Source organism: Peromyscus californicus, unplaced genomic scaffold (genome assembly GCF_007827085.1).
Source record: "Peromyscus californicus insignis strain IS unplaced genomic scaffold, ASM782708v3 Scaffold_21__1_contigs__length_65335640, whole genome shotgun sequence".
Taxonomy (NCBI): Eukaryota; Metazoa; Chordata; class Mammalia; order Rodentia; family Cricetidae; genus Peromyscus; species Peromyscus californicus.
In genome coordinates, this window is record NW_026294514.1 from 9,741,043 (window position 1) to 9,813,131 (window position 72,089).

At 40.7% G+C, this 72,089-nt stretch overlaps 1 long non-coding RNA gene across 1 annotated transcript; it reads left to right on the forward strand.

Moving 5' to 3' along the window:
• Positions 1-5,545: 5,545 nt before the first annotated feature.
• Positions 5,546-34,002, forward strand: LOC128117529 (uncharacterized). The gene is made up of 2 exons (XR_008220834.1): positions 5,546-5,807; positions 31,994-34,002. It is a non-coding gene; the product is annotated as an uncharacterized LOC128117529 (long non-coding RNA).
• The last annotated feature ends 38,087 nt before the right edge of the window (positions 34,003-72,089 follow it).

The following is a 72,089-nucleotide window of genomic DNA, read 5'->3' on the forward strand; positions in this document are numbered from 1 at the left end:
GTTTGATCCTCTTTATTCTAACAGCTGTCAGTCTCTCAGGAGACTGATTGCCTGTGTATCTTCTGGGACCTTCTGAAATAGCCCTTATTTGTCTGTCCTCCTGCCTTTGGAGTTTGGTTTAGTGCATTCTCATGGGAGAATTTAATGATTCCTTTAGGAGAAATGAGACCTATGTCCCACATGAACATGGTTATATATCCGAGTACAGTACAAATATAAATCGGGTGGTTAGATTTTGATGTATGCTATTCAAACTAAATTTTAGTAATGAGAAATAGGGATAGTCTCAGATGGTTTGTGATATAGGTGCCAATTCATATTTTATGATATCTACACAAATAAGGAAATAACCAAGGGGAAGGCCTTATTAGACCTGAATTGGGGAAATCAACTTTAATGTGTTCTATGACCTTTTGTACCGTAATTATGAGCATATTAAACTAGTCCACATGAGGTCATGTGTTGGCAATTTGCTCATATTCATTTCTTGATGAAAGTATCAATGATGGCATTAGCAATTAGTATTTCAAGCAGACCTAAACACATATTGCCATGACATTTAATAGTTTATGATTTGCTCACCAAATAATTTACATAATTTTCTATAGAAACTGAATAAAAATTAACAATGTTGAAGAATGCTTGGAGAATAATTTTATAATTAAAATTTTAGCAGGCCAAAAGATGAGTACCTATTAATTCTTAGGGTTAGGAACAAAAGCTGTTATCTGTAATAATCTGCAGAGAGATCATAAATATTGAGACAGTAAAAAGGTATGGAAGTGTTTATTTGAAATTTTTCAGCCTAATTTATGTGTTAACCAAATAGTCACTTTATATTGATACAATTCCTACATAGAAGGGGAGTTTTACACCTATTGTGTATGGTCTTGTCATTTTTCAGGGTTGATCAAGAGGCACCATGAGGTGAAGAGCTCACTAATTCTGTGAGCAAACCATTCCCGAAACGGACACAAGAGGGCACCAAGTGTGCAGAAGCTGGTGGAAATTTAATGGTCGACATAAACTCTGGCACTTGAAGAGGAAGCCATGTTTATTTTATTCTGAGTAATATATTATGCATCTGCTTGTTTTATTTTTTAGACTGATTTGTGTCAAATGCCTTTCCAGAAATATGACATGCATGTTGGATCCAGGCAGAACTAATCTTTCAACATGGAAGTTGTACTATTTTGTACAAACTATATTCTCTGATATAATGAAGTCTTTTGTATTGAACTTGAAAAGAAATAAGGCACATATAACAAGTTGGCACATACTTTTTCTGAATTTTGCCTTTGTAGCTCCCTAAGAAGTAGTTTGGGGCCATGGGATTGTTTAACACACACACTCATGCAAATCCCTTTGTATAGACAGAGTGGTGGATCTTTGTCCAGAGGGCTCAGGGATTAATAGGGGCTGAGACTTCTGGAGAACAGAGGACACAGAGAAGTCCCTGAAGGCAGTTGGAGTTTCCCGTGGATGGGGAAGAGCAAGAGGCCTGTAAATATTAGCTGGTTTATTAGATTTTCAGGACGGTCACAGACCAGGTGCCTTAAACAGCAGAATGTGTTTTCTTTCAGTTCTACAGACTGGAAGGCCAAGACCAAGTGTTAGCTGCGTGGAATCTTCCAAGGCCTCTTCTTGACTTGCGAATGTCCATCTTCTTCCTGTGCTTTTATTGGCCTTTCTTCTGGGGGCATTTGCTCTTGGAATCTCATTGTGTAAACTTTGTTCACTCATGAGAATGTAGGCAGATTGCATTAGAGTCTCTACCAAAGGGCTTTATTTTGTTTTAACCACCTCATCAAAGACTCTCTCTTTAATACTGGTGCGTTAATGTAGTGAGGTCTCTTTAGTATTGGTGCATTTAAGGTAGTGAGGTTTAGGTCACCAGTGTGTGAATTTTAGGGAGATTCAATTCTGTCCCTAATACCTTGGTTCCTCATTGGCCCGAGTTCCTGGTGGTGGGGCTGGGGTTCCCCAGTTTGGGTGTGCTCATTAACCAGTTCCCACTGCAGCAAACACCAAGTCTATACACATCAGGTGTTCACCTTTCATTTGCTGACTGAGTGCATTTCTGCTTTGAAAGGCTGCACATTTCCCTCTGCTTGGCTGGCCTGAAATCTTCCACTGCATGACAGGTAGTAATTAACTACTGAAAGAAAGGCACAAATACTTCCTTTTAAACATTGACATTATATCCATCCAGTGAAAGACAGGGATAGAGGCAAGCACAGAGAGTTCAGGAAATGCAGAATTTCCTTGAAATAATTTCATTGAAAATTAACAAGTTGATTATTGTGAAAACAGATTCCAATTTACACATAATGGCCAATCATCTAGCTTTCCTGGCCTTTGATGACGCCCTGCCTTCCCAGGGAGAGCTGCTGTTTTACAGCACCATGATGGCTATCAAGGGCTTCTTGGGTTAATTTGCCTTTCAGACTTCAACCGCTGAAAGATAATACATTTAACTCAATTATAAGCATTCTTCTTGTTCACAGTATATTCCTTCTGGCCTGGCAGTCCTGCCTCAATACTTCTACCCTGCCCATTCCTCATTTAAGAGCACCATAACTGAGTTTCTATAGTCGGGCAGCTTACACAGGATCCCCCTATTGGCACCGAGAGCAGGGCAATTACAAAGCCTGTGTCCAGGAGTGGTTTACCACTCCAGGGAGAGTTCCTGGCCACACAGAGGCAGGGAGGTTTCCTCCACAGACCAGCAGCAAGAGCATCGGAAGCCTGGCGCTCAGGTGGCCTCTGTGGGTTACCTTGTCTAGACTTGAAAGGCCGGTCTGCAGGCACTGGAGGGAGAGAGGAGTCCTCAGCTTTGTGTCTGCTTTTAAATAATCCTCCCTCTCCTATGCACACGCCTGTTTCCCCAGGTGTTGGCTTATTGACTGATTTGAAAATCCCCAGTTTGTTTGTTTGGTTTTTCCAGACAGGGCTTCCTTCTGTAGCCCTGGCTGTCCTGGAACTCACTCTGTAGACCAGGCTGGCCTTGAACTCAGAGATCCGGAGCCCCCCTGCCTCTGCCTCCTAAATTGCTGAGATTAAAGGTGTGTGCCACCACCCCCTGGCTAAATCCCCAGGTGTTCATTTCTTATTTTATTTTTTAATTTTTAGAGATATGGGCTAAAAACCATAGGGCACTAAGTTGCCTTTGCTTTCAGAGAAACACCCCATGCTCCCTGCCCTCACTTCCACTTTCTTCTGCAAAATCCTTTTCTTGGTCTTGTCCTTTGGATGTCCCCTTCCAGGCTACTGTGACAAAGTTCTTCATACTTTTCTTACAAGACTTTTTTTTTTTTTTAATCCCTTCTGTTGGCAGGGAATTGACTCATGAATAAATGGATAATAATAACGGCTGACATTTTTGGAGCGCTGACTATTTGGCAGGCACTAAGCCGGGGGATTTGCTCGCATTATCTCACTTGATCCTCTCAACAGCTTTGTGATAAAGCCCACTACACAAAGGAAGAGCTAAAGCTGGGAGAGTTAAGTAGCTTGTCCTAGGCCATAGAATTCGGAAACAGACCTGTTTAGGGAGATTCAACACAGGGGATGGGAAATGGCCTTGCAGTGGGAATTCCAGGACTCCGAGTCACACAGAATTGGTGGCAGGTCAAAAAGCTAATGCTGCTTGCTTTTGCTTGAAGGGGTGTCAAGTGATCACTGCAGGGCTAATTTCCCCTGGGCAGCAAACGGACTCAAGCTGCCCACTCTGCCCCTGGGGACAGTTTTCGTCTGCTGCCCTGGATTCCAGCCTCTGTGGCACACTGGGATGGTCCCTGTCAGCATATGCATGTGCTTAGCATGTCTGATGGATTTAATAATCCATAATTTATTTATTAATAAGCAGATTAATAAGTAGCCTCTATGATGGTGTGACCTAGTCTTGAGGGGTTTTTTTAATGATTTATTTTTAATATTTTAAAGTTATGTGTATGTGTGTGTGTATGTGTCTATGTCTGGGTATGTACATGTGAGTGCAGGAGCCTGTGGAGGCCAGAGGCTTCAGATCTCCCTGGAGCTGTAGGCACAGTGGGTTGTGAGCTGCCTGGCATGGGTGCTGGGAAATGAACTGGGTTCCTCGGCAAGCGCAACACACACTCTTAGCTGCTGGGCCATCTTGCCAGTCCCTGGCATAATAAGGACTTTTACAAGTCCCCAAGGGGTGCCAGGGGGCCAAGTGTGGGAACCACTGGCTGAGATGCAGAGTGTGGTTAAGGCACCTTGGTGGGGAAGCAGGGCAGAGATAAACCCATGGGGCCTTCTGTGACAGAGATGTGTCCCACAGAAACTGCCGTGGGCCAGTTGCTGTTGAAGTCGGTTCGGTGGAACCTTGCTCTGCCTTCTGCTTTGGTCTGGCGAGCACACTGCTCTTGTTCACTGCCTCGGGGAAACAATTGCTATTTTGGTCCCTGGCTTCCCTGGGAAAGGTTAAAAAAAGAAGTTCAGAACCCTGGGCCCTGCTCTCCGTTCCCCTTAGCTGAGGCTCCCTTTTTGGGGGTCAGCTTTGTTGTCCGATCTCACTTGTTCCTTCTCTTGCTCTCTTCAATTTTCTCACTTAACCACATATCTCATCTGTCTCCCTGACTAAAATTTGACAAGCTCGATTAAAAAAAAAAAAAAAACAACCCACAACTTTTTCTTTTTGTAATTTTAGAAAAACAAATGCTCACATGTCTTTTATGTACTCTTCTAATTGGGAATTTACAAGTTCTTCTCTCCCTTATGAAATCCTGTCCCCTCCACTATACCATTTCCTGTGCCCCTGTTGGACCTGTTCACCTAATTATTCTTCGCTCTGTATCCTGATCGCCCACCCCAGGGAACAGCACTGCCTGTCTTCCCTCTAGGGTGGATCATAAAACACTGCAAGGATTCGTAACTCCCCTTGCATGTTACCATTATTCCATTTGGTGTTTAACTGTACTGAACATATTGAAAGGTTGAAAGAGACATTACTATTTTGGTTATTTATCTGTTGCCGAATGTGCATGCAAAGACGAAGCCTTCCTTTCAAGGATCGGCAACAGCAGCCAGGGCTCTGGGGCTGCAGAGACGGCTCACAGCAATTATGGGATCATTTCCATTTCACAACTTGTTAATTTGTCCTTGTTTGGACAATGTTAAAAAACGATAATGGTGGTTTCAGTGAAGAGGCAGGCATGAAGAGGTAAGGAAAAGAACGCAGAGGCTAGGAATGGGTGCAGGGTCAGAGCGCAAAACCAGTTCAGGTGTTACCAGTAGACGTGAGGATACCGGCCCAGCCATGGCAGGGACTCACACCAAGATGTGTGGGTGGAGAAACAATTCTCTGGGCAAAAAAAAAAAAAAAAAAACCACTGTGAAAGGGAAGAATGGAAGAGTGGGGAGAGGATACATTGTAACAGAACAAAGACGATTCCTAGGCACGCAGGGGAACAGTCAAAGGAACAGAAACCCAGGACTCAGTTGCCAGTTACAAAGGCTCACCTTCACACTTACAAATAAACACTGACGTGGTTGAACACCTGGCTGGAGACCAGTCATTCTCCAAATCAGGAACTTTCTGCAGATCGGTGGGACACAGCCGCTGCTGAAGGAACGCACAGTGCCAGAAGATGGCACCATTGTCAACGTTTGCAGGGAAAGTGGGCTGAAGGCTTGCATTTCTAGCCATTTCTGTGTGGCTCAGCCAAACAGAATGTACTTAAAGGACGGTTGTGTGTAGATTTCTGTGCTAAGGGTATCCTGTAAATGACAACAAAATGTTCCAAACCAGTTTGGTACTCCCGGAAGGCGGCACAGGGCAGGTGCGTTGGCTCTGTACATTCACTTTTTACCTAGTGGTTGCACAGTTCACTTGCTGCGAGATACTGGCGTTTGATTTCAGTGAGATTTTCAGTTCATCTTTTCCCTCACACTGGCAAAATATGTTTCCAGCTGATGGGGGCAAGTGACAGACTAATTGCATGACATTTCTAAGTTTGTATTGTTGGAAATCTATAGACATAATTGTGCCGCTCTTATTTGAGGGGGTTAAAGATCTACTCTCTGGTGCGAGCCCACCATGCTCTCCAGCTGTGGTAGGATGTATTTATCACTGTCGAGCTTGAGACAGAAATCTGGATTTTTATCTCATTTGCAGCGACTCTGAGGCAAACCATGCCTCCCTGTTGAGATTCCTGCATAGAAATACGTTTCTCAAGTCATTCTTTCCAGCTTAAACACATTAAACCCAGCAAGTTAGACCTGCAGAATAATTTCTGGACCTAAAAGAGAAATAACGGGGAAGATGTGACACTAGCCCTTTCTTTTCTTTTAGCTGTGTGCATGTTCTAGGTGTCAGCAGAAAATAGGGAGTGAGGTCAAGGTCAGAAGCAAGGCGCATAAAAGACATTATTAACGCTTTTGGTTAATTGAACTTCATACTGAATACTGTATTCAGTCAATCCCTCATTCAGCATAATTCCAAAGATATATCCTTTAAAAATTCGCAAACTGCATATTGGAAAACAACTTTTAAAAATTAGCTAGTAATTAAAGCATATGACACATGCTGCCAAGCCTTTGAACAAAATGATCCAAAATTGCATTTGGTAGTCTTCTAAACAAGTCCAGGTAAGCGTTCGGGATTTCTTCACACAGGTGGGTCCCTTTTATCACAGCCACATGTGGCTCAGGCCTCTCACAAGGGAATTCTTGATCCTGTGGGTTAATAATTATTTCAGCAGCATTTCCTACGAATCTTTCCTAGCCTAACTGTGGCTCCTGCTTCAGCTCTCCTGGGTTCTGTAGCAGCAGATGGGGTGTGAGACTGTTGACTACTGCGTCCCACAGCCCTCCTCTTGGTAAACTACTAGATTATTTATGAATCAGGAAAGTTTCAAAGAAGGCCCCATATGATGACTGCTCACGGAAGAATGTGCAGCATGGAGACTGTTAGTCACATTTACGGGCTTGTTGGGCAGAACTTTTAGCATTTCAGAGTCTGGATTTGTCAACTGGTTAATATGCCTGTCACTCTGCACCCTGTACTCACAAGACCTTGTCATACAGATTGCAGTGACTATCCTCAAGAAACAGGTAATAGTGCGTATACGACACTGGAGAATAATAGTAAATTGGTTATAAGAGTTTTTATAAACATTGTGTGGCTGTGCCAGATAATTCAAGATCAAATGTGATTCAGAAACTGCTTCAAATAATTTTAACTTGACTTTATTTATACTAATCTTTGTAGGAAAATAACTTTTTTTTTTTTTTTGCAACAACCCAGTACAGGGCACGAATAGGCATCTTTTGTCATTGAACTTGACATTTCCGATTGTTGGTTTGAAAGACAGGTAGGAATAAATGTGGGGAGAGAATGGCACGAAATTATATATGTTTAAAATGTATTTGATTCATCTTTATTTTTCAAATGGCTTCCATATTCTAAATAGAAGCAATTTTCTGCATGTGTGAAGTAGACGCAAGGATAGTTGCTCTGATAGGCTTTTACAGAGATGTAAGAAAGACAAAAATCCAACCAAACAAGGCAGAACTCCTCACTAAAATAAGTCCCGGGAAGAAGCCGAACCTTGCCTTGCATGCCCACCTTTTCTGCCATGTAGCTCTATGCGTTGTGACAGCAGCATACTCATCAGGACTCTGACAAGAAACATCTGTACTAAAATGTCACCCAGTACAGTTGTTTGGGGGCTGAATAGGAGCAAGTGTGTGTGTGTGTGTGTGTGTGTGTGTGTGTGTGAGAGAGAGAGAGAGAGAGAGAGAGAGAGAGAGAGAGAGAGAGCGCGCTAGATACACAGTCTATCAACAACACAGTGTTGCTTGTGAACAGGGTAAATCGCTGCTGTCCCCAGTTGCGTCCCTGATATCTCCATGGTGAAGCTGACTTCACCAGCAACAGTAACTGCTGCAGAGCTCCACAGGAAGGAGTCTGTGACACTTGCACTTTATAACAACTCCAAGACTGAAATTTCCTACCCTGTGGAATAGAAGCAGCCAGGAAATAGAATTCCAAGGACCTCAGCACATTAACAAGTGAATCAAACTGATCCAGTCACACAGGTAGCCAGGGAGAACTGGAAACTCTGAGGAAGGTGCTCACAGGAGCCCTGCTTTCCCTGGGAGTTTTCCCTGCTCAGACCTGTGCTGTGTCGCTTCCTAGTGATTTCTTCCTGTGAAAGTGTAGTTACTGGGACGCACACTGACTGTGTGTATCTGTTCCGCAGCCTCTGTGCTGGAGCTTTAGACCGAAATGGGTTGTACTCATAAAAGAAATCAACACGTTGGATGAAGAAAAGAATTCTAAACAAAGCCAAAACAAAGCCAGAACATTCTCTACCAGAAAACAGCTCTGCTCTTTTTTCCTGAAAGTAAAAGTTTCAAACCTTAAGCATTTTAGTGTATTTGCTGTTAAATTACTCTCTTTCCTCCCAAATTGTTGTACCCCTTAAAATGTCCCGGAAAATCATGTATTATCTTTCAAGATGTAGCAAATATTTGCAACTGCGCTGATGGTCAGCTTTGGCTGTAACATGGGGATGACTACAGTTTAAATATACATAGATAATTTTATGGTGTTTATACATTTACTTTAATAAGGCTTTCGCATTATACCTAATTTTATGTAAATGTTATTCAGATTTCCATCCGAGAGTTTTCGGGGGGAGGTTAAAAGGGCGCTTTCCCACTCAAATTAAGCAGTGACAAATATTATGACTTTTAAAATTGTTCTAAATGGCTGGGTTTGTTTACTAGGCTTGTGTTTACACAACATATTTTAACTCTTTAAATGAAACCTAATTTCGTAATGAAAGCCACAGTCAAAAAATAGGCCTGGGAATCTCACAAATCCAATATTGTGTTCTTTGTAAATGCCTTTCTGTGAGTTTTATTTAATGAAACAAAGTGCTATCACATTTAGAAAAATCAAGGAGAATAAAAATTAATCCAAAGGTTTAGATTATTTCCCCAGATGCCATATCTTATAATAAAAAATTACCCTGAAGATTTATGCTTAAAATGGAGAAGTAGTTTTAATATTTATGGAGAACATATATTTACTGAAAATACATGTTGTGGATAGAGGTAAATTGGCAAAGACTATTTTTGGGTTTAAAAATTACTTCAGAAAATGGTATTTTGAGACAGGAAAGGGAGAAATTAGTAATGGTTCCCCTAAGCCAGGACCACCATGCTTCTATATGTCACCTTCACAGAACTGGTCAGTGCAGTGAGTGGGCAAAGAGAGGCTCTGACCGAAACCCCTGCTAAAAATTCAGAACTGCATTTCAGAACCAAGTATTAATAGAATAAACTTAATTTAGTTTCCCACAAGAGCAGCTGCATTTCTATTTAATTATGGGTTTTCAACAGTAGTAATTTTTCCTTGACCTACTCAATCTCAAAAGTCAGGAAATTGCTTCTTTTTAAAAACTGACAATGGCGCGGTGTGTTTCCAAAGGGAAAAAAAAAGGCAAATTACAGAAAACCATTAGTTTAAGCATATTTAAAGAGCCAGGAAGAAGTTTTGACAGAAAACTTAGCAAAATATGAAGTGAAGTTATACATTGATTATATTGTATGGTAAAGCATATATGTTCAGTTGTTATAATATTTCATTTTTAAAGTAAAATAAAAATGTGTTGAATGATTATAAAAAGCCCAAATGCATTAAAGATGACTTAGTTCTTGCTCTTTGGTGGGGATATATAATTATAAATTTAGATATTTCATCTGTATCCTGTGCACCAGATGAACAGAATAAGGTATTTTCAAAGAGGAAAGTCTAGCTTGTGAAGAAGTGATGGGCAGGCCAGCAAGCTTAGGGAAAGAAATGTCAGCCCCAGAAGTTATTGAGAGATAAAGAGCGAGATACATTTTTGATTTAAATTGTTAAATGACATTGAAAAGTGTAAATATGGTTTTTTCCAAATGAAAAGCAGAAAGTCTTGGTTTAATAAGACAGACCAAAATCAAAGCAGAAGGATTTTAAAAATTAAAGGAGATTTTATATAATATGCTTTTATCAAACTATTAAGCTTTTTTTGTGGCATGTGAACAATTTGGGGCTTTGAGATTTTAACTGATCTCAGAAAGAAAAATTCAATAGGATAAATCAAATTGCAATTTAATTTTTTCAAACCTCTTTTTTTTTTTTTTTAATATGAGTGCATTGAGATTTCTCCTGATTCCTACATGGAGTTATCGTGCCATTGCTTAGAAAGGAGTTAAACCCAGGGAAAGGTTATTCTTTTTGAGTCTTAGTTATTAATAATTTTCTTTTCATCATTTGTGGTAACAACAGAAATTATATCTTCATAGCAAAATATGGTTTCAATACTCAGGTTAATTAAAGGGGCCGAGTTACACACTCTGAGCCATTGGCCCCATCAGGAAGTCAAAGGGAGCTTTTAATAAACAGCAGAGCTATTGAAACATTCACTACTTTGATCTCTGCTAATTTTGATAGAGTTGATATCCATCTGATGACCCAGAAGTCCTTTCTAAGTGCAAAAACTCAGGTCTCCCTGCAAGTCAGAGTTCCCAATTACTGTAATCTTTATATGGGAACACGCTTTGCGTTATGCTTACTGTCCCCCTTAGAATGCCATCAAATCGTAGATTGCGTAGTTTGCTTAGGGAATACCTCTGCTGTACTCCACCGCTGCTTGTGAGCAAGCCGGGTGGCACTCTAATGCTTAACAGCTTCTTCAGAGACTTTGAATTAAAAATGCTAACATTTGACAAAAATTTTAAAAAAAATCAATCAATCAATCAATCAATCAATCAATCAATCAATAAAGGCTCTTTAGAATCCTTCCTGGGATACAAGTTCATGTAAAGAGGATTCAATGCAGTCCTGAAGGCAGGAAAATCTGACTAGAAAAATAATACAGATTTACACCCAAATTCCTATAAATTAGCAATCCATAACTGCCTTAGCTGTAACTGGAAATACGGTGTACTGCTCTCATGAACTGCTGAGCCACAGAAGCAAGGCAGAGTGTGTCAGAGACCTGGCAAAGGAAGTCCTCCCGATGGAAAGAAGCACCGATCTAATGCAAGCATGCACGTCTTAATTTGTTGAGACATAATAAAATTAAAGATACATGTGAAAATGGGCTATCGGTATAACTGGACAGGGAACTGGATTATATTTTAAAAGTCCAGAAAACTAGTTGTAGTGTTTGGGCAGTGTATGCCTTGTCTTGTAAAAGTTAAGAAGCTGGAGGCCGATGGATAAAACGTCCTTTGAGTTTCTTGTTTAGATATATTCTTATGTTTCAGCTAATTGTTCCTATATTACCTATCTGTGTTATATGCCCAACTTTTAAAAAATATTAGACATCTTGGCACCCACAGATGAAAGGTTGTCTGGAGAGGAAAGAGTCCAGTTAGGGGCTTTGGAGAGCCGAAATGGAATTGCTGGAGTGAGATTTATAGGCACTACCAACACAAATGGGGGAGGTGTAGAGAGACCAGGATCACAGAACAACAATAGACATTCCAAAGTAAGAAAGGCTCTCCCTCCTCCTTACCAAAACAAGACCAAAGAAAAGCAGGAATGAAACAGAGCCAGAGCAAGAGTGAGAAATGTGGGCCCTCTCCTCGCACAGGAGGCTTGCCACAGATGTCTCCCTGAAGATCACGAGAATTCCCATCTCTTACATACTACGCTTTGTAACCACACACACACACACACACACACACACACACACACACACACACACACACACACACAATCTATAAAGACATCATTAAAATGTCAAGGCAAGCAGGAAAGGGTCTCGGCAAGCAGGCGCACAGTGGTTAGGTCAGGGCCTTGTACAAGCCGGAGGGGTCAGACTGAGAGTGGAGGGAAGCTGAGAGCCGGAAGCTGAGGGGAGGAAAAGAGAGGTGAACCGAGCAAGGGGCCGGGTGATGAACGCGGTGTGCATTGTCCATTTAGCATCCATCATCCCTAGCTTTTACCTTTAGTCCTTATGAAAATGAAATAAAAAAATATCCTTCACAGCCACGGAAGACACACTTTATGATTTCATGGCCGTACTTCGACTGGCGAAGGCCACATTTCTTTAGTTCTACGCCCGCCACTGTAAGCTCCTAGGGCTGGTGCTCTTACTCCACCGGTTATTGGTGTCTGGCGGAAGGCGAGACATTAGTAGATCCCGGTCTTCAGCTTCCATTATTTTCTTCTTCATTTGCTGGGAAGCAGCGGCTGTCCGCTGAGTACCTGTAGACTGCACTAACTGAATCCCAGCTGCGGCGGTTTGGTTTAACACTTTTCCTTGTGGGTTCTTGTACTGAGTCTATTTAAGACTGTACTAAAATAGTGTTTGCCGGTGTCCGATGAAAGATGTTCTGATAAGGGGCCCGATACAGCTTCTTGATAAAGACACCATGTGGGAATGAGACTCTAGGCATCTAAGTCAGGAGAGCTAAGTCTGTTTGGGAGGATGGGCTTGAACAGGTCTGGATTCCAGAATAGATGGTGGGCTCCAGTAGCAGATATTAATAGCCAGCGTCAAATTTATTTCTAAATATAAACTGAAAAGATCAGATACAAGATCTAGGAAAGATCACTTAATTTTAGGAATAGCTGTTATTGTAATACGAATTCCAGTAGCTATTATTGCTATAACAGCTAATTATTAGTAGTAATTAAGCTAATATTTTTCTTGATATAACGGGATCCCAGGTGACTCATAAGAAGAGATCGGAATTTGGGGTTAATTTCTGAATAATGTAGAAACATTTCAACTTGTAATTCTCCTTGTGCATTTGTTTCTTTTTTTTTTTTTTTTTTTTTTTTTTGGTTTTTCGAGACAGGGTTTCTCTGTGTAGCTTTGCGCCTTTCCTGGAACTCACTTGGTAGCCCAGGCTGGCCTCGAACTCACAAGAGATCCACCTGGCTCTGCCTCCCAAGTGCTGGGATTAAAGGCGTGCGCCACCACCGCCCGGCTCATTTGTTTCTTTTAACTTTAGCATGCTGAGAAAAACTACAAACAACGGCCGCTGTCTTTCCCACTCTTTTCATGTGGCTCCTGTCCCCTTCTTCCCAGACATTGTCTCCCCTCTGGGCCTGTAGGTAGATTTGCCATTGGGCTTGGATGCATTTGGAGATGGAGACCTTCGACTTCCTTCTTATTTCCAAATTTTTCTCTCTTTAGTGTCTGCATTTAAATCAGCTTGAGTTCCAGAGCGTATTTTGTCCTAAGAATATTTTCTAAAGGCGTATAGGTTGGGAGTAAGTTTATAAAATGAAAAAAAAAATTAGTTGTTATTGGGGTATCATGTTTATAAATTAAGTCTGATATTCTCATTCATTTGACTTGCAATTTCAAAATATTTAGGTTCATTTCAAATACTATTTTTTTTAGCCTAAAAAAAAGCTTGAACATTAAGCTTTCACATTTTGCTTTCAGATCCATCATCCTGCACTGTTTGGTTAATGCTGTAAAAACTAAATCCTCACCAAACTTCAAGAGCATAGCAGCCTTGTTTTATTCAGCTGTTGCTCTGGAGCCAAAAACTTAGTCTCATCACATGAAATTTGCGAGTTTAATACTTCACCATCTTGATGTGGTAATTTTATTGACTTTGCACACTTTTATTTGTTTAAATATTTTTTTTAAAATAGGAAATCATTCCATACAGAGGAATTTTATTATTTAATATTCTCCAAACATTTGTAAAAGTGTAGGACGTGAAAGAAATAGCTCCCCTCACCCTCCTTGAAACTCCTCAACGAATCAAAACCAAACCTATTCTCACAGGTCACACTAACTAGGGAAATGTGGCTTTGGGAACTAGATACAGTGAACCCCTCCCCAGACAGGAAAACTGAATAATAAAGATGAAGAAAATGCTCTTAGTGGCACGTGACAGTTTTCTTTCCTTTCGCCTGGCATTCCAGCCTGAGGTCATCTGTAATAACAGTGGAATGACCTTTCAACGAATTAATAAAAACTTGCTCAAAATAGCAGCAATTGTTTGGAATTTAGTGGGCATCTTTTGCTACTAACATGTTTTTATAAATCTGAAAGCAAAGGCATACTAGTGTTTCTGGACTCTCTCCATGATTTCTGATATAACTACCTTTTGTGGAAAGGCAAAGCTTGGCAAAATCTAGTCCAGGAATTTGGGGGAGGAGGTCTGGAGTTCATACGAGTAGGTCTTGAACATAGGGTTTTCTTAATATTACTTTCACATTTTAGTGACAGATTGATTTTGTATTAAATCGATATATCCCTTGATTTTTTTTTTCTAGCACTAAATATTGGTAGACAAGGAAAATACTGTCCTGGTAACAGGCTTCTAAGGGCAGTTTTGGTTTATACCTGAGTGAGAAATCTAATCTCAAGAGAGAAAAGTGGCCTGGAGACCTCTTTGTGCGAAGCGTCTCAACATATTGCCGCCTGTTAGAGTGTACCGAACACATGTACTTCTGTTTAGTAATATTTTGGGGAGCTGAGACTTAGGGAAGAAAAGGCTGCAGTATTTTTCCAGCTAATTCTAGAGTTTCCTGTGCTTAGTTATTTATCTGTGCTGTGGTGAACATGCATTATTTGTAAGGACATTTGCAGCTTAACATTTCCTTTTTCGTTTAGCTGTGGTTTTTAGACCTTTGAGTTTTCTTTCCTTTAGCTTTTGGGAAAACCAGATAAGTGCAAGTTTCCTCCACGACACCTCATGAAAACATTTTTTTTTTTAAAGAAAATGAAGAGTGAAACGAGTCTATATTTATTTGGAAGATCATCTGACTACTGCTAAATGCAGTAGCTCAATCTGAGAGTGAAATCTGTTTCACTGCTAAAAATTGCCAAGAGTTTTTTGACTAAGATTTGGGAATCTGCAGAAAATGTAAAAGTTTTTTTTTTTCTACAATAATCTGTTCAGTGAACAAGCTGTGAAAAATAGTTCTGTATTTTGTCCATGTGATACAGCAGACGGTGAATTTCCATTTTAAAGAACGATGTGAGTAGCTTCTGGCAGCCCATTCTATTGCCTTACTCCAATCTACTTACACTGAGTTACAACAATGCAGTTTATTATTTCTTTAAAGCAAAAAAATTAAATAAATAAATAAAACAACAAGGGATTTTTCTCCCCCACGGCTCAGCCCTACCCCTCTATCTGGGATCAGGAATGTGAGGGCATTTTGAAGCCTCATCAAATGTGTCTTGAAATACCACAGTCATATTAGGGAGACACCATTCTCTGCAGTTAATGCTTTGCACTGGAAAGGCTTTAGAAACAATTTATGGTTTCTTCCCAAGCATATTATTTTGAGGTAGGTGGTCCCATAATGAACAGTTATTATAAACGGTTAAAGGATAATTTTTTAAAAAGGTATAATTATGATTCTCATACTAACATAAAATGAACATGTGTTAAAGATTTTATTTAATTCATTAATAAACGAGGAAAGCAGTAAGATGTTACAACCTGCTTGAAGGAGAATTCAAAGCCACATTCACACAAACAGGCAAATACGGATGCTGAAATGGATTTACAAATGATGCGCACTTGGTCAGTATTTAAAGAGCAACAAGCAATTGCTTTCTGCAGGCCACACCTTGTTTGTGTTTCCATGAGGTAGAATCATTTGCATTACTAATTTTCTGAAACCCAGAGAGATGTAAAGTAGCTGAAAGACAAAGAAAGGCAGACACAGCCTGGAAGAGCGCCCTTGACAAGGGTCATTAACAAGGGCCCTTAATAATCTTTTTGCTTTATTTCAAAGTCTTCCCAAATTTTTCACTAAAGACCCAATTAAAAAGTCCATTTCCTACTCAAAGGAATCAGTTTTGCATCTGGGTTCATGGGTCCATTTTAAATCAGGCGTAGAGGACAATGTTTGGTGTTTAATAGGTAGTTCACACGTGTTGAATGGGTGAAGTTGTTCTTGTATATATATTCTAGTAACACTTCTAAAATAATCCAGTAGTGTAAGATTCTGAAAGAAACTCAAGGCAACATCAGCGCTTGGTGCACACCTTTCTCCTTCATTCCAAGGGTTTGTCCTTCCAGAGAGTGTAGTCCTCACTGTAATTTATTAAGCGGTGCTGTTTACTGTGCAAGAGAAGCCACGAGTCACAACAAAACTCACTATACGAGTTGATTAAGGGAAGGGAAGAGAAGGGGTGTGCACAGGCCTGTGGAATGACCGTGCAGGAAGAGAGGGGAGGAACAGGTGGAACCTGCTTGTATAGGTTCTCCCACCACATGTGTGTATCATGCACACTGATTACGTACGTGACCACGCTGTGCAGTGCAGGAATGACTAAGCATCTTGCTTGGCTACTGGACAGCGCATAGGAAGTCATGCAGCTGAAAGAATTCTAACACTCACCCCTCAGTAAGGAAACTTTTCTTTGCAGCAGAGGGAGACCATTTCAGAAAACTTCAAGAGATCAAAACGCGGAGATCTAGAGGCCCAGTCCCAACTGATACATTTACAGTCCAGTTTCTGGACCTGAGTTTCATGGCTCATTGCAGAAGAGGGAACGGGAAGAATGTAAGAGCCAAAGGAATGGAGTTGGCTGTGAGATCGTGTCTCCTAAAATGTCAGAAGTTTTATTCATAAAGTCTCAACAACACGGCTGCCTGAATATGACCCGGACAAGGACAACACCAATCGATATGCTGAAGCGGATGGAGGAGAGCTCTTGAGGCCTCAACCTACACAAAAACCTACAGGGAACTCATGGATACTGAGAGTGGGAACAGTCGTCTTCCCAGGGGAAGAGTTCACTGATTGAACACTCAATACCAAACCGTCAGCCCTGAAAACATACTTACAAGTAACGTTGTACAGACTGGGCAGGTTGTCTTTATGTATTTAGGAATCTATACATCTACCAACAACGAAAGAAAAAGAGGCCATGATTTGAAAGAGAGTAAGGGTAGGAACATTGGAAAGACTGGAGTGAGGAAAGGGAAGGGGAGATGATGGAATTGTATTACAACCTCATAAAAAATATTTGAGAATTTATTTTTACAGCTAATGAGGTACCTATGAAAGAGTAGAAATAAATAAATAGATAAACAAACAAACAAATAATAGATAGATAAATAAATAAATAAATAAATGTGAGCCTGAGTTAAATGTGTACTGTATTTCTGGTTTCCCCTGGAAAAGCTGTGACCCCCAGTGGATGAAATCAACGTTAAACTGACCGAGGTAGGAGGCTGAAGGAGGCTCAGTGGTTCACAGTGCTTGCTGCTCTTACAGGACCCAAGTTTGGTTCCCAGCACCCCCATGATCCCCACAACTGCTTGTAACTCTAGTTCCAGGGGATCCATTTCACACCCACACTCACACAGTGCTTGCTGCTCTTACAGGACCCAAGTTTGGTTCCTAGCACCTCCATGATCCCCACTACTGCTTGTAACTCTAGTTCCAGGGGATCCATTTCACACACACACCCACACAGTGCTTGCTGCTCTTACAGGACCCAAGTTTGGTTCCTAGCACCCCCATGATCCTCACAACTGCTTGTAACTCTAGTTCCAGGGGATCCAGTTCCCTTGTCCGGCTTCCCCAGCACCTGCATTCACGTGGTGCATATGCATGCACTCAGGCACACAGACATATACAATGTAATAAACACATAAGCTGCCCAGGGCAAAGGCCAGTCTTTTTGTTTCCCTGTGCACTGTGCTAGCTTCAGACTATTACAGAGCATAGGCAGTCAGTACTTGGCTTTTGAGAGTAGTTGCTGTCCCTGGAATTTATTTTTGTTTAGCCTTAAATTGCCCCAACTGGGTAACTACCCCAGGAACATGGATTCAGCCTTGTCAGGAAATCCCTGACGTCTGAGCAGTCTTTTGTGCTTATTGGTCTTCTGCCTAGAATTCTGCCACTGTTACTTCCTTCTTTGAGCTTATCAATAATTGCATTGTTCTCAATGGTCTGTGTACTCACTGGGAGAGGTAATGTTCCTTAATGGTTTTAGCCTTCTACATATCAGTGGGGAGAAGTTCTTTAATGGTAACTTTTGATATACTAGTCTATGAAAATTTTTGCAGGGGAAATGCAACTTCAAGACCATGTTTCCACAGTCTTATGGAATTTCCATGCATATTATTTCATTTAAACTTTATAATAATCCTGTAGCTTTTAGATGTGCAAAATAAACGTGGATTTCAGAAGTATTTTTCCCACTCTAGGCAGGTTCTCTTGCATAAAATAAATGGCTAACACAATTGGTTTGTTCTCAGCAACTGTTGGAAAGCTGGATGCTGGTCGCCACATTGTTTGTGTTGTGGTGGTCCATATCCTGCCTGCCAACAATAAATAACATGAAGCCCAAGCCACAGCCTGATTCATCTGCCAATTATAGGTGTGGTTTAAGCGTTTCCTCCTTCTCAGGTTTGACTGCTCCCACTGAGAAAGTTAGTTCCCTAAACACTTAAGTCTAGACTCATTGTCCTTTTTTGCTTTGGCACTGGTTATTTTCAGACGCAACAAAATTGAATTAGGATGTCCTGGGGCATCGGTTACCTATTATTGCTTTTGTAAGTCTCCATTAAAACACTATGTGCTTAGGAATGATAGCTGGATTTGTAAAAATAGTGTGACTTCAGCTAAGCATGTGAAATTGCCTGGCAATTCCCACTCTTAATATCTAGCATGACTTTGAACACATGACTTAATTTTCTAAAGTGCAAAGAAAACGGTTTTCTGTTGAAGGGACAGAGGCAATGTGGAGATTGGGTACAGTAAAGTAGTCTTAGCTAAAATAAATTATTTAAATATGAAGCATTATTACTAAGAAAAGGAATAAAGGACATGAGTTATGTTATGATTAAATTTGCTTTTAAACTCTTGAACCTGAAAGGCCAAATAAGTCTGCACTTATATATCATTTTGTGGACCATAGCTGTACATATCAAAAGTGATTTTGGAGGGATTTTTATTAAATAGATGAATAAATGTCGTGAAAACATTCCCAACTGGCTTTATTCTTCTTGGACCAGTAGATACAAATTTGGAAGGCCAGTTCATGGGGAGAACTCATTTAGATACATCCTCAAACAGCTATGAATTCAAATTCTAAAGCACTGATTGAAATGTTAGGTGGTCTCTGTGTGTGTGTGGGGTGTGTGTGTGTGTGTGTGGGTGTGTGTGTGTGGTGTGTACTGGTCTGTGGAGGGTGAAGGTTGGTACTTTCTGTTGTCATCTACCATTATCCAGTGTAGTTATTGAGGTAGATCTTTCCCTGAACCTGGTGTTTACTGACTCAACCGGCCAGAGAGCCTCAGGGATTTTTCTGTTTTCACCTCCCCAGGGCTGTGACAAGCTTGCATTGCTAAACCCAGATTTATGTGGGGGTGCAGGCAGGCCTTGGCTTCTCATGAAGCACTTTGTAGGCTGAGCCACCCCCACATCCTAGTTTGGAAATCCTTCATGTTAATTTATTTCAAAACATTTCCCACCCCCTTGTTATTTCCTTGCAATGAATTTTTATTTCCGTTTGTGTTTTCGCTGTGTTGACCCAAACCCTGGTCAATTTGGCCCGTCTGGAAGCTTTGCCACCTCCCTTATCACTTCCCCTCTTTTTAGGAAATCACTTCTCCGGTGAGAATGCTTCTCTGCAGTCCTCATGGAGAAACAGTCAGTCTTGATCAAGCAGGGCCCTTTCTAGCGTCCTCTCAGAAGTGACTTCCTATTCACTGGGTGATGAGCTCGCTCAGAAGAGCAGAGGCAGCCTGCAGGCTGTGATAAAGAGGCAGAGTCATCAGCAGCTCCAACCGGAAGTTGGGTAACCTGCTTTGTACTTTCTGTCTTTTGGTTCTTAGATCCTGCTCATCCTTAAATCCAGCCTTCCAGCTTCCTGTTTATTATTTTTTTAGGAAAGTTCCCCACTAATGCTCAAGGTCCGTTTTTACGTAGTTTAGGCTGTCAGAGCCGGTCCTGCTGCTTGCATCCACATACCATCTAAACCGTGCATTTGTGCTTCTGCAGAGCAGCCAGTTCACAACGTCCTAAGAACACGAGCTGGTTCTGGGTAACCACCGAGTTCTTCGCTGTTATCACATCACTCTTAGTACTACCACACTATATTGTAATTAGATTAGAAAGTAAGCTTTGGCTAGAATTTATCATCTGGGACAGCAAAAAGGCTTAGGGGTGAGATGCTTGCCATGGGAGATTGACCTGATGGCTGGAGCCTCATCTTGGACCCATGTAAGGTGGAGGAAAGAACTAAATCTACAAAGTTCTTTTCTGACTTCCACACACATCCCATGGTGCATGTGTGTCCACACATGTATCGTTCATACGTAGTAAAAGTAACAGAGAAAAACAGAATTTGAATTTGTTACTTTGACATCTATCTTGGTATTTAGAATGTAGTTGATATTCAATAATTATTTATCAATTGGGCTAAAACTAAATTAAATTTTAAATTTGGCATTGCTAAGCACAGTGTATACAATAACTTATTATGTTTAATTAAATTCACAGTTTAGTTGGATCACTATGTCTTATGTCCATATTAATATGAATAATGTAAAAATAAGTATTATGTTCTCTGACTTTAATACATTTGTGATTATATAGTGAAGAAAGGATGAACTAAACTTCCATTTAAATTTTCTTTCTGTGTACCTTTCTTTCACATGACTTTGATATTATATAGCATTGTACAATAGATGCACACTTGCTATTAAGACTGGCTTCTCTTAATCATGTGTGTGGTTTAACTTATTTTTCATTTGTTTGTTTGTGTGTGTGTCTGTGTGTGTGTTTCTCTGTGTGTATGTGTATATGTGATTGCAGTGCCCACAGAGATCAGAAGAGGCATCAGATCCTTGAGAACTGGAGTTAGCAGGAATTTGTTAGCATTCCAATACTGGCAGGAACTGAATTTACATCCTTAGAAGAACAGCAAGGGCTTCTTAAGGCAAGTTGCTTGCTCTAGAATGAATGTAGATCCTTTTATCACAAAACACATTGTGAAAGTCTGCTGAGTATTGATAAATATGGTGGCATAGAGTATTTGTTTAACTACATAAAGATGTGTTGCTTTTGTTAATGCTGCATTTGTTTAACTATGTAAAGATGTATTGCTGTTTCATCTTGCCTGCCTAAGGCACCTGATTGTTCTAGTAAAAAGCTGAATGGCCAGTAGCTAGTCAGAGGATGAATAGGCAGGGTTGGCAGGCAGAGAGAAAAGGGGGACCAGCCTGCTGACAGACAGCCATTCAGACACAGAGGAAGCAGGAAAGCAGAATGGACTTCATAGATGAGGTAAACAAGCCTCAGGGCAGCACATAGATTAACAAGAAATGGGTTAATTTACATTAAAGGAAAAAAGCTTGCTAGAAACAAGCCTAGGCTAAGGCTGAGCATTCAAAATTAATAGTAAGTTTCCATGTCTTTTTTTTTGTGAGCTGGTTGGCAGGCCCCCAAATGTGCCAACTACAGATAAAGAAAATGTGCTTTGGCTTACAGGCCTATGTGACTTGTTTTACTGAGACAGAACACAAGCACTTTGTAGCTCAGACACCGGGCAGTTACACTGGCTGAAACCACATCACCCATGAATTTGTTAAACTGTAGTTCGGAGACCTCATAGAACACATACTCAGTACTGTATGTGGGGAGAAGAGTTACCAGAAATCTTCCTCTTTAATATTTCTGAAAAATCCTCTTTCTACAAATTTAATTTGAGAACCACTGTTCTAAATAAGCAGCAGAATTTCCTCAGAGCCTTTTCAAGACATAGGGTAAAAACCTATTCTTTTTTAAAAATTTTTCTAGAAATATGAAATTATACATTTCATAGATTTCCACTAACAGGAGAGAGATCTAGTAATATTTCTGAAGTGAACACAAATGTTCCTGTGGTTTAAGCTGCATTTTCCAGGATTGTGATGTCCCACATGCCAAATGCAAACCGCAGAAGTCCGCAGATGTATACATTAACTTAGAGAGCTTTTCTAAATGTTAGAGAAAATTCTCTGTGCTTCTCACACCTTCATCAAATCCAAATAAGACCTATACTTCCCAATGAATCCAAGAAAAGCGGCACAGGTGTCTCAATGAGACAAGTTGCATTTGAGCAGACCGAAGGGCTTTCTGTAAGTGTGAGATAAACTTTTACCACAAAAAGAAAAAAAAAAACCCTGCACATTTTCCCTCTGATGGTTGAATTCCTTTGGTTCCTGATGGTGGCTAATGTTTGATCAGAGTCTGTAGAAATAGACTGTGAGAGTTCAGAAGTGTGAGGGGCAATGTGATGACAGACCCTGTGGCTTGAGGGTCCTGGTACAAAGCTTTTTATAGTGGGGAAGTATGTAGTTTACATTGCTATCACTGGTTGGCCATGGGTATACTGAGAAACAGGAAATGAGGTAATCTTTCCTTGGTCAGCAAGGCCTGGGAGTCTGGGTGGGATGGTAGGACTCTGGGTGGACAGCCTGGGAGTCTGGGTGGGATGTAAGGAGTCTGGGTGGATGGCCTGGGAGTCTGGGTGGGATGTCAGGACTCTGGGTGGATTGTCTGGGTGTCTGGGTGGGATGCCAGGACTCTGGGTGGACGGCCTGGGAGTCTAGTGGGGCAGCAGGACTCTGGGTGGACATCCTGGGAGTCTAGGTGGGATGCCAGGACTCTGGGTGGACGGCCTGGGAGTCTAGGTGGGGCAGCAGGACTCTGGGTGGGCAGCCTGGGAGTCTGGTGGGACAGCAGGACAATGGGTGGGCAGCCTGGGAGTCTGGTGGGACAGCAGGACAATGGGTGGACATCCTGGGAGTCTAGGTGGGATGCCAGGACTCTGGGTGGACGGCCTGGGAGTCTAGTGGGGCAGCAGGACTCTGGGTGGGCAGCCTGGGAGTCTGGTGGGACAGCAGGACAATGGGTGGGCAGCCTGGGAGTCTGGTGGGACAGCAGGACTCTGGGTGGACAGCCTGGGAGTCTGGTGGGACAGCAGGACTCTGGGTGGACGGCCTGGGAGTCTAGTGGGACAGCAGGACTCTGGGTGGGCAGCCTGGGAGTCTGGTGGGACAGCAGGACAATGGGTGGGCAGCCTGGGAGTCTGGTGGGACAGCAGGACTCTGGGTGGACAGCCTGGGAGTCTGGTGGGACAGCAGGACTCTGGGTGGGCGGCCTGGGAGTCTGGTGGGACAGCAGAACTCTGGGTGGACAGCCTGGGAGTCTGGTGGGACAGCAGGACTCTGGGTGGACAGCCTGGGAGTCTGGTGGGACAGCAGGACAATGGGTGGACGGCCTGGGAGTCTATGGGACAGCAGGACAATGGTGGCTTTGGCTCACAGCTCTTTGACAGGGCTTAGGAAGCGGGAGCTCTTACTATTTGCTAGTGATCTATTTCTTCTGGAGTGTGATTTCATGATTTTGATTGATGGAGCCAGTGCATCTGATCCCTCTTTCCTCCTTGGAATGTAGCACACTGCGTGTGGTAAGCTTCTTGCCATGTGGTGAAAATTAGCCAGTCATCTGTGAGTATAAGTGATATTCCCTTCAGGCTGAAGCATAATGGGGTAGGTGTGACATCCCCATGTGACCTTCTGCTTCATAAACTTTAAAGGAGCTTTGGCCGAGAAGACAAATCTACAAAACCAAAAGGGCCTAGATGTTTTCAGGCCAGTGCAGAGTGTAGGGGTGGTTGTCTCTGCTTCACCCTTGAAGTACCGCCCCTGGTAGGCAGCCGGTAACTGCTAGGTACCTGCCCCTGCCCAGGGCGTGGCTGAGACAGGGAGAGGGGACACCATTAAGAACTGAAATGCATACATACTCACTCTTTTTGGCTACCTCGTGACCCTGGATGCCGGATGCTGGACTGCAGACCAAGTCAGAGTTCTCCAGAGAACTGGGCTGGACTGCGCCTCACCTCTCCTGGATCCCGTAACCGACCCCTTTGCTTACTGTAAGCTGACTCAAAATAAACCTCTTCTGACTATCAGATAAACTACATAGAATTGCCTCATTGATTGCAGCTCGTGGACCCTGTGATGCACTATTACTTGAATTTAGGACAGAACTTATACCAATGAGGAGAAACCTTGGTGGTGCTGAACCACTGAGATCGTTGAGGGACCATTTGTTACCACTGGATAGCATGGTTGCACTTATTAGTAAAATAATTCCCTAACACCATCTTGACCAGCTTGAGTTATGATAACCTCCAATAATTCAGATTGTAAAAGTCTGGCTAAGTTGGAAAAGATGGACTATTTCTTTGTAACCATTCATTAGTTTGCTCAGCTACTCAGTAAAATAAGGAGTATGGATTATATGTCAATGGTGTTCTATGCTGGGGAAACATGGCATTGTGGTTTATAGCATGTTCTCATGTCTCACCTCCAGAGTTTGAGTGGTAGCTCTATGGGTATAAGAACTGATTACTGACATTGTTTAAAATTTCCTGTGCATTTGTGAATTACTTTGCTTGCAAAATAGCAGTTTCTTAAACTACCATACTTTATGTATTTGGTAAAGAAAAAAGAGGATAATATATGTAAATTGGGTCCTATCAAACTAATGTTCAAAGATGTTAGCTGTTGTCTGATACCTAACCCTGTCTTTCAACAACTCTGATTCCAGCTGAGAAGGGCATTATGTTGCATTTATATTAACAATTCTGGTATTAATTTTTACTAGCTTTATAACAATGGCCACAATTAGCATTTCCAAGCACAAACTAATCCCCCCCACCGCCCCCTGCCCAATTGTTCCGTAGACTAAAGCCTGGGTCGGCAGGGCAGACTGCTCCGTTTCTAGGGTTACCAGGTCCAGTGCTGGCCCATGGTTGGTCATCAGTGGGGAGAAGTGGCTCTCAGTTGTTACATCCTTGCAGTGCTAGGATTGAAATCCATGTTTCTTTACTGGGTGTCTGCGGGCAACCATCTTAGCTCCTAGAGGCTTCATTGTGCCCGTGACACCTACATTCCAGGACTTCAAGCCAAGTTAGATATTTCTCATATTCAGAATCAGTCTGACTCCTCCTTTTCCCTTAACACTCTTGTGCTCCTAGTGAAAATTTCAGTTTTTGGGGGCTCATGTGGTTAGACCCAGAGATAACCAACCCAGAATATATTCTACTTTACTTATACCTGCAAAGTCCCTTTTACTAGGCAATGCAGCACCTTCACAGGTTCCAGTGTTGGGCTCGTGGGCATTTGCAGGAGACTTGACTTTGGCCTATACGAAAATCCTGAGCTGAAATGTACCTTTGCCTGATCTCAATGGTAACACTTGAATGCCTTCTGTATTGCCAAGTGTATTAGTTACTTTTCCATGGCTGTGATAATGTACATTGACTGAAGGACCTTCTGGAAGAAAGTTTTTATTTTGGCTTATGTTTTCAGATGAAGAGTCAATAGTGGCCAGAGAGCGAAGGGGAAGCAAGGTGAGGCTATTAACTTTCAAAGCCTAGTCCTAGTGACATACTTCCTCCATCAAGGCCGTACCCCCCAACCTGCCCAAACAGCAACACTACTTGATAGCATGTTTCCAAATATGTGAGCCTATAGTTTAGGGCATGTTTCTTATCCAAAGCACCCCACCAAGTATTATGCCACATGTCTCTACTCTTCCTATTTGATTTCTTTCCCACAACTGTGAAATCAAGTTTTCATTCATTCATTCCTTTGTTCATTCATTCATTTGTTTGTTTTAAAGATAAGGAATCATGTTTTAAAAGATTCTTGTCTCTAACCAAATTAAATTCTTATAGAAGTGAGAAAACAGAAGAGGATAAACTCCAAGCTAGGTCTGACTGAATACAAGTCCATAATGACCCCTGGGACCCTTCTTAGCATGTCTGGTTGGTTCACTATGTGCAACCAGTGGATTCCCATGCTGTCAGTGACTCAGCCCATAGGCTCCTCTCTGCTTAGAGAGCTCTTTTATACCTACAGTGTGGCCATGGACGGACTTGTCTCAGTAGCTTCTGGAACACGAGGGAAGGAGGCGTCAGCAGTCAGGATGGACAGTCTACATTACAGAGGGATAGCCTTAGCTGATAGTTCTAGAAAAGCAGCTATGCACTAGGCCTTTGCTGGTCACTTCTCAAAGAGTCTCAACGACGCCCGTTTGGCTCTCAGAGTTGTTGAGATAAGTGTCTCTGTTTTAGAGAATATGACATTAACAGAGACTTTAACTCACTTCAGGTCCCACAGCCAGAAAATGGCAACACTAGGATTTGAACCCAAGCTCTAGTATTAGGCATTGAACCTAGGACTTTCATGTGCTAGGTAAACATTCTGTTACTGGACTATACACCCAGTTGTTTAATGAATTAATTGCTTAATTTATTGATGGAGTCCCACTAACTTGCTGAGGCTGACTTTGCATTTTCTCTGGATCCCAGGGAGGCCTTATGTTTGCCTGCTTAAGCCTCTTGAATACCTGGGATAACAGTTTGTGCTACCAAGTTCAGCTCCTTATGTTTAAATATGGCCATGACTTACTAATTTCTAGGTTCTTAGGGGTGTTCAGCAGCTGTTTGTCATTCTCCTATGTTATTCTCCTGCTCTTCTCCTTTCTCTGGGGAAGTACACAAGAGGGTGGATTGTCAGGAGTGGGCCTGGGGGCCTGTTAGGGACGACAGTGGTAAAGCTGAGCCGATGGGGCCTTGCTTTAGAAATAGAGGTATTTAGCAAGCAATCTCCCCAGCAAGGGAGTCAAGAGGCTGTGGTTGGGGCAGCTTGGGCCATTATTAGGATACTGTAGACAGGGGCTTAGAATCCCCTCTTTGTTATGATTCTGAAACCACATTGAGCAACCGTTTCAGATGGCCACCATTATCTAACCCAGAACACTCCATCTACCAGTGGATGGTTTGTGCCATTATGAACAACTTTTCTTGTTCTTTCTAGACTGCTGTGGGGAGCTGCTGCCTTCTCGACCTTTAGTCTTTTCCCTTTTAAAAGTGATGGCACCATACCACTTACTCCTGAGACTCTGTGTGCATCTTTATTTGTATTAGTTCTGCATTAGACTCTTTCCACAAACATCTTAAAAACATAGGCTTACATATGTGGCTGTCTTAAAATGCTTTTGAAGAAAGTTGCTAAAAGTGATAATGAGTTGTGTGTGTGTGTGTGTGTGTGTGTGTGTGTGTGTGTGTGTGTGTGTATGCTCACTCTTATAGCAGGAGAAGCTTGTAGCTATGCATTAATAAAATATAAGAGGAACTTAAATAGATGCTTAGGAAATTATACTCTAGAGAAAAAAGAGGTGTACACAGGTTAAAAGGGCTGTCACATCCTTGATAGTTTTTGTTTCTCTACTATTGAATTTGATAGTCTGTGAAGTAGCAGGATGTAACAGTAGCAAGTTTGGTCATAATGACAGAAATTACTTTGAAATTTTGTGTTACAGATACAATTAGTAAAAGTGACTTCTGGGATACATTGAAACTTCACTCTGGTTTTATACAGTTACTCAGAAAGAAATCAGAAGAAAAGAAGATGATTGTAGGTCCCTATGTGGCCTAATATCCCTTGAAAAGATGTTTTAACTTAAGGTTGAAAAAAAGTGTTGATGAAAATGTATTCTTAATTATCGGGCTAGAAGCAGAAACATGTCTGTGTCTTTTTCTTCTTTAAAAGCAATGTATACATTGAAAGTTACATTTTAAAACATCACTTTTTCCTGCCTTCAATCTGACCTGTTGGGTCTTTACTCCCATAGCTTGAGCTGATATTATTTAACTTAACATCATGTAGACAAATTTGAACTTCAAATTGAAAGAAGGTGATCTTGCACGGGTTTATTTGCTTTCATTAATTTAGAAGGAAACTCTTTGTGACAGGAAAGTGTTTTTTAACCCCCTGCCAATTAAAACGCACCCGACGAAATTATCTCGCGTGTAATGGGACTGTAACGCTCAACAGCTGAAGCCTGCCATTTGGGGAACTTTGATGAGGCTGCGGAGAGGCGGGGCCGGCATCACCTTTCGACAGCAGTGGGAATGTTTTCAAGTTGGAAAGTATGTTCTAGATCAATTCTCAAATGAAAATGTGTCAACTTATTTTAGAGTATAAAGTCATTCGAGTTTACAGTCTCCTTGGGCTAATAATTGTAAATCGTGATGCCTCTGCCACTCATCTTTCCTGGCTGGCGTGATGAATTACTAGATAACACGGCTGGCCTAGAAATCTCAGCAATCCTGAAGCAGAGTAGATTTGGGTTTCTTACTAGACTGTGGGGTTCTGAGCAGCCTTTTCTCAGTCTTGCTGTGTCCTTCATGAAATGGAGATTTTGTAGTGGCTGTTTCTAAATCAGCTGAAGACTCACAATGCTAGTACAATTTTCGGCAGGGTTTCATTCATTATTTGCATGTACGAATGTCACTACAGGGACTTCAAAGAAATCTGAAAACTCCTCAGTAAGCTGTTTAAGACAAAAATCACTCCCACTCCAATCTATGTGTCCTTGGATGTCCATAATTTACTGAGGCACCAGATACTTAGCACTTAATGATTTGATGATGTATCAAAGAACAGTGGTTGATATAAATACTCCCAGCAGAAAGCAAGATCATTCATTAATCCATCCAACAAATAATTTCTGTGTAAAATGCTGGCAGAGTCCTGGAGATACATTAATGAGCACAACAGACAGGGCCCGTGCCTCATGGAGTTCTCAGGCAGAGAAAGCATACCTCCCGCATTATGGGGAGGTACTTTCCATTCAGCTGACTGCGGTGATTTTGAAAAGAAAATCTCCAGTTATGGCAGACTCTTTCAGCTGATTTCAAGTTGTATATTTTTTCTAAGTTGTATATTTTTGAAATGCTAAATACTGACTGATAATAGCTGCACATGGCTATTTTTTTTTCATTTACTTCAATTAAAAAAATAATGATTGTAGAATACTGTGAGTGTGATTCCTGGCACATCAGGTCTGGGAATAGTTCTCCTTGGCTGTAATCTTTTAAGACTAAGGGTGACTTGTTTAACAAGGTCAAAAACATGGATCTTGGTTCTCCTTTACACTCAGCAAGAAATAGTGAAAAATTCCTTCCTTCTTCCTCTGACTTCTCCCGTGGCATTTATTTGATTATATGAGCAATAGCGGGGACAATTCCTGTGTTCCAATCACTGTTGCTAGCTCCACAGTGACCAGTATGATCGGCACGCAGGCAAACACCCATAATAATAAGATTGTGTTTTGTATTTATGATAGGCCTTACATTGTACTAAGGGTTGTGTGTGTATAGTGACAATTAATGCTTAAGACAACTCCATGGGGTACATATTCTCACTCACACTGCACAGTTGAGACATGGAGCATGGAGAGGTGACCTGAGCAAGTTAATGGATCTAGAAAAAGGTGGAGAATGACTTCACTCCAGGAATGACACTCAGGATCCCTTGGGTTAAGTAAGAAAACTGTTTGCAGTAATTCTGGACCTCCTAGGATGTGGGGCCACAGATAGCACACCTAAGAAAAGAGGAAATGATGTCCCTTGTAAGCAGAGACGTCCTATATTTCTGTTTGGTAACAAAGATTCTTCTCTTGAAACAATTAGTTCCAGTCTTCTCTAAGAAGTCATTTACGATTTTTTTCTTTCTTCACTCTGTAGTGCCAGCAGATAAAACAAGGTTAAAGTCAATTTATTAAAATTTGAAATAAGAAAAATTTAAATACAGGGAATCACATGACAGCAATAATGGTGAAAGAAAAAAAATGATTAGTCTGGGAATATGGTTTGATGGTAGAATGATATCCCTAACATGCAAAAGGCCCAGGCTTGATCTCAACACTTAGAAATGATCGACATATAACCATAGGCATAATAACAAAATTGTGTTATTATAAGGCTAGTAGTCGTCTCAAATATTCAGTAGACAGTAGTAATAATAAAGAATCTTCTAACGTATTTTTTCTTTTAACTTCTTTGTCTCACTGCAAGATTTTAGCTGGCTCCTGACTTTTCCTTTGTGGGAATAGGTAGTGCTGTATACAAAGTGAACATGTGGGATAGCAGAGAAGAGTTAGCTCGGATTCTCTTTGTAAGAGCTTTACAGTTGGATGAGACTGTAATAACCCTTGAAAAGGAAGTCTCCTCTTCTCGATTTGAATAAGATGTATTTGGGGACACATAATGTCTTCATTTGCTAGAAAGATAATGCTCACATGTAATGGCGTAATGAGCTGTGAATTTGGATGAAGGTAGACGCGCCTGTTGTAGTAGGTGTCACACCCAGAGAATGTGGCTCTGCATCTATGACACACTGCTGGATGAAAGAGAATTAGTAGAAGAAGCTTGAACTGGGTACATGGGTTAATGGGCCAGTGGGTGTCTCCTCACAGGTATATATATGCTCATGCACATGTTCATGTATACATGCATATAATGAAAGTAGTTCATGTCTGGAACCCAGTTTGAGGTTTTAGGCATGGTACTGAGCAACTCTGTTGTTCCAGATAGGTTGCTTGGAAACAGAAGGAGGTGAGGCAGATGCTCGCCCGCTCTAAAGATGGGTGTGCCTTCAGGGAGAGGTCGCCTGTTGACTACCTCTGGGAATGTTAAAGGCAGTGTGTTTAAACAGCAGCTTGGCATGAGGGTTTAAGAAGTCCTGTGGCTAAAGATATTTGGATGCTGACCACTTTTGTGGGCCTCCTGATGTGGGTGCTGAGGAATGGACTTACGTCCTGACTAACAGTAGCAGGTGCTCTCGACTGCTGAGCGCAACCATTATCGCTACAGCCCCCAATACTGGTACTTCTAAAAACATCAGTTTATATTTCCTGACACAGAGGATAGAATTGTGATGAATTTGATAGCATCTTGGGATGGGTAAGAGGAGTCAGATTTTAGGAATCCTTTCCTGATAGACAACGAGGGAACTGAGATAAAACAATCATTAATATTTATGAAGACTCAGGGTGCCAGATAACTTCCGAACGAAGATCTCAGATGTCTTCTGTGGTCCCTCGCTGAAGCCCTGGGCTGGTGGTGCACCGACTTCCTTGCGGTGACCTTGAGCTTCGGTGTGTCAACAGCACCTTGTCATGCCGTAGATGGAGGCTGGGGACATATTAATATCAGAGACTGTTTAAACAAGGCAATAAAGTGACAACACTCAACTTGAACTAACCCAGCTTGCCAGCTAATCTTAAGGGGGTCCCATTGGAGGACGCTCGTACATTAATTAACTCTAATAGCAAGGAAGAGAGGGAGGAGAAAGAGGTTGAAAAGCATTGTTTTTTTTTTTTTTAAAAAAAAAGCCGAAGGACTCATGCTCGATTTCCTTCGGTCTTTTTTAAAGGTGTTTAACACTCCTCCAATTTGGTCAAATTATGGTCAGGACAGCAAGAGGAGCCAGTCAGCTTCAAAAGACAGAGTGTGTGAGACAGGACATGATTACTTTGCCGAATCCCCACTTTTTTTTTTCTTCCAAAAGAGACAAAGGGAAATATGCTTAAGAAGCAGTAGTGACAGCCACGGCAATCATGGAGTGGCGGGCTACCTTTGTCTCTGGGGGGCACGCAGTAATTTTTACATGTCTGCCACTGAGTGTCAAACCTTTTCTTTTCTTCTTCTTTCCATTCTGGATGGCCAAACTGATTATCTAAAATAGAAAATTAGCACACAATGGGTTTACTCTGCGATACCCCTTATACAACTAATGGCAAAGCTTGTTAATTGGTTGTAAATGCCAGCGGGTTGCCAGGATAATACTTCAGAAATAAGCGGGTATTCTGATAATTACAGCAATCTCCATCTATAAAAGCTTAAGTAGATGAAGTAGTGGCTGGCTTCAAACCAAGATTTATCCCGCTGCACTCACATTAAAAGAAAAAATAAGATGAAAACAATAATGTAACAAAACAATTATATAGCAGGAAGCTTTGTAGGTTTTCTAGATTGGGAAACCTCAGAAAGTAAAACAGTGTTGTAATAACCAGTTATGGAAAAATAGGCCATTTACATTTGTGTATAATTAAATAGTAGGCTATGCAATTTCACTTTTTAAAGTAAACTGCCTTTTCCTTTTTTTATAGGGCAACGTAGCCATAATTGCTGCATTAAAGCTTTAATGAAAGAAAAAAGCCGCAGATCAAGATGACACGCAACGTCTCCATTTGCACCGTGGCATTCTGCTTGTTTAGTAATGGGAAGCTACTGAGGAGATTAAAACTGCAGAATTCTTCATAGTTTGTTCTGAAATTGCTATAGGAAGATCATTCGGGGTCTAAAATACACACAATTTATTTTTCCACCTTCAATTTGCAAGAATTTAATGGCTTTCCTAACTAGTAGGTGGTTGGAGATATGCTTTATATTGAAGAGAAAAACTACTTCGGATCATAAAAATGATCAGAAGTGAGCGGATCAGAATTTAAATCTCCAACGATTTCCTTAGCGCACTAGAAGATTGCCCCAAATAGTGTGCTATAGTTTGTGTTGACTTGGTGAGCTATAAGAAGATATCCTTTTCAAAATATCAACAGGTTGGCTTGTGATATTGTGTGTCTGCATTCTGCGGTTCCCTCCTCACTCCAACGATATCAGGAACTGGTGCAAAGGACAGCCAGTCGTGTGGGGAGGTAAGGCCCTGGCAAGCTGCTAGCTGGCTTGTGGGAGAATTTAGTTGTTTTTTTTTTTTTTTTTAAATGGCTTCCTGTGAACTTCTTTCTCCTAAGTTTGAAATTTTCTTCCAATGTCAACTCCACATAGGTTGGCGATGTTTTCTGTAAACCATCCCTGGCACATCATGTCAGCAGAGACTGGAGACCTTCATTACGTGTCACAGCACTAAACAGAGGGAGTGGGAATTTGCTGAGAACACACCAGCAAGGAAGTAGCAAGGTCCTCAGTGCCAATGGCTAAGGGGGAAGTAGCCATATATTTACATGCATGGTATTGGTGTGAACTTTTCTTCCTTTTGCAAAAAGAACAATGCAAAAGCAACTTCTCTTACGAGAGGAAACGTGAGGGAGGGCTCCTGTGACGGCCTGGGTTCTTGGCTTTCTGAGTTCTCACTTTAGGAAAGTGATTCACTTGCTCCATGGTTTTGTTTTGGTGTTTGTTTCTCACGGGCTTGATAAAATGCATCTTTCTCTATGTGCAGTTCTCTTGGAATGAAAAACTTCAAGTACATAGCCTTCTGGCATGGCTGGCTTCCTCACAGAAGTAAGAATGTGCTGTTGGCATGGGGGCTGGAACCGCGGGTAAGCACAGCCCCGCAGGAATCGGCACAAGTGCCGGGCAGAAGCAGCCTGGCCGCTCACAGAGCATCACAGCTACTTCTGCGAGAGTGTTACTGAGGAGGGAGGCAGGAGGGGGAAAGCATGGGCTGCGGAAGACACACAGAAGCAAGAAGTATGATCTTCCAACTCCAAGATTTCACGGAACAGAAGCAGATGTTACAGGTGCCCACCCACGCTGCTCCCCTGTCAAACAGGAAAGACACCGGAGGACTGACCCCACACTCTCCAGCCTGCCTCTCCTGTGTCTGCGAGGCTGGCAGCTGATGCAGGACCGAAGAGGGGGCCCCCAGGGTACTGTGTTCTAACAGCGAGACTGTTTTAAGGTGTCTTCTTTAAGCTACATCTTTGTACGCGGCGGCAATGAACAGAGAAAATGGTAGAGGGAAGCAGCCTTTCCGGCAAGCTTGGCCGCCGTTCGCTGGAGAGCTTGGTGTGTGGTTGAGCAGAAGACGAACTTTTAGGGAAAGTCACCTGAAGCTGAACAGCAGACGAGTCAGAGGAAAAAAAAAAGAGCAACAGGGGAGGAGTAGACCCGGAGGAGCAGCACCCAGGGTGTGTTCACACTACCAGACTCCCCACAGTTTCCCTCCTCATGTGCCAAGCGGTGAGAGGCACGGACACGTGGCCCGTGCTGTCTCCACACAGGGGACACTCACGGAGAAGATCTACATCTGTAAAAAGCAAGGCCGGGAAACAACTCACCAAACGCGAGAACGTGTGGAAGTTATTTCCTAATAGAGTTTCTACTTAGAGGGAAAAAAAAAAAAAGGCCAACAAGTTTCTTGCGCCCTCACTTCAAATGTTCACTTTTAACCATAGGAGGTGGCTTTCCACATAGCTGAGACATACCTAGTTGAGTTCCCGAAGAAGAGAGAAAAAGGGTTTAAGTGGAGAGAGCCTCCTGTGTGTAGCATTGTTTCCCACATACTCAAGGGCTGTTATGATATTTGTTCTCTGGGTTTCCATCTGGCTTGGGCTTTTGAGGTCTGACACCTTTGACGTCTCTGAAAATTTATCAGTGTAGGGCATAATTTTATCAAAACATGTTTTAGCTTCTTTATGGCCTAGTAACCACTTTCCTTCTCACTTGATGACGTGAACACTGCGCAGGGCGGGCATTTGAAGAATGCCGGAGGAAGAGTTATTTTTAATTAAAGAATGAATTTTTCTCTCTGTGCTTTCACAGATCCTAATAGTGAGCCTATTAAACTGATTCTTGGAGAATCATTCTGGGGTCCACCCACTTCGGGATGAGATTATTTAAAGGGCAAAGTTCTCTGACTAGAGTTTTCTCCTAGGTAAGGAACACACTTCTCATCCACGGGAAAAGCATGGCCTGCCACGGGATTGCATTCTTGTGTGGATCCCGTGTCCGCCCCAACAGTGAGCATGTTCTCTGTTTCGATGTCAGCTGCTAACCAGTTACAAATCTGACATGTGGCTCCATCCGGGAGGAGAACTGAAGTCCCTTTGGCTTTAGCACGAGTGATAGACTAGCACAGAGTTTACCGAAGCCACTTTCGACGACTCTTCTGCAGCGCACGTGCATAAGTTAGAGTACCTCTGCAGCATCCGTGACTGAGCTCGCTGACAAGTGACAGGAGGTCCCCCCTCCCTCGTATTTCATGAAGGGGTACACAAATCATAACAAGTTGCCTCCCGTTCATGAGACAGGGAACGTTTCCCTTAAAGCCCACATGGCTATATGGTGTGTTTGTGTCCATGAAAATTCATGCTGCTATCAATTCTGATTTTGCCATTTTTTTTTTGTTTTTAAGTCTCAGGTTTGAAGTTTTTGAAGATGCTCAAATGATTTTTACTTTCAATTTCCTTTGAGGTGATATTTAAAGAGTCTATTGAAGTCTTAATCAGAGAGCAAAGTTTATTACCATGGAGAGAAACTGTAATATATAGGGACCCCTGTTCCTTAGACAGTAACTTTCTTTATTTACTCAATAAATAAATACCTACCTTGTGCCAGGAAGTCCTATGTTGGTGATAAGTAGCGGGTAATGAGTCACATAGTCTATTTGGGTCTCCCTGCTCTTGTAGAGTCCCCAAAACAGCAATGATCCGCGGTAAGAGTACTTGCTTCCCAGGGTACTGAATTCTACAGGACACAGACTCCAGTGAGGACAATGATAGGCACCACCACAGGCAAATGAGATGAAAGCAGACGAGAGGCATGAAGAGGAGAGAAGTTTTAGAGCCGGGAAGATCTGGATTTGAATCTAGCTATTTTCTCTCTTGGCTCCAGCATCCTTCTCTGCAAACTAAAAAAAGTAAGAGATCAGTATTCAAGTCACATAAAGTATTATTTGCACATCACACATGATCAAAACTTTGAGCTCCCTGTTCTCTGTGGTCTCAGAATAAGAGAAAGCATGCAATTCTTTAAACATCAATCTTACCATATATAGATATATGTACATATAAAACAAGGTCTTCATTAGATAGGTTCCTAGGTCCACAGAAGTTAACCATCTGGCTGTGACATCCAAGATAAGTGCCAGGAAAATGATGTACTCCAAAAGCTAGTTTGCTAGTTAGTATATATGTTAGATAGATAGATAGATAGATAGATAGATAGATAGATAGATAGATACATACATACATACATACATACATACATACATACACACTCTCCTTTTTTCCCACTCCGGCCAGTGCATTTATTTTTGCTTTTTGGTTTTTGAGGCAAGGCCTCAGTGTGTAGCCCAGACTTGCCCCTAACTCACTATGTAGTTCAAAACTGGCTTTCAACTCAAGACTTTGTCCTCAGCTTCCCAAGTGCTGGGATTACCGGCATGAGCCTCCACACCCAAATAACATGTGTTGTTCTAAAATTTAATCTGTTTATAATTATAGAGGCAGTGAGATGTACCCAAAGGACTGAATGGATGTTTTTAACTACCCATGGCGTTCCTACTGAGTGAAGGTGCAATCATTGGGGACCGTGGAATTTCAGCAACAGAAGCAAAGTAAACCAAGGGTTTCAAGACTGAGTTCATTTGGAGGCTGTACACTCTTGTGACTCTAACTTCAGGTCTCAGTGCAGGAGGCCTCCTGCATCCATGTCCTTGCAAAAGGAAACACAAGAGGTTGAGCTGTAGTCTCAAGGAAGATCCTGCTTGTCCCTGCGCCAGGTCTCCAGAGCAGGCTAACGTTTCCTGTCTGGGATGGAGTGAGAGCAGCTTCCCTGGAGGCTGGTAGCCTCACCTTAGCAGGAGACCTTTTGTAGTCTGACTTCTTTGTGTGTCCTGTCCTTTCTCTTTCTGTTCATAGCTTCTCTGTCACTGGCCTCACTCTTGCCTCTGAGGACCAGGAGTGTGAATCCGAGCTTTGGAGAGCTGGGTGAGGAAGAGTAGCTTTCTCCTGTCTCTTACATAGGAGGTGGCTTCTCTTTCTGTTTATATCCTCATGTGAACATTCTGGAGGGTAAGAATGACAGATTATTGGCTCAGTCACAATTTGCCTTACACATAACCTCCCTGCCAATTTCATTTAAAAAAAAAAGATGTCTTCTCTCATAGAGGAAATAAGCATATCTTTGTTGTAGTAAAAAAAAAATAGTGTGCAAGATTCACACAAAAATCTGTTCTGTGAACAGAAGTTTTTTATTAGTTGAGATACACCTGAGCCTGCTGTGAGTGGCCCTAGGCCCAGGGACTTTGGGTCACCTGCTTTTTGCCCTTTCAACTTTTGCACTGTCCTTGAGTGTTCCTGGTCGTTTCCTAATTTATGCCAAAAGCAGTTTTTTGAGGCCAAATGATGATGATGATGATGTTGATGATGATCCTATCATCTTGCACAGTACTCCATTTCATATTCCAGGCAGAGTGGCATTAGGAGATGCTGAAGGCAGAGATAATACTGCATGATTAGTGCATTCATACATTGTCTCCATCTCAACAGGCTTCATTAACCTAGACCTGTCTACATATTTCTTGTAGTGACTCTGCATATGGATAATTAATAATTTTCTAAGTCCCTAAGGTGGAAAAATGAAAAATTTTAATTTAGGTGGTTTGATCTCATTTTTTTTGTATTTAACAAAAGTCTGTTAAAATTTTCTAAAATAAAAACTACAATTGCATAAAAAGAAATATTAATTAAAATTGTGTATTACTTGAGCAGTTTCAAGGAGAATATGAAATAACCAGCTTAGTCATGATTAATGGAAGACAGGGTGAATAACCATTATTTTTTGATATGTTTATTTTCTTCAGAGGTTAATTTGACAGAAAGAGGATGTTGACATTCTTTAATAGATTTTGGATCCTCCTAGGGTAATTTTTATTTGAGAACCATTGTACATTTAGTATGACTTTTATCAATGTGATAGAGCTATCCCTTAACAGACTGCAGTATTCAAGTATAGCTGACCAAGATTTAGGCTCATATTCCAGTTCCTTAATATCTATAGAGAGATTTATGCTAAAATTTGTTCTTAAAGTTTTAGAGACAGTATTTGCTCCTATATAAATTAACATCTGGAGAATGGCAATAAAAGGAAAATATATTTTAAGTTGATGATTCCAATTTCTTTGCATTAAAGGAAGCACTTTGATTTATTGTAGATTATTTTCAGACAATTTTGGGCCTGGGTGTGCTAGGCCCGCTGTAGGACTAAAGTGGAAGAGAATTTAGGGAGAAAAACGACATTGGCTTTAAATATATTTATTGTTATATACCTTGTGAATTTCCACATGTTTCATCTTGCTCATGCATTGAGAAGTCAATGTACTACCTATCCTCACTTGTACAGACAATGTCAAGACTGCTGTGTCGCTGGAGTGGAGTGGCCTCCCTATGAAAGGTGACGGCTTGTTTTAGAGGCACAGTACGCACTATAGGCAGATTGATGGAGTAGGGCGAAGCAGAGACTCTGTGAACACAATGTCTCATTCAGGGCTATGAAGACTGTGAGGCACACAGTGCCTGGCCCCGACGGGTGTGGTGCATCTTTGAGGCACTAAAGCCTCCAAGAGGTTTGAGAGTGATGATGTCATTAATTAATAACTGACTGTGTGCTAATCAATACGTTGGCTATATTCTATAATGGCTTATAAATATGATGGCTTTGGAACGGCTCATGTATAAATGCTAATTGATTTAAAGTAAAGGGAAATTTCTGTCCATTGGGTCAATAGTTTATGGATTATGATGACCTTTTAGTATGAGATTGCTAATGAATGCTCCTCCATCTTTCTTAGCCCCCGGCCTGTTCTGTGTTCTATCATCAGAAATGCCTGTAAACAAGATACATTAGGGCAATTATTGGTACTGGAATCCAATAACACTTGTAAAGCCTTCTATAAGACACCACACTGGGACTTCAAATTACAAATCCTACAATGTGGAAATACATATTTCATGCAAAAGTGTGTGTATCATATAAGCGTGCTATCCTTGATTTATCTTCAGGAATTTCAGGTTTGTATTTCTTTCTGTATTTTTGTGTGCAGAGCTGAGAGATAGTGGATATGGGATCTGGCAGAAGACGTGACCTCTAAGACACAACTACCTTCTTTATTCCAACACCTAAATTATGAATCAAGTACATTTAAAGCACACTTAACATCAGAAACCAGAATTGACAGGTGGGATTTTGCCTTAGGAGACGCCTCTTGGCCAGCACAGGAGATGTTTTTAATGGAACTTGGTTGTAATAATAGACTTCGGTGCTTAATGGAGAAGGGGGACAGGGGGACGTAGTTTTGTATGACTGTCACTAGAAACACCATTATCTTAAACAGAAGATAATTGGAAAGAATGGTCAAAGATGTGGGAAGGCAAACAGGATGAAATGTGGAAAGGACGGGTCTGATAAATAAAAGGAAAAAGTCACCGAAGAAGGCAGTTCTTGCCTGCCCCCCCCCCCCCCCCCCCGCCCCCCTGAACTGCTGGCATGCCCTCCCTCTTTTTATTGCTCCATTCTTGGAGGTCTGCTTTGGAATGAAGCCAGTGATCTTCCTTTTTTTTCACACAGGCAAATTTTACATCAAAATACTGATTTTCTATTTGAGGAAGCTGGTGACTTTGGAAGACTACCCATGTCAGCTTTTGTATGAATGTGCATGAAGCTTCCAAAGCCAAACGGTGAGGGAGCTTGTGACAAACAGCAGTCCTGTGCTAGCAGACCTCGGCTTCTCCCACAGCTCCCGCTGCTCACAGGGAGAGCTTGCAGTATTCCTAGCCGACTTCCTGGCAACTCCCTTTGCATTCAAAATGAGTAACTTATACCGCAGGCATTTCACTTTTCAGGGTTAGGATCACTTGCTGATTTCTCCTTGTGGAAGATAGGAATTTAACACCTTCATGTCTTTTTCTACCCAGCAGCATTCCTAGGAAGTTTCTTCAGCTGCAACCTTCTTAGAAAGGGTCTAAGAAGGAATGTTCTCGGAGAGTCTCAGTGTCTGAAACCCTTATCAAGAATTTATATGACAAACTGAAATCTCGTCTTCATATGCACAAATATCTTAGATAATCTGTTCAAGCACAGGAGGGAGAGTAAGATAAGAAGAGGAGTCTCTTCCTGTGTGGTAGTGTGTGTGTGTGTGTGTGTGTGTGTGTGTGTGTGTGTGTGTGTGTGTGCAGGGATTGTGGTGGAGTTGTGTGTATGGGAGCTTAAATTTAATAAAAAGAAATGAGCTAGTGAAAGATATCTGGAAAGAATGGTCAAAGATGTGGGAAGGCAAACAGGATGAAATGTGGAAAGGACGGGTCTGATAAATAAAAGGAAAAAGCCACAGAGAGACCAGCTAAGAAGACTCTAAGCATCTGGTTCCAGAGGTTTAAGGACCAAAAAGCCTCAAGGCATCAAAGAAAACAAATAATTTTAGATTATTCCCCCAAAGAACTTTGAAGTAAATGAGAAGGAGGCATTAAAAACCATAAATGTGGATGAGAGATTCGACAGACACAGACACACACACACACACACACACACACACACACACACACACACACACACACACACACGTACAAGATGGAAGACTACCATGAATTGAAAAGCAGAAGGTATCCAGGCCTTTCCACTCAGGCCACATTGACAAGTGTATTGTTGGCTGATAATCATTTCTTCTTTTGATAGCATATCTTAACAATGTTAAGCCTGGCACCTGGAGACTCTGTCCACCTGACACTATGGAGCCAGGACTCAAACACAGCTCTTACTTGTCCCGAGACCTCTGAAATCCAGCAGTCCTTTGAATTACTTTTTATGATTGGTTCTTCTCTATGAAGAATTTCCTTTTTCTTCCACTTTTTGGCTCAGAGTATCTGTCTGTCTGCCTGCTGCTTTTATTTCTTTCGAGTCCACAGCGATAGTGTGTGTTGACTAACTTCACCATGCCGTAAAGCTGCTGTTGCTATTCAGGTTGCACACAGGCCCAGACACTTCCCAAGAGAAATTCCCTCCAGCTTTGTAACCTATTTTGGGGACGTGGTTTTGTATGACTGTCACTAGAAACACCATTATCTTAAACAACATGTGGACTTAGAATCACACATTAGCAGAGAGAGCAAATCCATTTTATGTGCTTGGAACTTAACCTGGGTACTTTTGGGTACTGTCTGGTTGCTGAATTCTTCTTTCAGATCTCACTAGGAATATGTTTACTTCTCATTTCCTTAAAAAAATGACTTAAATCAACTGGAGTATTATAGGTTGAATTATTGCTAAGAAGAGCCAGTTATGGTTTTTAGTCCTGTATTAACAGTGGAAACATTTGGCTATATGCTGGTCCTGGTTACAAGTAAATGTTTTCCTCATTTATCCATCCATTCTACAAACATTTCTTAATGATCCACTCGACCTAAAAAGTGTAGCAGACATTTCCCCGTCTTCAGGAGAGTCTCAGTCCTGTAAGAGAATCCAAAGTCAACACACTATCAGAACAGCCTGCAAGAAGGGAAAGAAGCCGCTAGCATGGATAATAGGCTGTGAGATGAGAGAGGGGTGTTTAGCCTCCTGAACAGTGAAGAAACAACCTAAAACACTGTTTTCTGGATGAAGTGGCACCTGAGCTTGTCAAGAGAGGAAAGGAAGTCAGAAGAAAGGAACAGTGCTCCCAGAGGAGCATCAGAAAGCGCAGTGCTCCCAGAGGAGCATCAGAAAGCGCAGTGCTCCCAGAGGAGCATCAGAAAGTGCAGTGCTCCCAAAGGAGCATCAGAAAGCGCAGTGTTCCCAGAGGAGCAAGCCTGCGACTGTGTGGACTTAGGGTGCACGTAGAAAAGGCAGTGAATGTCAGTGCTGGGTAGAGAAGCAGAAGCAGAGGCCTACAGCCTTGAATTTAAGGAAGCTGGGCTTTGGGAAGGCTTTGTGAATTCCAAGAGTTTAGAGTCAACACCACATACCCTAAGTCTTGTAGAAATAGCAGTCAGTCCAACAGAATTAGAAGGAAGGGAGATTGGGATCCTAAGACCAGAAGGTCATAAGACCAGAAGGCCAGTTGAGAAATAGTCTGGCCTGACTTAGCATTATGATGACAGATGAGAAGGAGGAAAGGTGAGAGGATGTTCAGAAGACAGAAATGCTTTACCCAATGACATGTTTTATGTGATGTGGAGAAGAGGGGCTTGTGAATGGTCACACTGGCTTTAGTGATAATTCCTATTGTGAGTGGCTGGAGATAACGATTTGAGTGTGCTCTGCCATAATTGGAACAGTTCGGTTATCTACATGGAAGCCCACACACATTGTTTTAAGAATTTCTTGATACCAAACTTTCAAATGACTGTTGTGATATTGAGTGGTATCTTCAATATTTTTGTGTATCCAAATTAAAAAAAATTACTAGGCCATGGGTCCTGGAAAAGACAGATCAGTGGATAAAGTACTTGTCACACAAAGGAGAAATTTGACTTTAAAGTTTGGATCCTTGGGATACTCATAAAAACTGGGAAGGTGTGGTGATCATCAGTGATGGGCAGGTATGGTGGCCAACATGATCTGCAGGTATGGTGGCCATCAGTGATGGACAGGTATGGTGATCATCAGTGATGGACACAGGTATGGGGATCATCAGTGATGGACACAGGTATGGGGATCATCAGTGATGGACACAGGTATGGGGATCATCAGTGATGGACAGGTATGGTGGCCAACAGTGATCTGCAGGTATGGTGGCCAACAGTGATCCAGCACTTGGGAGCAGAGACAGGTGATCCTCAGGGCAAGCTGCCTAGCTAGATGAGCCAGAATTCTCAAGTTCAAGGTTTTATGAGAGATCCTGACTCAGTAGATACAGTTGATAACAATCAAGGAAGACACCACGTGTCAACTTTGGGCATCTACAAACATGAACATATGTGCACCTTCACATACGTGGGCTTATACACACATGTAATATGCATGCACACCACACACACATGCACATGTAAAAAATGAAAGTACTAGGCTTTGATGCACTGACAACTAGTCACATGTAGACACTGATATCCTGAAACTGATTTGCTTGTTGCTCTGCATAATTAATGATACTTTTACTATTCAAGAATGCTTTGTGTCATGCTTCAGAAACATATGGTCAGATGTATTGTTATTTATGTTAAGTATTTCCTTTCTTTTTCCAAGACTATTTGATGCCAAAATTTGATGGTTTCGTAAATTGGGGCAAAGCAAATAGTTCAAATTCCCAGAGAATCTCACTTCATGATGTCAGCTGGTCACCCTCACCATCCTGAGAACTGAATGATACAATCATATTGAATTTCTATATCTTTGAAAATAATGTTTTACGTTTAAAAAAGAAAACTTTTCATGCTTTTGTTTGAAAGCTTAAAAAACACTTGCTGTGATAACAGAGTAACCAAAGAGAAATATGTAAAATAGGAGATCATAATTGCCTTAAATCTACCACATTTCCGCCACCTGAGATGATGGCCAGATCCAAGTCTTGGGTGCGTCTATCGTCTAGATGTACAGACACGTTTTCTTCATGGCGTGGATTCATAATCTGCCCTTTTGCATAAGGTGTCATATCTTTCCAGGCTATCTTTCCACAGTGTTTTACTTTTTTATATGTGTGATTAGTTTACCCTCTTAGTAATGACTTCTCCTTAAGGTTTCAACTAACAAATGGTATTTTTGTGAGTATTCATATGTGTATGAGTTTCATATACATGTGAAATTTGAATATATATGTGAGTTTCTGCATTTTTACCCATTCTTTCCATCTGATAATTCCCAAAGAACCACTGACTTGGAGGTAACATTGTATTTTAACTAATTCGGAGGTAACATTGTATTTTAAATTTTGGTAAATGCAGTTATCCTTCAGTACCTGTGAGGAATTGGTTGAGGACCTGTGCAGACACCAAAATCTGAAGATGTACAATGTGGTTATTTAAAGTGACATGGGATTTGTATATAACCTATGTATGTGTGCCTCTGTATATTTTAATAATCTCTAGACTATAATACCAATTACAATACAAATTCTATAAAATAGTTATTATACTGTATTTTTAAGGGAGCAATATCAAGGGAACAAAAGCCTGTGCATGCTCAGTACAGTCACACATTTTCTACCCAAATACTTTTAGCCTGGGATTGATTAGTACCCAGAGGTACAGAGGCTGTGTTTCACATCAGCACATAGATGTCATGCTGCCAACAAGTCTGAATTGCATACATCTCTCCACTTACTATTATTTACCTTGTTATAATCAGCCATACTTTTCTTTCTCTAAGACACAAGAAAAATAATGTACTTTAATCACAACATTTTTATATCTTACATTTATAGTATGTTGACTTTTTCTTTTTATAAATTACTCGTTAAAATTCTTTGTTGATTTTTCTGCTGTGTTGCTCATCATTTGGTTAGCACTCAAAATTTGTTTTTATCAGTTAAAGCCCAACTTTATAACTTGTGATTTGGAGTTTTGGTACCCCCCCCCCCCCCTAGATAGCAACCACTGATTTTTATTGGAAAAAAAATACAGGGAGAAGCTGTCAAAGAAAATTTAAGGAAATTGTTGGGAAGTGTACTGAAAATAATAATAAAAGAGGCAATTGGGATATATTGTACAAACATTGTCTATGAAAGAGAAAATTAGTTTAATTTTGGATCTAAATAGAGTAAAAACTAGAGTATGAGCTTCTGGAAGACCTCTATCACATCTGTGTGACCCTGCAGAACATCAGATGGAACACAGAAGTTGCGTGTATCCAAGCTTGGGTGAATGAACATACGCGAACTTAGCAAAGGTTGTGGCATTAGTATTTGCTTCTGTCCAAACTCCACACACTTTCCACGTTAGGTTTGCAGTGACCTGCACATCAATTATGCTTCTATGGAGATGTTCTTATACAGATCTAAGAATTAGAGTTGTTTCTACAGTTATGGAGAAAATAGAGAATACTATCATTACAGAAGCATCATTACGAAAATGGTAATTTAAACTTTAAAATTATTTATTCAGATTTTTCTTGACTCGAGAGCCTAAATTTCTTGTTTGTGGAGACACTAAACTTACACCTTATAGAAGCTAGAGTATTAGTTTTAGGGTGGCACACATCCCACATAGAACCAGAGGAGCAACAAGCGACCACACCACACTGATGAGTTGACACAAAGCTAGGCTGAGCATTTAAGACACGCTATTGGATTATTATTAGGGATGTAGGTCAAAACAAATGGCAAAAGATACTCTGGAGTGGGCTTTCAAAAAATTCTTGAATAAGTCCCATTGTCCAACAAAAAATTCAAGTGCTCTGGATAAAGTGTAGGAGAGAATAAAACAAAACAAAACACTTTTGTTTTAAAAGGCAGAAGAATGATTTACTATTTTTATTTTAACTGATTCTTTTTTCATTTAAAACTTATGCTTATGTCAAATTCTGCATTTAAGCTTATGGAAAAATGCAACCTTAAAATCTTTGTAATTAATATGCTATCCTAGATAATTGAAAATAGCTTTCCATAAGATGTAATCTCTAATAACTTTCTCAAAAAGAATAATTTTTATTAGTAAGATAGCTCATTTTAATTTTATGCAGCACGAACCCTTTTAATCTTATATGGTATTTTATATTGCAATGTTTATTTCCTATACAAACTCTCTAGGATTTTTATCTGTTTTATATCCCATTGAATTCTCCCTGAAACTGCACTAGTTTACAATAATTTTATTACTTTATTAATTAAACGTTTTCCAACAAGCCAGCTATGGCATTTCTTATCATCAAGGGTTCCATTAGTTTTTAATGGTGTGAGACAAAATTACCATTTACCCACATGCAATTTAAGAAGCATCATTAACGCAGGAAAAGCACCAGGTGGGATTTCTAATAGTTACTGTTTCTCATTTTTGTTTTTATTTAAAAGGAATAACTGGTTTTGAGGGTTTTTTTTGTTACTATATTGCCAAGTCTTCTCTTGGATTTTTATGATCAAGATAATTTAAAATAATGTTCTTCTATCTCCTTAGGCACTATTCAACAATGTTTTACTTATGTGCACACTGCTCCGGTCCAGGGCTCCTTTCTGTGCGGTCACGTGTGTCCTGTTTAAACTGACACCAGAACAAAGGGGTGTCTTGGTGGGTCCCACCAGGGTTTTGGTCCAGGTTTCTAGTGTGAGCCCCTTGGCCACAGAAATGCTTCTCTTGTCAGTGACGCAGGGATTTGGTGCCTGGGGCCCTGAAAAGCAAAAGAAATTCCAGGATTCTTAGAAATGGACATTCATTTTTTTTTCTTGCCAATTGTAAAAACTCTTGAAAATTAGTTACATGTCATAGGTTAGTAAAGCTTGACACCTTACCAAATGAAAAGCTCTCATTTCTATCTAATAAACATAGGAAACCAATGAGAAACACTCAGCTTACAATGTTGATACTCTTTGGTGGATGAGAAAAAAACAAGTATCTTGCAATTCAGTGCGTTATAAATCACTTAGAGCACGATCTCTGTTGCCTGCTGTCCCTAAGGAGAGGTAAAAGTTTCTTCATTCACATCCTGAGTAAAGTACTAATCAGTTACTAAGAAGAGGCTAAGTCAAACAAATTTATGTCTATAAAGAGGGATGTCATAAAACCTATTTGGGTGATTCTTTCAAGTTTTTTTTTTTATTGTACAATCAATGTTTTAGAATATAAAGAAACCGGAACTGAAGAAGGAAAATGTCTCTTAAAAAAATCAGGATTTAGATAATTTTTAAACCTTTTGACATGAAACAGATTAAAATTGTCCAAGGTAGGGGAAGTGCAAATTGTGTAATAGTGTATTCATTTGGTGCAGGAAAAGTCATTAAACCCAATTTCCTAGAAACTATTTTATTACTTTTATTGCAACTGACTGATCCATTGAAAAAAATGAAGGAAATCTATCAGGTCAATGTTTAGTTTGCTATTGTAGTGAAGGTGTTGTAAGCCAAAGTCAGAAAGGAAAATACAAGTCAGATCATATCTGGAGGAGCAGCTTTGAGACGTCTGAAGAAATAGTTACCTGTTAAGATTAAGACACATTAAGCCCTGCCTGTGCTTCCTATGCCAATCTAAGTTCTTAGCTAATTTCCAATGAATACATGTTCTTATATAGGGACTAAGTAGGCTTGTTTATGAATTTTATGTATGTGGCTATGACTTTATTATTTGCATGATTATTATAAAAGAGATGGCTGTCTTGGTAGTAGGATATCAGTTTTATATTACTGTTGCTTACACAAGATAAAACCAACAAAGTTACCATTTAGTTGTGTGACATTCACTGTTATCTTCTTTTTTGAATTTGCCCCACATCCATTATTAAATTTTAAATGAATGAAATTTTCTACTAATTTGAAAAATTTAGATAGATTTGTCCCCAGTGTTGATGCATAGGAAGAATGACTCTTTATGTTCTTATCAGGAACTACTGATTATTAATTACACAGTCCATATATTGCTTGAGGTGGGACTTACTAACATCAGATTTCCAGGGATCCAGTGAGGACAGTTTGGTACAACTGGATTCCTACACTTGTCTATCTCCATCAGATTTCCAGGGATCCAGGGAGGACAACTTGGTATGGCTGGATTCCTACACTTATCTGTCTCCAGGCACTCTGCTTTTATTGTGCTTGAAGCTGACAGGAAATTGTTATAGCCAATCACCAAAAAAAAGTGCTTATTTTTTATGATGTTTTATTTTCATTGCTTAACATTAACATAATGAAACTTTAGATTTTTCTATTAAAACCATGCAATACGTGTGAAGCGTCATGATGAACGGAAATTTCTTTGTGATATACATTGATGCTTGTGGAATAAAGATTAACACTAGAGCTTCCTGGATGGATCCTCTCTAATTGTATTAAGAGGCTTAAAAAAAGCACCATAAATAACCACACACACACACACACACACACACACACACACACACACACACACTTGCACACGCAGGCACACGTGCAGGCACGCACACAGCATCACACAATCTTAAGTAGTATTTCTTACCAGAATAATTTGATACAGTTATTTTTTTTAGAGAATTGTTATTTCTATCAATATTGTTCTGTGCGTACTAAGCTCCAAAGCTGGGGAAGAATCCAGGAGGCCTTATTCCTTTGGGCTACCTTTCCCAAAGAAAATTATGCTGTGTGAGTGTATGTCAATGTGTATTCTCAAAAGCTGATCTTTTTGAAACTGTGTACCATGTCTTATTTTCTTTAGAATGGATACCATAAGGTTATCAAACTTAAAACAAAACAAAACAAAACAAAACTTGACTTTATCTATAATGAGCATTAACTGTTTGAGTCATTTGAAATGAAATGACCCATAAATTAAGGCATAATAATAGCTACCTGATTAGACAGGAAAACGTACGCCAAGGAACTCTGAGAATGAAAATCCAAAGTTTGCGGACAACACAGGCCATGACACGTAAGTGGCAGATGCCAGCTGAGAAGAGGAACTCTTAGAAGTCCCAGAATGCCCAGCTTTTTTGGTTGTGCCTGGCAGCTTTTGTTCCCACATACACTGATAAGTGTAACCTGGTTGTGTGCTCTCCTGGGCTGAACCTCTTTAAGTGAAGGAAAAACCCAACGTGGTTTAGATGGAAGTATCTTTTGTCCTCTTTAGTATCTCCTGAATCTTGTCTCTGGAGTTCCTGGGCAAGTCTCTTCATCTCTTAATTTTTAACTGCAAAGGTGGAAACAGGTTGGATTTTTATAAACAGGACAGAGCACGAGCAGTTTGTACTACAGGGCTTGGCACAGGGCTGGTCGTTGCAGGGGGTTCAGTGACACTAAGATGGCTATAGTTTCTGCTATAACTTTATCCACTGCATTTGAGCAGCTAACCAGGATTTTGATAATTAACTACACTATTCTTAAAAACAACAGATGGCATTTATTGAGCATGTACTATCCTGGCACAGTACTAAGAATCTAGTTTTGGGGATGGATAGTGGATAGTGTGTCTGCAAACTTTCATGTCGTCTCATTTCGTTCCTCAAATGTCTATTAGGAGGATATTCCTGTTATCATCATATGAAGAATGGGAAGATGGAGGCTGGAGATTACATTTCTTGTCTAATCTCTCTCTCTTTATTGAATGACAAGTCTTAGTGATCCCAGAACTCAGACATATAACAGGAAGGAGAAACCCAATGACTATGACTTAAATGAACCCAATTAATTCTTTCCAATGCTGGCCACAAGAAGCTTACAACAGAGAAAAAGACTCAAGAATGATAAGCAATTCAGAGCATGCTCTTTTTCTGCATTAGAGTGGAAGGCTTGCAGAAGGCAAACGGGCATGCCATGCTCACCATTTTTATATATTTGCAATATTATGCTTTATGTCGAGTTTCTTCTCTCTGTAGCTCATTTCTCAGTCAAAGATTCACCTGTTATACACAATGAAATCTAGTGTATTTTCTTTGGTTCTGTCTTACATGTTCTCTGTGAGTTCTTGTTAGTTATGATTAAATACCCTTTCTATTTCACTCATGACTCAGTGGTGTTTCGTAACGTCTGGTTACAGCCAAGGGCTGTAAGTTACTAACTGCCTCATTTTCCTAGATACTGGGAGGAATTTGGTAGAGAGGGCCAGTTAATGGGAGGCATAGAGACCAAGGACATTTCTTACCAGTAGAGGAAATACATGTTGGAGTATATCAGCAGAGTTCTCTGTCACACTCAAATACTTCTGTGGATGTCCAACAAACAAATATGAGTGAAGAAAGCACCAGATCTCATAACAGATGGTTGTGAGACACCATGTGGTTGCTGGGAATTGAACTCAGGACCTCTGGAAGAGCAGCCAGTGCTCTTAACCTCTGGGCCATCTCTCCAGTCCATTGGAGTTCATTGTATCTGGACTGACAGCTGGGGAACCTGTATGGGACTGAACTAGGCCCTCTGAATGTGGGTGACAGTTGTGTGGCTTGGGTAGTTTGTGGGGCCACTAGCAGTGGGAGCAGGATTTATCCCTAGTGCATGAACTGGCTTTTTGAAGCCCACTCCCTGTGAAGGGATACCTTGCTCAGCCTTGATACAGGGGGAAGGGCTTGGTCCTTCCTCAACTTGATATGCCAGACTTTGTTGGCTCCCCAAGGAAAGCTTTACCCTCTCTGAGGAGTGTATAGGGGCTGGAGTGAGAGGAAGGTGGAGGTGAGCTGGAGTAGGGGAGGGAGGGGGAACTTTGGTAAAATGGAAAAAAAAAAACCCTTTTAAATAAAAACAAAGAATAAAAACAACCAAATATGAGTGAAGAAAATCTTGTCACATTCCCATTGTTCGTCTGCATGTTCTCCTCAAACTCTTGGAGTTAGAACTGCAAAGAAATTGAGAGTGGTCCACAGAGGAGTCTTTTAGTCCACCTGATGATTAGGCTGAGTCTCTGTCTAGAAAAAGTATGGGAATCCAAATTTTACCTATTGAAACCTATTGAAACCGAGGAGATTTAGCTTACCCGGAGCCGTGTGAGGGTAGAGGCATAGAGATGAACCTTGGGAACATGGAGCCTGGAGTTAGAACCCCAAAGCATCAGCTGTGTTAACTGCATGTAGGTATGCAGGTGATTGGATCAACACCCTGGCTTCAAGACCTGCCACTGCAGCCCTCAGTAGCGGCTGAGCTGAAGTTTTCTTCACCCAGCATGGTGGGCATTCTGATAACCTGCTCTGTGTTATCATGGAAGTACCCTCTGAATTGGATGATGTCCTGAGAGAGAATTCATTGCAAGTTAAGTTATAAACCAGTGAAGTAGTTCTGTTACTGGCTTCCTCTTGGAAAGGTTTAGATGAAGTCATTTCTACATTATGATGGCAATGTCACCAAAATAAAATCTTCATAGATGCAGTATATACAGCATTAATGGGAATATGTAACAAAATGCATAGAATGTTCTAGAAATTCAGGTTCAGAAGAGGATATATGATATTAAAGAGGGAAGTGAGCAATGAAGTCAGCTAAGGTGAATGTATATTCTGTTACCCAAGCATTTCAATAGCTTTCTCATGTGAAGAGTGAATGGTTAATGAATAGAAATTTAGAAAATGTAATTACCTTAGAAAACACTAGACATCTTAATTATCTGAAAAATTTCAGTACATTCTTAAACCTATGTGCTTACCCAAATTGCTACGAGTAGTAGCTCAGAAATAACTCTGGGAAATTCTAGTATTTTCTTTATAACTTGAATAGCTGTCATAAACATGCAGATAAAAGCCTGGCAAATATATGTTAGCTCAAATTCATTGGTGAGCATTATTGGCCAAATAACTCCGATAAAACTAGACATAGAGTGAAGTTACTTTGTGAGAAAGCCCTGAGTCTTAACACCATGGGCACCGTGCACCACATAATGAACTGCTGTCCTTGGAAGTGGGGAGTGTTCATCTGCTGTTCATCCTGGCCTCCACTCACATGATGCCTGAAGTACCTCTCAGCTGTGACAACCCTAAATGTCTTTAGATTGCTGTTCCTTGGCAGACAAAACCATAGTGTTGTTAACTCCAGAGAGTTACTGCTTCATGGGGACCTTGGACAGTGACATTTGACAAGCTTCAGCTTTGGTGACACAGAAATTCTGAGGTAGTAGGATTGGATTTATAACCCAGAGCCAATGCAGATTAATATATTAATATCGCAATGTCTTTGGACTTCCAAATAACCCTTTACTCTTCTAAATGTCCTTTCTTCTTCTAGTCCTGCACTTCCTGTTTTCATCCTCCTCCTGCATTTCATCATTACATTTGTTTCTCAGGTGATTCCCAGGCTAGGAAGAAACCAGGTCTTGCTCTCTCTGCAGCTAGTTGAAACCACAATGTACTCTGAGATTATTTCTTCCTTATCCAAGCACCCACCGTGGTCTTTAATTTTTGTTATTGCTAATGCATTAGCTTCTAGGCATCCAGAAATCTCCTAGGACCAACTCTATCTTCTCCCTGTCTTTGCCTCCTCTATTAATCAATTTGTAAGTTATATTATTTGTAACTCTGAAATTTCTCTCCACAGTCTCCATTTTAACCAGTAGCATTCTCAAAATGAATGTGCCTCTGCCCCCAGCTTTCACGTGAACAATTGTTGCTGTTTTGACTGTCTTTTTCTGTTCAGTATTTCTACATCGATATATTTTATATACAAATCCCTAAAGCATCCCACTCACCCAAATCCTTAATGCTCATACCGCTGGAACAAAACCCACTATCTTATCTATTTATTTATTTATTTGTTCATTTATTTATTTATTTATGGCATGAGAGATCCTATATCTTCAAGACCATATCCCTCGATTCTTTTGAAACACTGTCATTTACTCTAATTTTTCTTCTAAGGTTTTCATAATTTGGGTTAACATATCAGAAAGAAATATAAATTGGCTTTAATGCCTGAAATACACATAGGAATCTGAGAATGAACTTCTACTTAAGTACTCTACAGTTACTTTAAAGATTATTTCAGAGAATTACAAAATGCAGATGGTTATAAATTTTTTTTTACATGGAATTCATGCATCCCTGAGGTTGATCCTGTTTATTTTGCTTCTTGGAATTTAACATGCAGCAGCCCTTCATTACCTCCTCATCTTATGGTGGGGACATGAATATGTAAATTTACTTTCCACATTTTGAAAACTTGTGCATAAATCTTAATCTGCATCCTACTTCAATGGGTACAGAAAATACTTGCCTAGGAAAGGCTGACTGCAAAGTTCACTGTTGGAAACAGTAAGGATCACGAGGGTCACAATTATTTAGTCACCCTCACTGCCATAGTTTCTGAACCATTAATAGGAAGGACTTAAACACACACTGACTTGACTGTTTTAACTGAGAACGCCAACATGGTTACAGGAGAGGCGATCTTGGCTTGAACCCAGGTTGGTACTAAATGTAGGACATTACTAGTTGATGAGTGCTTGACAATCTGTTTGAAATGAATGAGTGGTCTCAGTCCAGTTGTTAGAAGACAGGCCTCTACGTCTCAGCATCATGACAATTGGCACTAATTGGCAATTTTCCTGGGAATCTCAGCAGAGCATCAGAGGAATGAATGGAAGAGGGGAAAGTTATAGTTACCTTAAAGAAGATTTAGGGAGAGAGGAATAAGAACTATTTTCAGAAGGTTTAGGCATTTTTAACATTGAAAAAAAACCTTTTTTTTCTGCTATCTGTCATTTTCCTCATGCAGATCACCTCTTGGGGCATCATGGAATTCTTTTGTTCATCTTCATTGTTTTCTGGATTACTTCTTTCAATTTTCCTTGGAGTACTTACATTTTTTGTGTATAAAAGAGAGTTGAGCCTATGATTTCAATTTGCTCCTCCTTAGTAGATTTTTCTTTCAGGATCTATTGAACGTGGCTGCACTGGGCCATACCTCTGGCTTTCTGCTACCTCTCCCACAGTCCTAAGCAGCTTAAGGACAGGCTTCTTGCTTGTCTTAAAGTTTGGCGTTCTCATAGTGCACATACATGTTCTCAATAAACAAAAGAAAGAAACAGAGGATGAATGGATGGATGAGAGAATACATTCTTTATTGGAGATATATATCACAATATAAGATTGGAATGAGGGTTAAACAGGCAGGGAACAGATTCTAAGAAACAAAGTAGCAGGATTTGTAATGCTGTTCTCCTCGGTCCCCTTGCGATTCCCTATCCTCATTTGGAATGGGTGCTTAGTGTTCCAAACCATGCGAGTTATCTTACACAATTGCTCTGTAATCAGCATAATTTAGCTTTCTAGCCAACAAGCCTGCTCCAGCGGGTTTGCAGAGATGGTTTCTGTGTTTCCTGTCAGTTTATAAAGCCACCATTGTTTTCCACTTCATGTGAATGAATGTGATTTTGATTGCCTTAGCCGATGAAGTTATTGATGAAAAGGAGAGAATGTCATAAACATGAAAAATATTCTGATGTTACAAATAAACAAATTAGGATTGTTTTGCCCATACATATTAGAAATGAACAAATGTTTTTTTTGAGTTATTTTTCAAAATAAAATTAATCCTGAAATTTTTAGAGTGCTATTGTAAAATTAGACACTTAAAAATAGCTAAAATATGCCTCAAATGAGACCATGATTTGATTCTCATTTTGATTCTTTAATTGAAAACACTACTGATGTTTAAAATAAGACTATTAAGTATGGCAGATCGTGAGAATAAATTAGTATATGTTTGCAAAAAATGTAATGAATGAAGCAAAAAAGAATAAACATTTAAAGTTTTAAAATTACTTCAAATTTGAGGTTGCTAAAATACTTTATAGAACTACCTGACTTCTGGGGGGACTTATTTCCATAGAGATTTTATGTTAAGGAAAACAAAAAGTGTCACCTGAAAACTGTTCTGAAGCAACCTCATTAATGTGGCAAGTTTAATAATGTAATTTTCCAAGATATCTTTCCTTAATTTAACATTACATGATTGAAAGCTAAATTACTAACTAAATAAATATCAAATCTTTAAGGTATTTTTTGTATTAGAGTGGAGTAACTCCTGCATTAATTGTTAGGAAGAGCTACATACTATTGGAAGTCATGACAGAAGGAGATTTATAAAAGGTCAAGACAACTCTCCATGCCCAGGCTTGTAGCATGTGACCACACACATCTGAAATCAAGGGGAATCAGTGCAGATAAATATTGCACTCCTTTATTCTTTAATTTTATAGGAAATGATCAATTTTGAAAGTGTGAGCTAGATGATACATTTCAGATACTATTATTACCGAGACGAGATCTTAGTGCACAGCTCACATGCACATTAGTGCGGGGAGGGAATTTAGTTCAGCTTCCAGCAGCCCAGTTTCTGCTAAACACTTAAATAATTATTTTCAGTAAAGCCTATAATGTTTCAAGTACCACATGGAATTCTATTAGCTGTGATCAATTCTTAAGCTGATCAATGTGGGATTCACCATGTAATGTGCCTCACCATGCTATGCTTTCATTCTTCTTGATACTATCGTTAGACAACTCCTTCACTTGTTACCTTGATGCCCTGCCCCAGTCTCATAGCCCAAGAAATGGCTTAACATTTCATTCCTTAATTTAGTTTATGGGACATCACCTAAGTTGTCGTGTTCCCTTAAGACCTCTTTCTTTTGATGGAGTGGTAATTAGTCCTGGGGAGCGGTTGTTTCCAGTTAAGTAGGGGGCGACCATCACAACTGAACTTGAACAGCAGATCATTAGGCATTCTTTCACCATGCATTATAAAAATCACCCATTTTAAAAACAATTCTGTCCATTCTTGTCTGTTCTAGTCATACTTTGCCCTGACTGACATTTCCCCTAGCAATGTGTCCTTTTCTTACAACTTCCAGGATAGGATTCCTCCCATGCACACAAACAGCATTGTGCTACGACGGCTTCGTATCACACAGACAACAAAATACGAATGTTCCTTCCAATGTTATCACTTGTATTGAATGATCACATTATTAATTTACTTTCAGACGGCGCACTTGGAAATGAGCAAAGTCAAATCTCTTTTTAAAAGTCCCAGAGGTGACTATTTCAGTGATGTAAGTGCCTTGGTTTCTTCTCATGGGTAGTGTTTTCACACTATACATCACAGAATAGGGATTTTTTTTTGGTCCCTAACTTTTTCTTTTAAATGAATACACAACAATTAACAACAGTCTTGAACCCCAACATTTAAAACTATGATTGCTTATTTTTGTGTGTGTTGTCATCTGCTATATGACAAAGAATTCATTGTAGCTATAAGTAAAATATTCAAGCAGTAAAAATATGCTAAAAATTGTCCCTGATAATCACAAATGCTTTAAGGAGAAAAAGAAGAAATCTGATCTTTACTATGCAGCCACTTTTGACAAGATAGTGCCGGAGTCCTGAGACTGCTGCAGGTCTTTACAGAGTCAAAAGTAGGTGCTTCCACGAAACAGATGCAGACAATATACTTTATGAACAGCTCCCACTGATGCCAGGAGAACACATACAGCATATCTAGGTCTACACAAGGCCCCTCAGAGAAAACAACAACAAGAACAAAAAACAAACAACAAGAAAACCCAAAATAGATGAAGCTGGATAGGCAAGGTAATAATAGTTCTTTGGCCGTAAAGATCAGTTCTGACTTTCAAAGTACCAAAACCAGTGTTCTGTAACAAAATACATCGTATATTTTATCAATAGGCACACACCTTTCACATACAAAGGAACACTGTACAATCTTTGATTGAAGAAAATAGATTTATTCTGCTCTTTTATAGACTATTGTGAGTTAGGTCAGTTAATTCATTTGATATTTGGGAATTAGCTAAAAAGGTTTTACTGCCCCTACCCACCACCCACCCTGTGTGTGTGTGTGTGTGTGTGTGTGTGTGTGTGTGTGTGTGTGTGTAGAGAAGGGGCTGAAATAGAATAGAAAGAGTTGCCAATCAAGTGTTTCTGCAACATGCCTATATTCTTAAAATGTTGATGTAGAATGTTCTGTTCTTTCAGAAATGATTCCATTTCATCAGCAGCAGAAAGTTTGCTCGATCTCTAATCAAGCAATAAGGCTTCCTCAAATCTGAAGGAGATTTTAGAAAGTTACTTTTTATTCTTCTTCATTTAAGTATTATTTTTTAATTGCAGCATATTAAACATAAAATCTGGTACAATCTTTAAAAATAAATAGGACCTAACTATAAATGGGCCCTGTTGTGTTTTTATCTTTGACAAGCAAGTAATTGCTTCTCAAATTTATCAGTTTGTTTATGCAAAAACCATTTACCAAGCCTAGCTCAAAAGCATCAATTTCATCATTATCATCTTATTAATTTAGCCAAGCTATAACACAGCTGATTATCCCTGAGTAATATCCTCTGCAGCACATCATGTGTGGCAAAACCATCTGTACAGTACCTATTTAATAAATAAACCCTCGGCTAAATGTCTCTGTTTATTGAGAACTAATGTTTATAGAAAATATAATGGAACTCAATAAATAACTCAGCTTCATCAACCTGCATATGAATCAGTGCAAAGAACGCTGACATCATCACCTTTCAAGTACCAGAGAAAGCAAAATTACCCCAAAGAGCTATAGAGTCAATATTAAGGCATTAAAACTGCAATGAAGGCATATTAATGCTTAAAACTTCATCGTTGGCAGTGGGGTTGGCACAATGGACATATTTTATAACTCTAGGAATGCTTAGGTTTTTATGGCTTCTTCTTTGTTGACTGCGTGGCACTTAATGTAGTTTTCCACTTTAAATAAAAAAAAAAAACCCTCAAGATCTTAAAAAAAAAAAAAACCACGCGCGCACACACACAAGAAAATTGCTGATTCTAAGCATTCATTTTTAAAATAATGTGAAGTGCTGATTCCAGTTGTTCAGATTTAAGGGGGGAAAAGCCAACTTTTAACTCCCTGTTTCCTGAACTCATATTAGTACAAGTAGACCAAGGCAAAGGCTTCTTACCAAAAGTCTCAGGGGTATCAGTTCATTCAAAGAGATTGTTGTATGTGATGTCACCGGTTCCGAGAATGGGGATGCATTCATTTTGCAAAATCAAAACAAAACCACCCCAAGCCTCCCCTCCCTCCAAAAAACAAAAAACCGCAGAAAAGAAAAAATCCACTTGGAGATTTGGAAGCACTCTCCTCTTCTTGCACTAGGCTAAACTTGCACAACCATTGGACATCTTCATAGTGATTTTCAACACTAAGTTTTTGGAATTTTTGGCTTAATAACTTGAATTATTGTCGCCAAAATCCAATGGGACTAAGTGATTGATTGTAAATACATGAGGAATCCCCTTAGCCCACTTCCTTTGAAAGTCTGCCTGCTCTCCAAAGAAAGTCACTGAAAAGGTATTTTAAATTTTTCATTTGTTGTTTGAGAATTTCTTACAATCTTTTTGGATCATATTTATTGCCCCCCACCAACTTCTCCAAGATCCATCAGTTTCCTTGAGAATTGTCTCCTCAGGGCTGGCCTGCAGAGGCCTGTACTTTACTCCGACAGCATGCTTGGTTTTGCCCATCTGTAGGGTCTGCCTTCTTCTAGACACCTTAGCAGAGAGCTGAAGTCTTCACTTCTCTCGGTTTCCACAGGACTTGCGGTTTTTTTCCAACACCGGATTCTGATGAGAAGTCCAGAGAAATCGTGGACACGGACCTGTTGCCAGCCACCCATTGGCTCGTTTTCCAGGCTTTGCTTCTCTTTCCACCTAGACAGTGCTGAGCCCCACCTGACTTATTTGTTCACAGTTGATGACGTTTACATTCACGCTTGAAGACACGTTCCTCGGGCCATGAGATCTTGGCGCTTTTGAATGACAGGAGCACAGGGATGCCTCTAACACCTCGCAAATGACCGTCGAGTACAGGGTGCTTTCTGTTTTGTTGCTGTTATTTGTTGCTCAGAACGTGTTCAAGAGTGTCACAGGACAAGGAGAGAATGTGAGGAGACAGGAAGGACGAGGTCCTGGGACCTGAAGATGGCAATCCCCAGCTCCCCACCCCTGCCCCTAGCACCAAGATGCTCGCATTATGCTAGGTCTACAGATTGCTTTCTTTTTTGTTTTTTCAGTCTTTCAATTTATACAGTAGGTTTTTGTGGCTTGCACAGACTACCCATTCCCCAAGCCTAAGAGGATTGGGGGTAATTCTAACAGAATCCATGTACCCCACCCCCCCAAATTAGGCAAATGCCTCGAACAAAATGAATACCACATGAACTGAGCAGAAAGAAATGGTGCCAGTAATTGCCTTGTGGGGCAGCTCAGCTCAGAGCTTGCAAACGCTGCACCCGCACTACCCAGAGAAGGCTTTTGTTCGAGGGTTGAAATTGCAAGCTAGGGAGCCAACAACTCTCAGACTCTGTTTGGTGGCCAGAGCCACGCACTGGGTCTCTGACATAGGTCTGAGAGTAAACCTGTCAGCAGTTTTGACTAGTTTGGGTTTGGTGACCAAAGTCAGCTTCCCACACACCACGTCACAAACCAGGCCCGGATCAGCAGAGAGGGTGTTGGGTTGATTAACTGGGCATGTCTACTGGGAAGGGGTGAAGGTGGATGGATGCTAGCTAACAAGCTCATGCTTTCAAGATGCTCACACGGAGAACACTCCTGAGATTAAGGCAAAGTAAATTTTTATCTATTTGTTCTTAATCTTCTCCAGCGTCTAGCCTGCCATTGTCCAATCCATAAAGTCGCTTTCATTCCATTTTAAGAAATCAATTTCAGATAATTCTGATGAGAGATGATGTCAGGCATTGCCATTTTGAGTGAAGAAATCAGAATACCGATTCCAGTCATCCACCCTGAGATGGGTAACAGTGAGAAAACTTGTCTCTGTTCTGCCCGAAAGGGAGGACATGCATACTGCCAGTAGAGCACAAGCACTTTTTAAATGTGTTGACCTGACTGGGCTCTTAAATCCAACTAGAATCTGTTTAAAGTAGAAGGAATTTAGCCTGTATCTGCTAAGAACCAATATGAAGGGCCACTGACTCCACGATAGACTGTAATGTAAGAATATAATGCCAAAGCCATGGATACAAGGCTAGGCATGGTCTTAGAGAAATCCAGCAATTGGTATGTCTGGTGTATACCTGTGAAGAATTCTTGACTTGGCACAGGGAGAAAAGTATGAGGTAGGTGGCAAATTTTTGGATTCCCTTCAACATATAATGGAAACAAAGCATAGAACATTCAGTGGTTCTCAATCCGTGGGTGGCGACCCCTTTGGTCTGATGGCCCTTTCACAGAAGTCTCCTAAGACCATTGGAAATCACAGATATTTACATTAAGATTCAAAACAGTAGCAAAATTATAGTTATGGAGTATCAATGAAAATAATTTTATGGTTGGGTTGGTCACCATAACATGGGGAACTGAATTAAAGGGCCTCAGCATTAGGAAGAGCCAACCACTGGAATAATTTATAGCTCTGAAGATAATATTACAATAAATATCAACAAGAAGATGGTAGGTTTAGTTGGGTGAGTTAGACACAGTTAAATGTTGGTTCATTGATCTTACCATGAGGCTGTATTTATCAGGTGCTGGTCACCAGGACACTACAGCAAGCATATGGAGAAGCATCACAGGTCCACATACTGCAGCCCTGATGGAGATTGAAAGTTTATAGAAACAAATGCAAAGCTCAACTGTGAGTAGGGCTGTGATTGGCAGACTCAAAATGGAGATGTTCAGAGCATGTTATCAAATGAAATAAACAGTCCCTTCAAATGTCCACACTGCTAAAGGGATGCATATGCATGTAACAAACCAAAAGAACAGTGTGAATGGGCAGCAGCTAGCAAAGGATATTTGGCCTTGTTTGGCACAATGCAGAATGTGATATTGTTTGGTATTAACCATTTTTGTCTGTAGCAATGTTGTGAATTTACATTGTCCATGGCTATTGTTCATTGTTTGAGGAATTTGTTCCTTATCACTTGGCAGAAAATAGTTTCTACCAGCTGTGATTTAAATATTATTCACCACTTCAAATGGAATTTTATTAAGCACCTACTCCATGTAACATATAATTTTTGGAAATACAGTGTTCACCCACAATTATATGTGCATGGTCTCTGTACTCTTATGTAACCAGTGTTATAAAAGGGGGAGTTTGGGTTTATGACAAGCGAGCCATTTCAATAGTTTGTGTTAGTGAAAGCTACAGATGTAACTAAAGCTGTTGCATGAAAGATTCAAGAGACCCATTAAACACTAAAGAAGGAAATAATGGTAGGTGGAATTGAGGACCAGGATGTAGTTAAAGCTTTAGTGACTATTGTGTTTAGAGCTGACAATGCAAACCATTTTGATTTTGTTCAGTGTTGGACATGGCAGGTGCCTTTTCCACATTCTGCCCAAGTCTGCCGGAACTTGTGAATACTGAAGAAGGCTGATGTCTTGGAAGTTATTCGCTGGGTCTCTGAACAACGGTTGTATCAGAGTGACTTTGCCCTTCTCCAGGACTCTGTAGTATGAATACAAAAACAGGAGACCATGTTGTTTTGCATGAACAATCTTGGATACTTGTGTCTCAATTAAGACAGTGTGCATCCAGCCTCTGGGGTCAGGACCATCTTAGCTGGGGATAAAATTGAGGCACATGATTAAGAACAACTCTTGGCTTTTGTTTTCCTAATTTTTCTTTCTGGGGAAACACATGGAAATGCATGCACGCTCTCTTTCCCATTGTCCTCTGAGGGAGAAAATTCAAAAGGAAAGGATTGGAATCCTGCTGAGCTGAGTGAAATGGACTTGCTGGCTGTGGTTTACAAACCTCTCAAGTACAGTTCTTACTATTCTCATAAGGAAAACATTGCTTGGAAGTTCCTTGACATCTCCAGCTCTCCTGGATTGCCACTCTTTTTTTTTTTATAGCAATACTTGAATTCAGACAGTAACCTAAGGGTGAGACACTAGAATAACTGAAAATCCAGCACTGCAGAACCCTAAGCTCCTTCTTCATGGCATGGCTCAGACTCTGCTTTGAAAGGTGGAGAGGTGTGTCTTATATTCCATTGTTTTTTAAGGAGAGCGACTTCTCATGCACGCAAGACTGCGGCCTAACAATCTCACTGTCCTAGGCTGTGCCTTACTATGTTACATTCTCTGCCTCCCGCTGCTTATATGGCTAGAGAGGGATGATTACACCAAAACATCACTTGGTTACAGGGCTGGTCCTCACACAGCATGCTGACCAAAAACGTCCATGGGAAAGGGCTTGGGACGTCCCCTCATTGGGTTCTCTCACTCGGGCCTTTTCATTTCCTATGGAAGCAAATCTGCTGAGGCTGAAGATCAATTCTCTCCAGGCAGAATGTGCAAACACAGGGCCTGTATCAGACGCCATTGTTTGATAGGCAGTGTCAGTCAGAGTAGGACAGTTATGCCAACACCTCTCCACCATGATCATCTATAGTAAAACTGTAGAACTTTGGCAGTGTCCCTCAATGCGGAATTCCAATGAAGGGAAGGGCCTCAAGTTGTTAGTGCTTTTTAATAGCATCAGAGACATTTTCATCTCTTTAACTTTGACCTTGGTGTGGAAAACATAGATCAAGAATGAACAGATTTTTGGGATAAATCTCATCTACTTTAAAAAATACGTCCTTTTTTTAATGAAGGTTCCAGATAATATAGCTGTGTTAATAGAGACAGTTTTTGTTTTTAAATTCAATTAGAGGATGGTCACTGTTTATTTGTTCAGAACTTGCTCAAGGTGGCATGGGAAATGATAATATAGTCAACTTAGCTGATGATTCACACGGTTTTCATCACTATAGTCAGGGGTATATGGTTGAGTTATGAGTGCCCACTGCATGCAGCAGGATACTGTTTGGAAAACCGAGTAACGAGACATTTATAGGACACTCAGGGGATCATTGGTAAAACGCTATTTCTTAATTCGGCAGTGTATTTTTAATTAAGTGAATATTTTATAAATACCAATCTGGTTAGTGCTAAGGGATGCTTTAAGTCAGCATTAAAATATTCTCAGGTGGGTAGTTTTTAAGCATATTAGTCCAAATGTTCTCTTTTGATAATATACATTTTGTGATGCCTAATTTAGTAACATTGAGTAAAACCCATAGTTTAAATTAGTATTTATAGTCATATATATATATATATATATATATCAATATAAAAGGAAACATATATTAGAAAATACTGTGTGTATAATCTGTAAAGGGTCTGGAACCTCTATTTTGGTAGATGAGCATACCCATTAAGGAATCCAAAGTGCCCATTAGGAAGTGTGCCAGCCCTTGTGAAGAGCATTGAAGGAGTTGAATAGTATCAAGGCTCACTTCATACACAGACCTAATGGTATGAGGCATGGAGTCAGTGCTGCAAATTAGTTATATAGTGAGTCTTGAGATAACCAAAGAAACATTTGAAACAAAAGCTTTTCCTGGGATTTATTCCCCGGTGTCAGATAGTTTAGTAGAGCCAGGTGTTGGTTCCCATGCTTCTGAAGCACAGATAAGTGTGTCTTTGCTTCCCAAGCATGAGTGTGCAAGTGTGCCATGGTTCCCACACTTCTGAAGCATGGGTAAGTGTGCCATAGTTCCCACACTTCTGAAGCATGGGTAAGTGTGCCATGGTTCCCACACTTCTGAAGCATGGGTAAGTGTGTCATGGTTCCCACACTTCTGAAGCATGGGTAAGTGTGCCATGGTTCCCACACTTCTGAAGCATGGGTAAGTGTGTCATGGTTCCCACACTTCTGAAGCATGGGTAAGTGTGTCATAGTTCCCATACTTCTGAAGCATGGGTAAGTGTGCCATGGTTCCCACACTTCTGAAGCATGGGTAAGTGTGTCAAAGTTCCCACACTTCTGAAGCATGGGAAAGTATGCCTTTCTTGGGGCAAGAACTGGAACATGTACCTGCTCTGCTCCACTGTGAGCTGCCAGGGGTGCCCAGCACAGTGCCCAGGGACTAGCTCTGCTTTGCATCTGCTGTCTGTTCAGCCAACCCATCCAGTGGGTGCAGGTTCAGTTGCAGAGAACAAAGAGGCTGTAGCCTAAGAAAGCCCTGGTAGGTACTCCCGTTCCACTCCCCAGTGCCTGAAGACCTGGAAAAATGGTTATTTTCACTAGTAACTCTCTAGGGCCACTAGTGAGATCAGGAATCTTAAGCAAGTGAGAGAGTTAAAATCTCAAGTAAGTGGCTTCACTTTGGGAAACAGCAGCTCAGGTTGGATGAAGAACGCGCCCATGGGTCCCTATTGGGAATTTTCAGTCGTTGGAAAATGAACAGTAAGAACTCCTTGGCGAAGTCTGAAAACAGAATTTCTGATAGTTATCTACAGATACGGTTCATGTAAGAAGTGCAGACTAAAGATTTTATTTCTAAGACAAGTTGTAACATTTATGCCACAGCAAACCGATACGAATGGGTCCTGTGGACCATATTTGTTTTCTTTTTAGCATCATGAATTGGGGGGTTTTGAACATGGAGATGGACCAGAGAGAACGAAATTGTTCTACTACATGAGCAAATTATTTTGGGAGATAGATGACTTTAAATATCTAATACGTTTTATTTTTATTTCTCTTTGTTTCCTTCTCCTTGATATTTTTCTAAAACCTGTTTTAACTTAAAAAGTGGTATGAGGCAGAATTGTAATAAAACAAATCATACCTTCCTCAGACACTTTAAAAGCTATCAGAGTCACACCATTTTATACTAAAACTGTCTCATACTTTGTTATGGATTATTTTACAATTTCTTTATAAAAAGCTCTTAGGATAACCAACTGAAAATGTTCCCCATTGCCTTTCATTAGATTAATACTGTATTGCTATATCACGCCAGAAGTTCTCAGCCATAACTAAAACCCTAATCCCTCTAGGTACCTGCCCCTTTAGTAGTGAATTTTTGATAAGGTTTTGAATATAGATCACCATTTGTCTGTGTTACACATTGTGAAGCTATCTTCTCTAATGTAAGTGCTTGGCTCTGTCCACGTGGACTCAGTTTTTAACAATACTAGTGGGTAGAAACAGAATAAAGGAACTTCCAGGTTTTACTACTATACAGCTCAATATAAAATGAAAAAAAAATAGATAGTTACTTGGGTAAATGAAGATCTCCAGCTGTGATAAACTCCATTACTTCTTTTTCTGAGCAAGAGGGGTCCACCTGTATAATTCTTGAACATTCCCTCTAAACCTCTTGCTCTTAAGCACTAACTTTGAATCACAGATCTTCAATACCATATATAGCTGTCTTGCAATTAATTATAAAGTCTCAAATCAAACAATTAATTATAAAGTCTCAAATCAAACAATTAATTATAAAGTCTCAAATCAAATGAGGCAATTGATAGCTAAATTAACAGCTCTGCTTGATGCTAAACAATGGGCTTTATTATTTTTTCTAAATGATTTTATTTCTTTTTAAAATTAATTTTAGTGCAATGAATGCCCAGGTTTAAAAAAAAAAAGAGAACAAAACAAAACCAAGTGAACACACTGTCTTAAGAATAGTTTACTTCTTTTAAAATTACTAATTCTCTTTGCACAGTTAAAGTAAGTAGAAGGATTGAAAGGGCAAATATTCAGTTTATTGCTTTAATCTAGTGAATGATAAGAGGTTTGTGATCTTATTTTCCGGTAATCCTGTAGATTTATAAAGATAACTTGAAACAGAGGACTTCAGTGGGACACTCGGCTACAGGAAGGTTTCCGAAGATACCGTGGTACAGAGCAAATCTCTTGCTTAGAAATGATACACTGTGGGCATGAATCCAGCTGGGTAGAGATCAACTCTAACCCATTCCGATTTTCGATTTGATTTCCTCGCTTTATTTTATATATAACAACGGAAAAACTACAGAAAGCAACTACTCGATTTAGTTTCCACTCAGACCCTTTAGCGAGGAGATCCTGGTTACCGACGTGAAGAAAGAGCAGTTTGAAAGGCCTTCGCCTCTCCAGGGTGTTTGCAGAGTGTGAACAACACTGAGCAAAATCGCCCAGACCTTGTTCTATTCAGACTGAGAATGACTTGAAATGTCACCTTGTGTGACTTTCCACAGTCTGTTCCTGGCAGACATTAGGTACAGCACCTCACGTGCTGCTACAAAGAGGCCAGGACCCGGAGGAGCAGTCGCACAGGGGACCCTGTGAAAGGGACTGTGCCCCACTGCCCTGCTGAAGCAGAACTGTGTCCTGGCTACCCTGCTGAGAGCCACCACAGGCAGGCCAGACGCCCCAGGGAGGCAGGGAGGGCTCTGCTGCCTTGTGCACGGAAAGTTTGGCCCCAGAGTCTGATCTAGAGCATCCCAAACCATCACCATGTAGCTGGATTCTGAATTCCCGGCCCAGACAAAACTCCGATGAAATTCGATGAGTGTTTCTCATTTTAGAAAGCTGTCCATGTGCATACCACGTTCTTTTCTTAGATAAAAACATACCCACAGCCTCTTCCATACAAAACGAAACCAAACACGTTCGGAACACATGCAAGCCATTTCTCCACGGGAAAGGCCATTTGTGGTTAGCACAGAGAGTATTTATGGTTTCACTGTTAATTGTGGTTTCTTTGTATTAGCCAAAAAAGGTAGCATTTTTCATGGTAGGGAGAGTATGAAAGAAATCGCCTTTTTGAAAGACGTCGGCATTTTCTGGGGTGCAAGGAAAAGACTGTACTTCAGACATCTTCCAAACACCAAAGAAATACACACAAGCCCAGACTGTTTTCAAGGTGATTAAAAGTTCACTCAAAATTGCCTTAATTGTACTGAGGTATATTTCTGTATATATAATATTTAAGGCTTAGCTATGTTGTCCAGGTATATTAAAATTTCCTTCTGAAACAATGCCGTGTTTTAATAAATTGTTAATTAAAATATTTTGTAAATGTTAATTTGTTTGCCTAAATCACTGGGCGGTTTTGCTGTTTACTTTCTTCCTTTTTTTCCATCCTTTTCCTCTGTCACTTTTAAAAATTCAAATTCATAGACTAATTATGGTGTTAAAAAATTTTCATATCACTGAAAGTATAATTTTAAAGTACATTTGGGCCCTATTTTGTAAGGTAACTGAGTGAATCCCAAGCTAGTAAAATCCAAGTATATATTTATGGGGCCTATACACTATTTTTTTTTCCTGCTGGTTCTGACTTTACTGGGGTACCTTGAGTGCCCATCGTGACAGTGTGGACATCAGGAGCAGGTGTGATTAGGCCAAACACTAGGTCGCTGAGGGGGCCTGAGGTGTCAAACGTGCTTCTTCACCACACTGGCTTCCATCACCTACTGAAAACATATATTTCACAATGTTGTTATGCAATTTAAATATTGGGACATATATTTACATATGTTATAAAATTCCACAAGAAAAACAAATCACCAAGCCATGACCTGGATCTCTTCTTTCTGAGTGCGAAAGCACTGTCTGTTTATAATAGGCTTTGAGTATATCTGTCAATTTAATCACTTACATTTATGTATAGCTTATGAACATATCTGAAATTGACTCTAAATGAACATTTTATAATGTTAAATGAAGTTTTCCAAAGATCCATATTTATTCGAAGATCATGAAAAGGTTGTTAACTGAGATAAACATGTTGTGACCATTTATATAATTCTGGGCTATAATTTAATAGCTACAAAATCAAATACATTCGTTACTGAAACTACACTATTATTAGTATTCAAAAATCTCTCCAGTAAAACATTTTAAATGTTTTGGTGAACATTTTGCCCCTTCTTTTCCTCTTTCAAATGGAAATTATAGTGGAATTTATCAGAACATATGGATTCAAAAAATTTAGGTTAAGTGATATGCTATAAAATTTTCTGCCTCTAATTTATTGTAATATATTTTATATACTGTATAATATTGAGTATCAGCATAGTAATATATTTTACATGCTTATGGATACATTCATGCATTCTATTAAAATTTACTGATAGCCGTAGGACATGTTTTCATACCTTTTTGTGATTTGTATTTTTATAATCATTAATATTTTAAGTGATAATATTCATAGATAGAAGTCCCCCCCCCATTGGAATTTTTAACAGAAAAATAAATAAATAAAACCACAACCCAGAGCTCACCTATCCTCATCTTGAGGAACAGGTTTGCATTTTCTTTTTATGTTGCAATCATTAAATACAAATCATTTCTGATACTGGATACAGGTGTCAGATTTTTTTCTATCATGTTTTTACTATCATTCTCATGGGTGTTCAGATATTGATATTGATTTTAACCAATGTACGAAAGCAGTTTTTACTAATGTGTTCTCACTGATTGTGGGTGACAGGTAGTAATGTTTGAATAAAGGAAGATGCACGCACAAGTTTTTCATTTCTTACTGTTCACAAAAGGATGAAAGGTAAGAATTCGTGTTGTTTGCCCATTCCCTAGACCCTTCCCCAGCAGAGGTTTCTAACCTCCCCTCCCTGAGACTTCTCAAACAAACCTCTCTCTGCTCTCCCCCGTCCTCTGCTTGCTTTCTGGACGTCAGCCTGTAGGGGGCACTCCTGAGCTGCCACAAAGAGACTACTGAGCCCTCTGTGTGGGTCTGAGATGTGTTTAATATTCATTATGTTATCAAGACATTTAGTTTAAAAAGAATCTATAGTTCATCTTTAAAGCACATGTAGCCACAATTGAGGAAGAAACGGTCTCAGGTATTGAGGCAGGCATTTAGCTCTCTGAGGAGGTTAATAAAAATTTACAAAGCTTCAGTCTTGGGTGGGTACGTGCATACTTTTCAGGACTCCCTTCCTCCTACCATTCATCCTGGAGCTCGGGGTTCGTTGTATAATACCCGGGGTTTTATTATCATACCTCCAGGCTTGCTGTCGCTGCCTCGCTTCTGGGAAGAACCACGGATTTTACATACAATTACGTGCCCCACACAAAAGCTTATAAACAGTTGATCTTTGGTGGGAGTAAGTGAAATACTGAATTTAAGGCCTTCCGTGGTACTTTCCACTCCCTTTCCCCCTTTCTCTTTGCTCCCACCTCTGCATCTCCAGTAGAATCTACTTGGGTGGCAGTTCTGAGGATCACTTCACGGTAAAGATGTGGACCCTTTGCAGGGAGGGCTGCACTCCTGAGGTTCCCGTCAGTATCTGGTGCAGCCGCCAGTGGCCTTTTAGGAACAGTTCGAGGCTACCCCTTAGAGAGAGAGAGAGAGAGCAGCATTAACTAACCTGACATGTTGGGGTGTCTGCACATTCAGAGTCCTGTTGGCCTTCCAGGCAGTATTACTGTCTCCTTGTTGGTGCACTACATCATCCTTGTTCCTTCTGAAACCAAATTTCCACCTAGGTCCTGGAGCCCAGAGTCCCTCTGTATTCTGGATTCTGACCTGTATACTACTTTGGTGAGCATTTCATTTCTCTGTTTATCTTCAAACTTCCATATCTGTCACAGTTTCTCCCCCCTTTCTACCCCCTAAAACACCAAAGAAAGGATACAGTTCAAATCCAGGGAGAACAATGGGGGATGAGGTCAAGAGGCATCTCAGCATGCAGGCCTGATTGATACACTTGGAGAGCCACTAACAGGACCATGGCTTTCATGATGAAGTGGAGAGCCATTGGTAGGTCCTGAAGAGACAGTGAATTAGCATTGAAATTCAGCTGTATTGGCGGCAAGGGGTACCGCAGTGGGGAGAAGCAGGAGAAGGATAATGGAGATGAACAATTGAAAGGCTTGCAGAACCATCTTATAAATAAACCAAGGGTTGGGAGGCAGGCATGGTGGGATTCATGAGTAATTAAGGAAGCCTGAACAACACAGGGAGACCTTACCTCAAAAAGAAAGTAAGTTTGTAAGTAAGCAAATAAACACATAAATAAGCTTTAGGGGTAACTGAAGAAGCAGCTCCTTTGTTTCAGAAGGTCAGAAGGGAGTACACATGAAGAAATTTGATAGCCCCCAAGCAGTAACATCCCGTAAAGAAATGAGTAAGCATGCCCGGAGACCAGTGAGGTGGGCCTGGCTGGAAATGCAGATCTGGGAGTCATCAGAAGTCAGATGGCATTTTAATCCCAAGAGAAGGTGAGGTCCACCTGGGCAGTACCTGGAGAGAGATGGGTGACTCAGAGTCTGAGCTCTGCAAGACTCACCATGAAGCCACAAAACTAGTCAAGGGACAGGGGAGGAGTCTCTCAGGACAGGTCTGCAAGCCTGTGGCCATCCCCTCACTGAGTCCCTTCCCCACTGTGGTGTGCCTGGTCGTCCGTACAGCTGGAGGTAAGTATTAGAACACTAGCTCTCCCTTTTTCAGAACATGCTGGTCTTCCACATGGGGACCTGGGAGGGTAAAATTCCATATGGAGTTTTAGTATGGACACCATTGGCTATTGTTTGAGGGGGTCTCCATCTTTTACAAAATGACACGCTTTGTAAGTTGAGTGAGCAGGAACACCTTTATTTTGGTTTGATAATTCTGCAAAGACTTCTCCTTATGAAGACTTTTGGGGCACTTGACAAGAGTCTGTCCTGTTCCTTTCTGTCCCCCCCATCCTACAGGACCCCAATATTGCGACTACATGGAGTTTTAAATATTAAGCCTAGAAGAAGTAGCCCATTTAATTTCATGCACCAAACTATGTAAGCATACTACACAACTTCTCCTAAAGAAATCTGGGAAAAACTGGGAAAAGAGGACCCAACGTGTGTTCAGGGCAAAAGTTGTGCTAGTGCCTCTTATTAACAACTTTAATGCTTCATACAACCCGTGTTCTGAAGACAAAGAGTCTGAGGGTTGGTGTGACTGCATTATTTCCCTACCATTTTACACCCACAGTATTGGAGTGTGGGGGCTGGGAGACTTGTGGGTTTCTCAAATGTGGACTCCTTTCATCTTCTCTACTGTAAGCTTGTGCCTCTGTGGCTGTAAACTCTGAAATGCTTCTCAGGCTGTGGGCAGTTGAGGAAGCCCTGAGCAAGTGAAGTCTGGAGGGAGGAAATTTTTATTGTTGACATGGGCATGGCCAGGTCAAGGACTCCAGTCCTTCAGCCTCACAGGAATGCCAAAGCTTCTCCCAGGTGAGGCTCAGAGGTGTGGCAAAGACTTCCTCAGGGATTCAAGGGGTTCCCAGTGTGGATGTTGATAGCATATGCAGAAAATGCCCTCCATACCTTTCCCCCTCCCAGATATTTGTGGCCTGAAGACTACAAACCTGTCTCCTTGACTCAGCTGTAGACTTTAAATCCTGCCTCTATGCTCAGGTGTGCAGTAGCCCCAACCCCCTGTTCTACCGCATAATAAACAAGCTTTCAGGGTGCTGTGACTTCTTCCCCAGAAAGTCCAGTCCACCTAATCCTAGAGTTTCTGCCTGTGTTTATCTCTTCTTCATTCGCTTCCGGTTAGGTCAATCCCTGAAGCGGTGCAAGGAGTCAGCATTGGGCAGTTTGGGGTGAAGTGGTGTGAGAGAATAACCGTTGTCCACTGTGTGGTGATATTATATTCCCCAAAATATTGTGCACCCTAATAAACTTATCTGGAAGATCAGAGAAGCAGAACAAGCCACAGCCACCTCGCCTTGCCAATTCCTCAGCTGATCCTGTTTCCTCAGATTGGAAGCTTTTGAGTCCTCATCCAAATAGATCTCAGCTGAACTGCTGCTCAAAAGCCTAAAAGCTTAACCAACCCTAGTTCCTGGTTTTCATACCTTATATACCTTTCTGCTTCCTGCCACCACTCCCTGGGATTAAAGGCGTGTGAGTCACCATGCCTGGCTATTTCCAGTGTGACATTGAATTCACCGAGATCCAGATGGATCTCTGCCTTCGGAATGTTAGGATTAAAGGTATGTGTGCCACCATTTTCTGGCCTCTATGTCTATCCAGTGGCTGTTCTGTTCTCTGATCTTCCAGATAAGTTTACTAGGGTGCACAATATTTTGGGGAACACAATATCACCACACCACTGTGCTGGTTTTTTTCTCTCTGATCTCCTCCAAACACCTCTATAATCTTTACACTAGCTTTACAGTGGTTTGTTTTCACCATCACAGAGCAGAGGAGGAAGCTGATGCTCACAGGAGGAGAGCCCTTTGCCTCGTGTGGATGACAGGGCTGCTCCTGAGGAGAGCGTGTAGTGTGTCGATTTTTCCTTGCTTCCTCCACTCCGGTTGCCTGCTCCAAAGCTGTCACATCAGGAAGGCCCTCTCTTACCGAGGTGTCCACACAGTTCTACCTCCAGGTGACATCCTTTGGTCTGCTCAATTTCTCTGTAAAATCCATTACACCTACGCATCCTAGTTTCCTGGCTAGCTCTGTGGGAGCGGGAATGTGGCCGATTTTCATTCTCTGCTGGATCTAAAACTCTAGGCTGTGCAATAGTAGATGCACAATAAATAGCAGGGCTGTGACTGTGGGAAAGTGTGCAACTGCAGGTGCAGGCAGAGCTGATGCAGGTGGATGAACTGAGGGGATGAAGCATCCTTTGAATAAAATGGTGTAGAGCAGAGATGACAGGAGAAAAGAGACTGGACAGATGTAAAAGACAGCAGAAATAAATCTGAAAATAAACACCAAGAACACGGAGGTAAGACTGTTTTTGTGAAAACAGTGGGGTGTCTAGAAGGGTGTTGGGGGTGGGGGAGAGAGAGAAAAATGCATTTCTTAGCATCTGTTAGTAAAAGCAAGACTTCAAAAGAAAAGAAGAGAGGTATTCAGAATGCAGGATGCTTCATGGAGAGTAAAGACCATCCTAAGCATGCTTCCAGAAGGCTAATTGTAGAGTTAAGGTTCATATGCTGCTAAAGAATTGAGGCTTCGTATAGTATTTCATACTTAGAAAATAGAGTATCTAATTCTTCAGAAAAGGAGGTTGCAGAAAAGGAGGTGTTTGTGGCAAGAAACAGCGTGGTTTGCTATTTGCCCGTTAGTTGGGGATTTGGGAGGAACTGATTTGTCCATGACTTCCTGTGCATCTGGGGGTGGGGCATTTGAGAGCCTCGGTCTTCTCA